At 40.0% G+C, this 71,764-nt stretch overlaps 2 protein-coding genes and 1 long non-coding RNA gene across 4 annotated transcripts; 2 read left to right on the forward strand and 1 right to left on the reverse strand.

Annotated features, from left to right (window-relative positions):
• The first annotated feature begins 1,340 nt into the window (after positions 1-1,340).
• LOC125689748 (uncharacterized) lies at positions 1,341-20,052 on the forward strand. The gene is made up of 3 exons (XR_007375414.1): positions 1,341-1,532; positions 18,307-18,382; positions 19,333-20,052. It is a non-coding gene; the product is annotated as an uncharacterized LOC125689748 (long non-coding RNA).
• Positions 20,053-20,446: 394 nt separating this feature from the next.
• Positions 20,447-44,409, forward strand: HSF2 (heat shock transcription factor 2). 2 transcript variants are annotated; one of them, XM_048935598.1, is made up of 13 exons: positions 20,447-20,736; positions 23,760-23,868; positions 24,087-24,214; positions 24,990-25,114; positions 28,371-28,446; positions 29,549-29,610; positions 29,723-29,807; positions 30,656-30,825; positions 31,993-32,262; positions 32,734-32,839; positions 37,910-37,963; positions 41,199-41,283; positions 41,611-44,409. In XM_048935598.1, the coding sequence occupies exons 1-13, from the start codon at positions 20,515-20,517 to the stop codon at positions 41,898-41,900; spliced, it is 1,782 nt and encodes a 593-aa protein (XP_048791555.1). In that variant the 5' UTR covers positions 20,447-20,514; the 3' UTR covers positions 41,901-44,409. The 2 variants fall into 2 exon arrangements, with proteins under 2 accessions (XP_048791555.1, XP_048791557.1); XM_048935600.1 differs by lacking the exon at positions 37,910-37,963.
• On the reverse strand, positions 43,699-57,701 carry SERINC1 (serine incorporator 1). The gene is made up of 10 exons (XM_048935601.1): positions 57,567-57,701; positions 52,501-52,662; positions 51,361-51,554; positions 48,743-48,822; positions 48,437-48,574; positions 47,606-47,775; positions 47,395-47,485; positions 46,319-46,460; positions 45,972-46,202; positions 43,699-45,268 (listed from the first exon to the last, which is right to left on the reverse strand). The coding sequence occupies exons 1-10, from the start codon at positions 57,603-57,605 to the stop codon at positions 45,130-45,132; spliced, it is 1,386 nt and encodes a 461-aa protein (XP_048791558.1). The 5' UTR covers positions 57,606-57,701; the 3' UTR covers positions 43,699-45,129.
• Positions 57,702-71,764: the final 14,063 nt, after the last annotated feature.

Here is a 71,764-nt window from a genome sequence, read left to right on the forward strand (position 1 = left end):
TTCACCATCAACTCAGTTTGTCCTCCAGACTCTTCAAATTTTTGTAGCCCTCTTTTGGACGTTTCTGATAGTTTTATGTCCTTCTTACATTGTGGCACCCAAATCTTCACCCAATGCTCAAGGTGAGGCCACACACACAGTGCAGATCAGACAACTCCTCCACTTGCCTGGCAGCAATGCTGGGCCTGGTGCACTCCAGGGTATGGCTAACAGGGCACACTGCTGGTTCACATTCTACTTGCTGTCAACCAGAACCCCATATCCTAGGGGATAAAGCTTAAGGATTTTAAATCTTGTTTGCTACAAGCAGGTGACTTGTTCTGCCATATGGAAATGTGTAAAACATGAAAACAGTGGCAACACATACCATTCAGTATGTACAGTTCTCTTGCTGACTAGACTGGGTAGCCCTTTTCCTAGCACAGAAGTTGTGACACCATCGCTAATGAATGTTTAATTCTTAGCACACCCACAATAAGTTACTATTAACTTCACAGTGCAGCAGCAGGCAGAAAAGCATGAGCCAGACAGGCTGCACACAGGGACAGAAAACGGGTAGGAGGCCAAACGTATAGCAAGGCTGTGAGCTCCCAGGCACTGGAGGTGCACAGAAAGAGCGCAGTATCAATTAAAACGAATTGCCAGCAGGAGGAAAATATTAGAGAACTGCAAAGAACTGCAATGCTGCGGGCATGTGAGCAACCGCATACACCTGCGCGCAGGCAGTGAGGCAGCGATGCTCACACACCCTACTAAGGGCGGTCTCCCTACACCATCTTGGTTAAGGGCACGATTTCCCCTCCCCGCGACACTTCCGCCCCGGCTCAGTACGTCTGCTTCCTCTGCCCCTCTCGGGGATGGGAAGTATTGGTTAGCGCTTCGCTGCGAGGCTCTTTTTGGTGTCCATGCGGCGGGAGGCCGCTATGGGGCGCTCTACGCAGGGCTGAGCAGAGTAAAGCGGGCGCCGCGCGGAGCCGGGAGCGGCATCGGCATCGGGCTGTGTCCGGGCGTAGTTGGACGATCCCCGAACCGAAGCGCTGGTCGCACTGAGTGATCGGAGCAGTTTGGGGAAAGGAGACGACCGCATTTCGGGTGACATCTGCCTGAGGACAAGGGGGAAGAGGAGTCAGTCAGCCTCTCTGCCCTGCTCCGAGTGCAGCCGCTATCTCTGCCTGCCGGGGAAGCGATCCGAGCTGTGCGGGTGGCCCTTGCCCCGCGAGGGGCTGAAGCGCGATCACGTTGGGGCAGATGTGAGTGCTGGAGGTGAAACGTGCCGATTGATAGTATATTTGCCTTTCTCATTATGGTTTATTTTTTTTCTTTTTGTCTTTCAGAACTTCCTTAAGGTCAGAGGTACCGCGGTGGCTGCGGCTGGTCAGTTGTGCTGGCATCCACAGATAACAGCTGATCACGGGTAACAGCTGGTCCTGGGCCTTTGTGAAGTCTGCACAATGCGTGTGTTTACTTCGTTGTCCTCTGGAGAGGGATAGGGCCCTTCAAGTCAGGTGCAGCACAGCTTGACTGCGTCTCAAGTGAGTAGGAGTTGAAAGGTAAATTAGTGGTTGGAGGAAGAGTAGGAATTCACAGAGAAGTTGCTTGTAAGAAGACATGTCAAGAACAGTGAGTTCTGGTTGATCTGTTAAATGTGTGGTTTGTGTCACTTGAGAGACAAAGAGGCACAGTATGCTATTGAGACACAGTTTTTGTAACACATAGGACTTCAGAACTGTGATAAATGGGCAGCCTCTGCTGAGGGTCTGGTTGGTTTGAGACTACATTTTTCTCTTTGTTAGTTTTCTAAATCTTGCATACTGACAGGTGTTATCTGGCTGTTGCTGAAAGGAGAGGATCTTGGTTTATGTGGTCAGACTGTATGGTTTTTATTTGGTAACTTTCAGAATTGTCACTAAGTAAGTCAGGCTGGTTAACTGTGGCCCTTGTTCTTTATCATCTCCCTTACATCTTTGTCATTTGAGATTTGTGTGTGCTGGGAGAAAAAAGGAGTTGAAGTCCTTCCTTTCTTCCTTTTTTCCTACTGATGTGGTCTTCTTTGACCAAGAGGCAATGCAGTGCTGCCTTTCAGTTACTCTGATTCCAGAAACTGCACCATGTAATGACAAAAATATAGTGTAGGTTTGAATAATACCTAGTGTTCAATTAAATCAAGTGAAATTAGACATTTCAATTCTAAAAGAGTTGTGAGAAAACCGTTTGTCACTCACTTCTAAGATATTATGGTTCTGAAATTCTGTAAGTTGTTAAAAGATTCTAAGCTTTTCCATGTTATTTTTGTGGATTATTCTGTAACTGAAATGTATTAGGGTTCCTCAATGCACCTCTTAAGTAACACGTCTGTTATAAATTAGTGGTGCTTACAAGTTTTTGTCTGATGTGGTGCTGTGGTAATTTCAATACAGCATGTAAATGTGGAAATAATATGACAAGCATTGAGCGTTATAATTCATAACAGATCCATGGGATAAATGTGAATTCCTCCTTAAAAGAGAGCATGGAAAGTTGCCCAAATGCCTTTATAGTACTGGCATCTATCTGAATCTTTAATGCATATGAATCTTTTGTCTATCACTCTTTTGAGTGTGGATTGTTATTTTTGGCTTACTGGGTATTGTTGATGGTGTTTTGTTCTTTTGCTTTTCTTCACTTTTTTTTTTTCTTTTTCTAAAGAGCAACTCTCATAGATGACCTCAAGAGACTTTAGAGTATGCCCCTAGTTTGAAATGATGGAAAATTTACACCAGGTATAAGGAAGAAATGTTTTACAGTAAGGATGATGAGGCACTGGAAGATGTTGCCCAGCGAGATGGTGGAAACCCTGTCTTTGGAGACATTCAAGGCCAGGCTGGACCAGGCTCTGAGCTATGGTATCCCAGTTCAGTGCAGTGAAGTTGGATTAGATGGCCTTTATGGGTCCATTCCAATTCAAACAATTCTATGATTCTGTGTCTACTTTCTAATTCATTAATGTGATATAGAGCATTTTTGCATCTGAGATGATCTGACTTATCAATTCTCTGAATTTGTTTTTGTTTTAATTATGCTTTTGGCCTGGTGTTCCTCTTCCTAAAGATTATAAGTTTATTTCATCAGCACTCATCAGAGTTTCCTTCCACTTCAGTTTTTCTAGAAAGCTTCTCTGTGCTCGTTAGAATGCAATTTAGAAGCAATTCCATAAATGCATAAGCTTTTTGCTCAAACCAGCAAAACCGTTCTAATTAACTTATTTTCTGATAGATGCATTCAAAGTGGTGCCATAGTGGCATTCTGTTTTCTTTTTTCCCACAAACTGTCTGAGTAAACGATCTATCTTTTCCTAGTGGAAAAAAAATGTTCTCAATACTGTGGCAAGTTTCATGTCAATATTAAGACTCATATTTGTGAGTTTTTTTGCATTTAGCTGCTTCTGTCATTAATTTTTATATTCATCTTAATATATGAATTAACTTTTCCTGTTACATTTTAAAATTCGTTGGCAATCTTTAGAAATGATTATAAAAATTCTATCTGCAAAGATGTTCTATACCTTCTGAAAAAAGAAGATACTGTGTAGGAGTGAGGAAAAAGAGTGTAGGTTTATGTTTACATTGCCTAATATAAGCTTGTCCGATTCTGGTGAAGTACAATTGTCATGTATTCCACTTTCAGTTTCTTTAACATCTTCCTCCTCTTCATTTCTTTTACTACCAAAATTTGCTGTCCTTCTTAGTTCCTCAGTTGCGGGTTTAGTTTTTCTTGACTAGAGGAAGGGAATACAAGAATTTTCAATTGCTGAATTACTTTGACTTATGCTGGAGAACTCACATATTAGAGACTTTGTGTTTCTAGTAGTTTCTGACTGGATATTAAGATGAGTAGCTCAGTTGACTTGCAGTTGATCTAGGCAGTAGTCACTTAGAGAAACAGAAAATATAGTCTTAAGATTTTTTTTTGCTTTTTTTTTTTGCTTTTTTTTTTTTTTGGATGTTGCTGCTTTTGAAGGTGTGGTGAAGGCTTCTTGTTTGTTTGTTTAAATGACTTTAGAGTTTTGTCCAAACTTGAAAACTGCAATTCTCATTTATACTTGAGTATCACCTAGGGCTATCAAATTTCAAAGGGGAGATTTTCTTCTCTATTTCACCTCTTCCCACTTCCTTGATCCATTTGGGATCAACTTCAGTTTGTTTGTGATTTTGTTTGGTTTGGGTCTTTGTATGGCTTTTGTGTTTTGTTTGTTGTTATTTATTTATTTTTTTTTTCTTCCAGAAGGTTGCAAGAGCCTTGGCTGTGTCCAGTTCTAACAGCTGAGTATATTGTTGTCTTTGCTAATGCAGGTCTTGACTCTTCTGTTTGTTCTTCTTATTTACACAAAGAGATGCTACAATTCAAGTTCTGACTTTTCTTTTTAGGTTATTTTCATAATGTTTTCATAACGCATATAATGCAATATGAGGAGCTTAGCAAATCAAGAACAATATGGTTTTGGCAAATGCTAATCCCACTTCTTTGTGAAAGGAGAGTTGCTGTCAGAAAGAAAAGTAACTTAGTCTTACATACTCAGGCAGTATCCTTGCCTTTGTTCATTGTTTTTAAATATTATACTTCCATGTGGTCTTAGGAACGTTTAGATGGATGGATGTGTTCTAGTCTTGCTCTCTGACTAGTCGCAGTCATCTCTGCAGTATGAGAAACACTTACCAGACACTAGTAAATGGAAATTGCCATTTACTACTATTAGTGTTAGGTTATTCTGGTTGCAGTCAAGTTTGCCCATGGCTTCTGTATCCTGAAGTATTTGGAAGGTAGAACAGGAAAACTTTTCAAGATGAGCAACCTAATGTAATATCAGTTATAAAATGCATAATGCTTGTTGAAGAGCTGTCGGATGTGCAGCTGTGTTATGAGAATACACCTTAAGCAGAGGCTTATATCCTTTATTGTGAAATAAAGCTGAGAAACTTGAAATGCCTAACTTGTTCTAGTGTGACTTGATGCTTTCTCAGAAAAATCTTGGCAATGAAAGCCAAGGAACCGTCTGAAAACTGGTATCTCACAGATCTTTTCAGGGCATTTGAATACTTCCTTAAAAAGACAACTACTAAACCCAATTCAGAGAGCTGAGAAGGTAACTAGCTTGGACTTCCTTTCTCCAACTGCCAACTATTCACATTGGGTTGCTACTTAGCTTATGTTGGCTCTTCTCTCTAAGAGAAACACAACTCCTGTAATATAGGAACTTTATAAAAAAATAAACACTGCTGTAAAAACCTTTGTTCTCCTGAGAAATTCTTCCTGGTTCTGCTGCCTTCTTCCTTAGCATTGTTTCAGGCTTAAACAGGTAGGATACCACTCCCTCAATCTAAGTAGTTCCCCAAATGTGCTGTCGTGTTACTCTGCATCTGAGAGCTTTCTGCTTGTTAGGTATAGTCTGTAGGTTGTTTTTCTGTGGTTTTTTTTGGTGGTTTTTTTTTTTTTTTTTTTTTTTGTCTGCTAATGACATTTCAATGAAGGGCTGCAACAGTTTTGAGAGATTATGTGTTGTATTGAAGAGTGGTCACTGTACATGATTCATACTAAACCAGTATCCTGATCTTTGCTATCATCTCTTTCTGGAGACTGCACTTGATATAATAATATATATCGGACAAGGCTTGTGAAGGGAGGTAATCATCTTTTATTAGGCTGGCTTATAATGGGACACAGTTCCAGGCAAGCTTTAGGTCACAGAGTGACCTAGACACACATCAGATCTTTTTTCTATCTACATTAGTCTAATAAAAGGTATTACATCTCCATGGAAACACTGCCTGACTTGCAGTCTTGTTAATACAAGGCTGCAACAACGTGGCAACCATCATCAAAGCTGACCAACATGCTATATACTATGTACACTTTCCAGTCCCCACTGTGCTGTGTGCGCTTATTTTGTCTCTAGGGTTTTTATATTCAAGATGTGATTAATTATGCTTTGATCAACAGTCTTTCTGTTAAGTAAAATTTGAATCCAAATTTAGTTTGTCTGTCTTGAAGATCTTGATTTTGGACTGCCTTTGCTATCTTTCAACATTGCTTTAATATGTGTTTTAATAAATGAGATCCAGTTTAATAACTGTAGAAGCCTTAAAGGTCATTCATGCTTTGTATACAAGCATGTATAATTTATCAGAATATTTGTCACTTTTTGTTTTGTTTTAGCTTAATTGTTTTCACAAGCAGACAAATACTTCATGGGATAACCTTTACTGCTGTCTGTTGTTCACCAAGTGAAGGATACTACAAACTTGTTGATGATGCCTATTTTATGTAAAGTGTATTTCCTACTTGAGATAAGTAACTAAATTGGAAAGCAATTTAACTGGTGTTTTAGGCTGTATCAATAATGATCTCTTAGCTTCCTATATTCTATTTCCTTAGATCTTCTCTGTTTTCATGAAAATACATTTTTTACTTCATGATAAAGGAAGACTCAAATAATTAATTTGAAGAGTTTAGTGTTAATTACAGAACATTTTTTTTTTTTTCCTCCTGCCAAAGCTGAACAGTACTGAGAGCTTCTCAAATGTTTCCTTTGAGCTTTTTGTGGAAAAAAAGTTCCTTTGCAAGGAAGCTCTTGATACCAAGCGTAAGCAAGAGAGGCATCAAGTCTGAGGCAGTGATTAACCATAGCTACTGAGTGATGCCAATATAAAATTTTAGATAGTTCAAAGTCATGTGATTATGTGCACTTCTCAGTGGACCTCAGTGACAGAGGTATGGGAGTGTACTGGTGTCAGCTTGCAAATGTGAACTGTAGGGACTTATAAGTAATATTATGGTTTAGGTGAATAAGAACATCAGTTACTACATGGAATTCTTTGCTTATATCCTTAAGCAGCCATTCTGTAATTCTAGGAAAAGACTTAGATTAGAAGGGTCCTTGAAGATCATCTGGTTCCAACTTCTCCACCCGTGCCACAGGCAGGGCTGCCATCCACCAAATCAGGCTGTCCAAGACCTATCCATCCTGGCCTTGAACACGCCCAAGGATGGGGCACCCACAGTTTCTCTGGGCAGTCAGTGCTCACCACCCTCTGAGTAAAAACAACAACAGCAACAAAACAAACAAACAAAAACAAACAAAACCCTTTGCTAAATGTAATCCAAACCTACCCTTTTTTAATTTAAAATCATTACCACTTGTCCTGTCATGACACCCTCTAGTAAAGAATTCTTCCCCATCTTTCCCAGAAGTCCCTTTTAGATACTGGAAGGCCACAAAGGAGGCCTCCCTGGAACCTCTTCTTCTCCAAGCTGAACAAGCCCAGCTCCCTTAACGTTTCTTTGTAGAAGAGGTGCTCCAGCTCTATCATCATCTCTGTGGATTCCTCTGGACTTGCTCCAACAGCTCCATGTCTTTCTTGTGCTGGGGGACCTGGAGGTAAACATGGTAGTCAAGATGGGGTCTCGCAAGAGTGGAATGGAAGGGGACAATTGTTTCCCTCACTGATGGCCACACATTGTGTTTGTTTGTTTTTTTGTTTGTTTTAAGGTAGCAAAAGATACAATTGGCTTTCTGAGCTACAACCACTAATTTCTAGCTGGCTCATGTCTAGCATTTTTTGTCCACCAGTACACCTAGTATCATTGCTCAATTATAACTATTGACTGGTAAAAGCCCATGAATAGACCTCTTGTTATTTTTTTCCAGATTGTTAGTTTAAGTCCTGTAGCCAAACACTGGGACTACAAAAGAAAAAAAAAAAAAAAAAAAAAGAAAGAAATTAAGCTGCAATCCAACAGAGTCTGCTCAAGAGCTGCTTGCAGAGAACCTCTTAAACTATTATCTCTTATTAATAATTCTTTCCTGAAGCAACTGGTGTTGTAGAGCATATACTTGTTCAGTCTTGGCTGGAGCTACAGTCAAGCTACGCTTGAGTTCATAGTTTATATATAGATGTTAGATGGTATACTAATGAGCACAGTAGTTAGTCACTACTTCTCAGCACATCCCAAGGAAGTTTGTTCTTTATATACTTAAAGATTTTTCATTTTCCCTTGAGCTCTTTAGTAGTTTACGTTAGTAATCACCACCACTTTTCATAGTTTTAAAATAACACTGATACTGATAATGAAACTCTTGTAGTGCATTTTCTTTTTACCAATGTAAGATTTAAATAATCTTACACACAAACAGTAAGGAATGTATGCAGCTGACAAATCAGTAACTTTTGATATCTTACTTTATGGGATCTGCATTAATGCAGTTTTGGGGTAGTCAACATTTGAAAATAAAAAGTAAAAAAAAAAAACCAACATAATTAGGTCATGTGTTTTATGTTCTGTTGTATTTTTGAGATGAACCGATTGAAAAAAATGAGGTTTTTCATTACATTCTCAAATTGTCTTCTTTGACAATAATTGTTAACATCTACATATGGTTACTTTAAATTAATGTTCTTATGAAATCTGTTTATTTCTAATCATTCAAAATACTATCATAACAATAATTTTACGTTTATTGTATGTTGTGGTTTAACTTGACAGGCAGCTTAGCACAGCTGTTTGCTCCTAGTGGGATAGGGGAGAGAATAGAAGGTGAGGGGAAACGAAAGTAGATCTTGTAAGTTGAAATGAAAATTACTTACTTACTAAGACAGAAAAGGAAGAGAAAAATAATAATCATGATAAATATAAATATGTTGGTATATCATTACCATTATATATCTCATTACTTTATGTATACTTAGAAAACAAATTATACACAGTGCAATTGCTCACCACCTGCTGACTGATGCTCAGCCTGTCCCTGAGCAGCAGCTGCTTCTCCCAGCCATCTCCCTCAGCTTTATAGTTCTACATGATGTCATATGGTGTGGAATGTCCAGCCTGGGTCAGCTGTCTTGCTTCTATCCCTTCATAGTTCTTTGCACCCCTAGATCCCCTTGCTGGCAGGGCAGTAGGAGAAGCTGAAGCATCCTTGGATCTGCACTACTCAGCAACAACTAAAACATTGGTGTGTTAGCAGCACTGTTTTCTCCTGAAGCCAAATCATAGCATCATACCAGATACTATGAAGACTAACTCTGCCACAGCTGAAACCAGGATGCTAAAAAAAGATTCTATGAGTGAGTTGACGTCCTCATGGAAGGTTTTGAGGACATAACTGGGCAGAGTGGTGAATAAAACCATCTTGACTTCCATTTCCTACTAAAAGTTGGACTAACTAGATGATCAAAGTCTCTTCTAGCCTGGGCTGTTCTAGGATTCTGTAGTTGTGCATAGTTGAAATGGCATTTCTTGTATCCAGAAACCTTTAAGCACTGGAAAATTATTTTAGTAGTCACACTATATCATTAGCACAATAATGTCAATGAATGGGAATGGTAGCCTTAGGCTACATAGGAAAATATTAATTTTTTGAACTTGAATACTTGTATTTAGTGCTGCTCTTTAATGATTTACCTGAAATACTGAGGAAGACTTCTGCATTTAATCTTTTACGTGTTATATGGGGTAGTAAGCAAGGATAAACCGTACTTAAAGAAAACTTCGTTTTGAAATTCTTGGGATTGTTAATGGGATTATTCAGTTGTATCAGATCTGACTTCTGGATTGATTTGAAAAGCTTTATTCAATGAAAAGACTACATAACTAAGTAGTATTGATTGAAATGAAGTTTGGAGCCTTCAAGGATGAAATGAGTTTTTTGAAAGACTGCAGAAAAAGTGTGCCTTGGTGAAAATGTAGTACGAAAAATAATGTGGTGGTTTCATAACTCTGTTCGTCAGAGGATTACACTCATGTCAGCAATGGATATTAAGCTATTGTTTTCTGCTCAAGCTGTTTGAATAAGAAGGTTGACTATTTGCTCACCAAGGTTCCCTAACAATTGCCAAGATTAACAGTTTAGTAACAATCTAACAGTTAAACAGTTAAATAACAAAAATTGGATTCAGTGCAGTGGTTATGATCCAAATGTCACAAATCCTTTTCTTTTGAATAGGAATTTCCGTAAATCCACTGTATCAAATTTCTGAATCTGGAAATGCTGTATTAGGAGGCCTATTCTTAGTCCTTATTAATGCTGATCTTTTAATATAGACCACTAATTTCTTACCAGAAACTGAAGTACGAAGTCCTCATACATTGCAATATCTACACTGAGATAAAGCAAACTACAGGAGATCTATTCCTTCCGTTGTCCCCTTAGTAACACTGAAGCAAGGGCATCTTAGCATTTTCTGCTGCTTTTAAGTATCCTTATTTCCTTGTTTGTGCCTATAGCAGTAGTCTCTTCACATTATTTGAAGAATCTAAACTTCACTTGAATAATTTCTTGTGTAATAAACTAAATATTATTGAATAAACCACTGAGTTGCTTTGGTTTTATTTTGTTCTCCAGACTTCGGATGATCACTGAATGCTAACAAAATTTATCTTCTGAAATTAAGACAAATGTGGAGTTTTTTTTGCCTTGAATCAGCTGTACTTCTAAATAGTTCAGTATACTTAAAACCCTTCAGGTAGAATCTACAAAACCTAAACCATGGGTCTTTTATTTAAAATCTACCTTTCCTTGACACATGTCACTGATGAAAACATTCTTATGCGTGTTTTTGCTGATGGTCAATCACCTTGCAGGCTTAACTGCAGAATGGTGATTTACTGATGCTTTTTAATGTGGATTAAATCTATTTCCTCTCTCCTTGTTTTCTGGTGGGCTGCAGTTAGAGCTGTTGAGCAAAGCAGTCCTATTTTTATTTTCTGCTTCAATGACTTTGATACAAAGGAGATGACTAAAGTTTATTGGCAGACTTCTGTTTTGACACCAAGAGAAAAGAAGAAAAACTATAGAAAATGTAGTGATTGTCTTCATGTGTATAGTTATACTTGGAGATGGTCACTGTAATAATGAATGAGCACTTCAGCAAGACTGAGATTGAGAACTTTTGCTGTCAGTCCTGAAGTTGCCATCATTTTGTAAACTGGAAGAACAAATTCAGATTTGCCCAAGGATGTGGTGGCACTAAATTAAGAGTTCTTCACCCAATTCCACCTATGCCGTCACTAGATCCTGTCTGTTGTGTGGCAATTTGAAGCGTTTCTATTGCCTAAAAGATTTGCTTCTCCTAAGTCACTTTAGCCTTCTTCCAGAAGATCATTAACTGACACATTCTAAAAAATAATCCATCTGTGCTTGCTATCCTGAAGGCATAGGGGAAAAAAAAAAAAAAGGATTTGAGTGCTCACTATGTACTTGCATACAAGCTATGTTCTTAGACCTATGTTGCCTGTGGTTTCCGAACTATTGAAGTTACTTGAGAATTACCAGAGGTGAAATTACATTGCTTTGTGATAACAAAGGATCTTACAAGCAATTACTTTAGTGAAGAGCTCCTTTTTTTTTTTTTTACTGCTTCTGTTGCACAGCTTGAGATGGAATGTGTGTCTACATTGTAGTGTTAATGCAGACTTTAAATCAGAGCTTTCAGCATAGGCAGATACTGCAGCTGCAGTGCAAAGCCAGTAATTTAAGTCATGGTCTGTGTATAAACTGAAATTTGTTTTGCCAGATGTATTTCAATTTTTCTGACATGTCTAATAACTTTGTTGATAAGGGTAACTCTTTAACTAGGCACATTACCCTAATGTTCATGTAAAATGAAAGAAAATAAATTGTTAGATATAAACAAATGAGTTTTTACAGTGAATCACATGATTGGCAGAGGTAGCTGACAAGTCAACTTTTTTTAGTAGGTCTGAACTTTTACCATCACTGGTGTTATTGGAACATATCTAATACTACTCGCTGTTGCAGCATATGGTGTGTTAATGCTTTCTTTTTATTTTTAGTATGCCAGAACCATGTGTTCCTCCCTGCAGCATGAGCTGGCTTTCCTTATTCACATTCCTTGCAGTCCATCTGTCTATAAATGATTTTAAAAATACATAGAATGATGATGCAAAGATACTAATGTGTTAAGTCACTAACAATAAAAATCAAACCTGGAAAATTTGTTGTGTATTTGGCCCAAACACGCTTTAACACCACCTTCAAAATCAAGTAACTTCCAGCTTTTATCTAAAACTTTTAATAGAAGCTTTTCATCTAAAATAAGTATTTGTCATATGTCAAAAGCATCTTTAGGAGTAAATCTGTTTTTTTTTTTTTTTTTCTTGTGGAATGCCTAGTATTTTGTGGAAGGGAGATGCTAAAAGATTAAGACTGTGTCAAACTGAGGGAAAGCAATGTAAAATGAGTCCTATGTGACTTAAAAAGAAACTGAATGTCTTGCTTTGTTCTGTTTTTGCAAGTCATGGTGAAATGAAGGAAGCTAGAAGATGCATGCCTGTTAGATATAGCTGAGCTAGTAATTTATATATTCTGACAGGTGGTTGGTTTTCACTGGATAATCTTGGTTCCAAATGAAATGTTATTTTTGGAATTGGTAGAATAAGCCTGTACTTGAGAAGTAGTAGTGGTTGCCACCTTTTCCTGCATTATCTCAGTAGTTACTGATCTGACAATATTAACATGCTCAGAAGTGTCTGTAACTCTATGCCCAGCATTGGTGAGGCCACGCCTGGAGTGTATGGCCAGTTCTGGGCCCTTATTCAAGGGAGACACGGACCTACTGGTAGGAGCCCACTGTAGTGCCACAAAGATGGTGAGGGGACTGGAGTGTTTCTTTTATAAGGAGTGGCTGTTCAGCCTGGGTGTCATCCAAAATCGGAAATCAAACTCCCTAATCCTAGTGTGGTGTTAGAAAGCAACATTCCTTTATTCCTCATGATATTTACTGGGTGACTTGACAAATTAAGTATGCTCTCAGTGTTCACGTTTTATATTAACAGTTAAGATACACATATGCAATACATTTGCAAACATATTCATTCTTTTTCAAGAACTTTATTAATGTATGCTAATGTCCTTCTGGGCATGCATGGTAGGGGCCTCCAGAGGTCCTAGGCCACCTACTTCCTCTTCATTTTACCATCATCAGCTTCATCATGGTGATTTTTGGCTGACCTCTAGCTATTTTTCCCCAATTTGGCAAATTTCCATTGCTTCTTATGCCATCATGAACAAATTTCTATCTTGGCGTACTATAACCAAAAACAGCACATGTGAAATTCAAGAAAAAAGTCTTTGCATCCTTGTGGATGCAAAGATAAAAGTGACTTCAGTGCTTCTGTGAAGCCAGATAGTTGACAGAAACAAGGCCATTCACACATCAAGCAAAGCCAAGCTAGAAAGTTTTATTGCTAAACTAAAATAATGTAAACTAATATACTGTTCCCTATTGCTAAACCAGGCTTTATGATGGGGAAGTGGTGCTTAGTGCCAGAACACAAGAAGTTCTCCCTGACCATCAAGGAGCATTTCTATACTGCATAAGTGAACAACCACTGGCACAGGTTGCCTGGAGAGGCTGTAGAGTCGTCATCCTGGGGCATTTTGAAAATCCATCTAGATGATGTCCTGAGCACCCCATTGTAGGTGGCTCTCCTTCAGTGGAGTAGGGGCAATCAGATCACCTCCAGAGGTCCCTTCCAACCTCAACTACTCCGTGACTCACAAGTTGTGCTTTTAGCAGTGGATTCCTTAGGATTATTGAGCATACTTCAGAGTAATGTTTGCTCTGGGAGAGCCTTGCATTTAAGCCTGCAGTTAAGCAAGAACCTAAGATCTTGTGACCTGACAGCAGGGAAAACTGGTGACAAAGCTAGAAGTAGTGTTTTTGTTGTTGTTTTTTTTTTTCCATTTATTTCCACGCCAATGATCTGATAAATTGCCCCAGCAAGCTTTCTCTTTAGAGAAGAGATAAAATAGTAAGTAGAACTGGCCTGGCATTCAATGTCTCGTCATCTCATGATGGCTCTTGTAAATCCTTTTGCCTAATTGCTGATCCTTCATTTCACATATGCAGCTACAATTTCTTTATTTTGTATTTATTTTTTGTTGTCAATATGTGGCATGCTTCATTTAATAAATCTTGTGTAAACAATTGTTCATAGCTATATCTCTGTAGTCTTTGCCAGTTCCAGATCAGTATCTGAATAGTAGATCAGCTTCCACCCACAATCTTGAATGTAGTAATAATTCTGTAACCTGTGTTTTCTAACACTGTGTGATTTTATTTTTCTTCCTCTCAAGGTAGAAGAGTGTGACTTCTGTGCTGTTTGTCAGCTTCAAACAGCTTTAAACTTGTAAACGGGCATATTGTTCTCATCGACAGCTGGTCAGGGGTGAGCAGAAACTACCATACAACTGGCACAAATCCAGATTCCATCAAAAAAGAAGTAGGCAGAACCAATGCTGTTTTTATCTGGAACTGGGTGAAGGTAGACAGTAAGTCAGAACCCTTCAGCACTCAAATGAGCACTGTATCCAGGCTTGGATCTTCTTTGGCAGATCGCTCAGGACAGTAAATCTTATGCGCAATGTGTCATTCCAGCATATCTCTATCTAAATGTGGTTAATCCACCTTTTTTTTTTTTTTCCTAAGAGCATATCTATCTTACTTATTTCTGCACACCCTTCCTCTGTGATGCACCCTTTTCTTCAAATCCTCATGCTAGCCCATAAATACAATGTTGTCTAATTCACATGAATTATCTCAAATGGTCATTCAAAGGATTAGGCTCAGATTAAAACCCTACTGATTATATGATTTAAGTAGACTCAAAATGTCATTGTCAGATGTCTTTCACCTCTCCAGCTGTCCTTAGTGAACATGAGTCAGAAGCTGAGTTCTATCCAGCTGAACTTGGAAGTCTTAACTGTTAAACCGTTAGGATAATTTATTTGGCAGTTTAAAGATGTGGACTGGTGCATTACTGAGGTGACAGTAGCCTTTTTGGAATGCTGCCTCGTTTCATTTATTTATTTACTTATTTATTTATTGAAGAGAGAGTATCTCAGGCCTTTGTTTTCTTCTACACACTGAAAATGGTATTTTCTGGTAGAACTGAGCTTACCATGGGCTGATAATGTTGGTTTTGTTGTTGTTGTTGTTGTTTTGAAATGTCCATGTAAATTCCTCAGACTGGTTGTGTGTGTTTTGTATACTGCCTATGAAGAAACAAGAAATCGACACCTTTCCCCAAATACCACAACTTAGATACAGGATGTATCTCTCTTGTTCAGGGCTGCTCTGTAACATTCCATTTTGGAGAGATGAGTGTTTTTCGTAAGTGTAACAGAGCATGTCAATACCTGGGACCTCTAATTAATCCTTGGAATTGTGTGGGTTTTTTTTTCACTTTTGAACTTCTGGTTAGCTTCTTGTTCTATCCCTTGCTGACATTTCTGTAATAAAGTAGCACTTGGATGTTGTTCATTAAGAGATTTTTTTATTTCTGCTGGAACTGACTGAGATACATCCAGGTATTTATCGCAGTGAAACTGGTCTTTTCCTGAAAATAAAAAGAAATTATCCCTTGATTTGGAGAAATGTTCTTGTCATTTTCCACAAAAAGTTTAGGGTGCAGCACAGCTCCATCCATAGTAATCAAAATCCGTCTCAGATGTGCAGAATGAGGAGGACCTCCTGGGTCAAGTTATGGTCCACTCCACTAAGACACAGGGATCCTTATAATTAGCAGGGATGTATATACATCATATGTCCAGACTGTGCTTCTATGTTCTGTCCTGATATTCTTACTACAGAGGCTGGTTTTGGTACAGCTACTCTGCAGATAAGTACACCACATCTTGTCACAGTGAGGTTAAAAGAGTGCTACAGAACTAGTCACCCTGTACAAACTGTAGTTACAGCCTGTATGTCTGATCTTCGTGGCCTTTCCTGCCTTTGAATGCTTAAAAGAAGAGCTCTGTACTTAGTGGTCACCTAGCGACCGTGTATACAATACAGGAGTGTTTTTTCTCTTTTTCAAGTTACTACATCTTGTGAGCTGCTATTGAGTGTCAGGCTACAGATGAAGTTTTTCCTTTTTCCAGTGCAAATCCACGGGTGTAATGGCAAGCTTTTGTACATTTAAAACAAAAGTATCAATAGATTTGACCTCTTGTAATTTTATTTCTGTAGGTACAGAAAAACAATGTTCTGTATTTGATTGCTGGTTACCCTGGCTGCATTTAAGTACATCTGTGTTTTGTTATGGTTTTAAACACTGCATAACATTAGAACTATTACACAATGATTTCATTTTACTTCCATGCTAATTCCTACAGGCTTCAATAGAAATGCACACAAGAAGCAGGATTTAGTGCTAGATTTACAACATATTTAATTGTCCTCTTTAAACATACAGCTTCTACGATAATAATGAGAAGATTTTCAACTGTTTTTGAAGATTTCTGAAGCCAGTGTTGAGGAATAGCTATGGAAAGAAGCTGGTCTGTGTAATTAAGATAATTAAGCCTAAAACCACCCTTTATATTCAGGGTGTGAATAAAACTGCAATAGAAGTTCACTAACTAATAAAATGTATCTTGACAAACAAAGCTTTTGAGAAGTTGGGGAAATTAGCAAGCTGAAAACGTAGAAAATACTGGAGTGTCAGTGTTCTCAAGAAAGATTATCTATGAGATTGCCTTACCCTTCTGGCTTCAAAACGGATGCAGCTTCACTAGAAATAGTAGGAGAGATGTATGTAAGAAACTGAGAGTAAAGCAACACACAAACGGCATTTTAAGACTGGGTGAGGTTGCACTCCATGGACAGAAGTCTAGATGTATTCCAAAACTTCAGGTGTTTTCTAATACTAGCATGGCAGGGTTAGTGTGTTGGGATTTAATTGTGATGCAGTGCTTGGCTTTAGTGTTGGAAAAAATCTGAATTGGTCTAGAAGTATAGCTCTCATGACTTAAACTATGCATTCTTATCACACAACTAACCTCTATGTTTATGTTTTCTTTCTGGAATGCATCCATTCAATAAAGATTGAGTACTCAAGACATCACAGGAAAAGATGTGAAAATGAACATATAATAGAAGCTGAACTGTGTTCTTTTGCATGCTATTTATTTACATTAAGAGATTTCTTATAACCCAAGGCTGTGTTTTCTAATATTTTATTTTCTGTTGACACATTTCATTTCTGGCACTTGTCTGTTGATTAGCAAAATACCAAATACTTGGGAAAGGGCTTAGCCTAGTTTTCATTCTACAGTTTAAATCAGATGAGAAGCAAGAATCATCTTGCATTTTTTGCATTCTGCCTTTCCTCATGAATCCATTGCTGGGAAGAGAGAAACCTGAAGGTATTTGTTCTAACTCATTCTTCCTTAGCTGCTCACTTTCACTCCTAGACCTTTCTTTCCATTAAAATGATGGAACTGCTTTTGCATGAGAATTATTTGAACTGGATTATAGAATTGATCCAAGTTAAATATGTATTGTTTATAATCCCTTTAATCCGACTTGCCTTGATTTAATATTGCAGTGTGCTGCAGAAGGTGGTACAGTAGAGAGGGAATGGAAGGGACTAAGTAACATGGCATTGTTGAGGGAGTAGGGACAGAAAAATGCTTATCAATCCTACAGTCATTTGGAGATTGCTCAGTGTTCCCTGTGCAATTTTGAAGGAACAGTACCTAGCTGAACAGAACTAGAGGACAGCTCTTTCTGAACAGTAACATGGGGGAAAATCATTTTTTTCCTAGGTGGGAAAAGCAAAAGATTGTTATATTTATGGGACTTCTTCAATAATATAACTAGTAAATGTGCAGGTGGAATGTCCTCATGATTGTGTGTGTGTGTTAGACTGACTTAAAAAAAAAAAAAAAAAAAAAAAAAAACCCTAAAATACAGCTAGCTACATCCTGAGACTTGTTCCTCAGTGCTGAGTGCAGAACCTTAATCATCAATGATGATTAAGGATGATTAAGGGAAAATGAAAGTAATCTTAATCTGTTATTTGCAATGTCCCTGAAGAAGGTGACAGTGGGATCTGATTGCAGCTCCTTCTATACTTTACCTCTCCCTAGCCTCTAGGTACACTTTCATTTGATGGCTTTGTCTTGTTTATTAACATGTACTCTCAATGCAGTAGTTTTTGTGGGGAAGAACGTGTAGTCTAGCAAGGAAGAACATTGATAGCAATTTCAAAAACAGCTTTATTACATTTTGCTAACTAAACAAAGATGATGACAGTTGCAGTTGGAGCATAAATAGTATTTCAGTTTCATTTAAACAGCAGCGTGTGGTTGCTACAATGGTAATTTTAACCAAACGGGAAAGGAAAAAAGAATCCTACAAAAACTACAGTCACTACTTTCTCCAGCATCTCACAATATAGAAAAACTAGCCATTTCCATAACATTTCTGGATATTAAATAAATTTTCTTTTGCCTTAAACTTTTAGGAACTTGAAAAAGCAATAAACAAGAGTGGTTTAGACACAGATACAGAAAAATAAAGTTCTACTTGTTCAGATTCAGGTAAATCAGGCTGAGCTTAGCCACTTTTGTTTGTCTTATTTTCAATCTTGAATCTTTCTTAGTCTAAACCAGCTGAAGAGTGTTCTTAAATAGCCATTAGTGGAGTGGGAATGATACACAACACCCCATAACCACAGAGCAGGTGAGTGTTGTCTGTTCAAATAATCTCTCTAGCCATCAAGAGGCAGACAAATTTAATATAATTTATTACTTATTTTTAAAACTTACTAAGAACACTTATTTTTACTTTTCAAATACATGGTTAAAATTGCATGCTGGCACTTTGTGAAGAGTTTCTCCTCTGTTTTTTTTGTTTTTTTTTTTTGAGAAGAATAAAGCAATGGAAGCCCTGTTCTTCCTTGAAAGCTTCCAAAAGCTTCAGTAAAGATGACTAGCTTTGCAGGAAGCCCTGAAGATCAAATAATCTGTCCTGAATTTGGAATTTCTTCTTACATCAGCAATTGGCTTTGGCTCAGATTTTTTATCTCATTTTTAAACTTTAATGGCTTCAAGCATTTATGAATGGATTTTTTAAAAAGCTGATTGCAGTTAATGCTATCTTAGCTTGTTTAAAACACGCCATTTTTCAGCATGCAACTTTCACTCACAATAAAATCAAAATAATCTTTTAAGGTGTAGTGAGCATTTTCATGGAATTTAGAAGCTCTTGTCCAACTGGGAAAAGTCTGAAACAAGTATTCCTCATGCATAATTAAAGAAGAAATGAATACCACTTCTGTGCTATTTTTATAGGAAAACATGTTAAAGGGTTAGTAATAAATACGACTCTAGGTCTGATTTTTTTTCTTTTTAAAATAACAAAAGCTGCTGGTCATAAATGGAAATTAACTTATTTCTTAGAACAGTTATTTAATTGTACAACTTACTGTGAGTCTTTATTTTAACACAGATATTCTGTGTGCTGAGTCTGCCATCTGCTTTTCCTGCAGGGTGCGTGGAGAAGAAAAACAAATCAACAAATCATTTGGATACCCAAAAAAATAAACAGTACTTGAATCAACTGTGCACGATGACAGCACAAAACCGAAAAGATATTGACGTTGGAAGAGCAACCTCTTAAAAGCTCTCTGAAATTTTGTGACTGCTTTGTCTTTTGCCTTCACTGTGATCAGTATAGGCGAATAATTAAAATAGCTGAATTTGAAACATCATAGAGTGTCTGAGAGTTAAGGCAGCTAACAAAGATGTGTTTTTTATCATAGCAGCAATGCAACAGCCTTTGAGTGTCACGTGCTGCAGCCACAAAAAGAAGAGTATTGCCTTGAAACCTGTCACCTTACCTGAGCTCCCATGTCATTCTCAGTTGTTTTGTATTGTGCTACTCGTCTTTAGGAAAATCTGTAGGTTAGTGCGTGGGAAGTTGACTTAGAGTTTATTCAGGGTCTGGTGTAAGAGGAGTTTATACAGGCTGCTGCTATAGCCCTGTTGGACTGTTCTGTGGGTATCACTGTAGCACGGAAAGATCAGGATTGAGAGAAGGCAGATGAAGGTCATGACAGTAAAGCGTTGCTAAATGAGGGTTATTCTTTGTGACATCTGTTTTTAAGTATATATGAAACTACACTGTAGAGCAAGATTCCATCTCAAAGCTGAGATATCTGTTGCCAAAATTCATTTAAGAGAGGGCAGGGCTGGCTGCAGGGCTTGCCCGTTTCTCTACCGCGAGAGGAAAAAGCTGATGCTTCTGAGATTTTAAGTATATGTGACGTCAGAATAAATAGCAAACTATATAAGTGGATACCCAACTTTATTCCACTGGCTTTCAGCCCAACTCAGAAGTAAGGTTTGGTGACGCCGCTCTCCCTTGCTGCTTCCCCTCTTGCCCGGGCCCCGCCCCTGCGGCTGCTCCAGTCCCGCCCCGGAGCAGCAGGCGATGACCATTGGGCCCCGCCCTCCTTTCATTTGCATAGAGGGGTCGAGTCCGCCTCAGGCCCCGCCCCTCACGGGCGTGCGGCCATGCGCGCGCTGTTGTGGCACGTGAGGGCGGCGCACGTGGGCCCGTTATGTAAAACACGGGGGCCGAAGGGGCGGGGAGGCACCTGAATGCTGCGCAGGCGCGCCGGCTGCCCACTGTCGCGCATGCGGGGCAGCTCAGTGCGCAAGCGCGCGGGATGAGGGGCGGGGCCGAGTGGCGCTGGTTGCCCTCCTCTCGCGCCCCTCCCCCGGTCAGACGGCGGAGGTCTCGAGCGACAATGAAGCAGGAGCCGCAACAGCAGCAGCAGCCGCCGGCCCATCAGCCGCCCCCCGCCGGCGCCGGGGTGCCGGCCTTCCTCAGCAAGCTGTGGGCGCTGGTGGGCGAGGCGCCCAGCAACCAGCTTATCACCTGGAGCCAGGTGCGGCGACGCGAGCCTCGGCCGTTGGTCGCCCCGCCCCGGCCGTGTGCCCCCTGGCTGCGGGAGGCAGCTCCCCTCTGGCAGCGGCGTTGCGGGTCCGGGGGCAGCGGGGGCCGGGAGGGTAGCGGGGCCTTAGGGGGCTTCGGTGGGGCGGCGCGGGGCGGGAAATCCAGGCACGGCCGGGCGGGCCCCTAGCGGGAGGAGCGACCCCGGCGCGGTTATCCGGGGACCGCGTGCGGCTGGAAGTGACGAGCGCGGGTGGCGGCCCGGGGCCCGGGCCCTGCCGCCGGCTGCGGAGCCTGCCGGGGCGCGGCTGGGGCGGGGAGCCGCCGCGGGGCACGGGTTGGGGCTGGGGCTCGGGCGGCGCGGCCGGCGCCGGCACGCGGCGTGCGCTGACAACGAGAGGCATCTTCCGCCGCGGCTCCGCCGGCTCGTCTGTAGCGCCTGGAGTTGTGTAACGGCTGCGAATTGTGTAGCTGAAGAACAGCGGGAAGACGGGAGAAGGGCGTATTTACATCCCTCCCCGCGGCCGCCCCGTTCCCCATCCCATGCGGCCACGTGGGGTAGTAGTTGCCGCGCTCGGGCTGGGCCGGCCGCGGCCACCTGCTCGCGGTGTAACTGCGCGGCTGCCCCGCGCCCCGACCGTAGCGGCCTTTGTTCTGTTGGCCCGGATGTGTTGTGCACCTTCAGTCGACGGAGCCGGGCGGGCATCACCTCTGAGGGAAGTGTCTGAGTGCCTGGCAGGTTTGGGCACGGGACGGGGATTGGGCTGCTGCTTTCAGTTGCCTGATGTCGTGGGACTTGTAGTTAAACCTGTAGTTACCGTTCTGATGCGCGTGTGCTTTACCGGGAACTTATTCTTAAAAAAAAAAAAATAATCCCATTCTCGCACCGTGACGGTGTCTTCAAGTGTTGAGATAACAGTTTTCAGTTGAGTTTAGCTCATGCGGTGGCTCAGTACCCTGCAAAATGTTTTACTGACAGTTGGGCTTACCAGTAGCTTAAGCTTTGTTGAAGAGGGAACAGGTTCCCCAAAGAAGTTGTGGATGCCCAATCCCTGAAGATGTAAAGCTGGGTATGTCCTGTCCAGGGTCAGCCTAATCTAGTGAGTGCCAACACTGCCTGCAGCAGGGGGTTGGAACTAGATGGTTTTTAAGGTTCCCTCTAACCTAACATTGTATCGTGTATGCTGTCTACACTACAGCAGCTTTCCTTCTGTTTTTTTTTTTTCCTCTGAAAGAAAGGTGCTGAGGCCAATGTGTTTTCTAGCTTTAAAAAGGCCTTTTTGCCACCTCATGCTCCATGGATGCTTCCCAAATTCATCATGTTTACCTCAAGTAAATATGCTAGGGACCATTGTTTGGTACCTTTATGTTATTTCCTCAATTGAAAATGAAGGCTGAGTTTGAGATTCTGCAAGGCAGTTTATGGAAGGAAGGTATACTGATTGTAGTTTGCGCAATCAGCCTTTAGCAGTTTCTGTATGGATGAAGATATTGGAAGCCCTTCATATGCAGATGTTGGCATATTTGAAAAATATGCTGCCTCAGTGAAGAAAGAGTCCTGTTATTGTGACATTTCATTGTTTTTTCTGTACAAATCCATATTTTTACACTGTGAGGATGAACACTGAAGCAAAACCAGCCAAATCATGTCTTAGTGCAGGCATGGGCAGCAGGAGTAACAAATGAAGTACATAGATTGTTGTCTGCTGCTGTCAGTAACAACAGGACTTGAGAACAGTGTTCAGGTACACAGTAATGCTTCACTGAGTTAAAGCTAGGCCTTAGCGTCTGTTTACAGCATTGATGTAAGTGACTGTTGGGGCAACGAGGAACAATGGAAGTATCTTTCTAATTTTCTGCAAAAGGTTTGAAGCTTTTCAAGCTGATAATGAAGTTAGGTGCTGCACAAAAGCTGTCTGCTGGCATTGCAGGTCGCTGTAGCACCGCTTAAAGCCTTCAGCTGGCGAGTTAGGTTATCTTAAAATGATCTGTTCTTACCCTTTCTTTTACTTCCTATTTTCTTTACGCTGCCTATTTCTCAGTGGGAGGTAGGCATGCGTTACTGGGAAGTTAAGAGGTTTTTCATTTGTTAGAAATAAGTTCCCATATCAGCAATCTTCACGTGGTCTCGTAGTTGGTTCTTTACACTTCTTTATTGGGGAGCATGCAGCTGCTGGGGATAGGAAACAAGTGGAGCTTCTTGAACTGAAGGGCTCCTGAGAAGATGGAGCGTAAGTACTGACATTTGACAAAGATTATAGGTGAGGTAAGAATATTGTGAATAGATTACAGGTAAAACCTCAGCCAGTTTGAAGTCTCTAATTCTGATTCTGCCAATTACTTGTCCTTTACTTAATGGAGCAAGATTATGGAAGAACAAAGAACGGAGGCTTCTATTTGTCTCGGTCTGTGGATGTAATTTGAGGATCAGTTTATTGGGTAAAAGATTGATCCTCTCAGAGTTGGCACGCAGGAGGAGGGAATTATTGTCTTGAGTGCTTTTTGGTCATTTTGAAATCTTGTGGACAGGCTCAGCCTTTTGACAGCTCTATCTTGTTGGTTAAGACTCTTAGACAAGTTGCACTTTTATGCTGGGTAGCAAAAGGGATTTCAGCTGTGATTTGTTGGTTTTTTTTTGTCTATTTTGTTTTTGACCTTTCACAGTCTGTGCTGTATTTGTATTCCCTCTCAAGATTTTAAAGTTCATACATACAAAATTTATGGCATTGTGCTGTAATGAAACTGGTGCTTGTTGTTAAACTTGTCGTTAATTAATTTCTTGAGGAAGTGTGGAGAGAAGCAATGGGAATGTTCTCCTTTAGATATGGATGGCAACTAATTGCTAGTTCTCTGTTGCAAAGCAACTGCAGTTATACGCTTTTGTTGTGGAAAACTGCAGGCAAGCAGATCAGTTACGTACTGCATGCACAAAGGAAACATTCCTATGCAGTGATTAATTCTGCAAGCCCAGAGTGTGTTCTACAATAGTCTTAAGTAGCTTTATGTCTCTCATTTTAGAATGGCCAGAGTTTCTTGGTGTTGGATGAACAGAGATTTGCAAAAGAGATTCTGCCTAAGTACTTCAAGCACAACAACATGGCAAGCTTTGTCAGACAGCTAAACATGTGTAAGTTCTCCTATTTTGTTTGTGTCTGTCACAGTTAAAGATTCTGGATGCCTTTAGTTGTGTTATTTTCTTTTGAAGAGTTCCTCTGTGTTGTCGCATTTAGAGTACTGTGTCATCCTCAAGACTGATAAAAGGACAGTTGGAACAATATAGTTTGAATTCCTTAGTGTGAGTTTTCAGATAGGAGTTTTTTCTTTTCTTTTTTTTTTTTTTTAAAGATGGCTTCCGTAAAGTTGTCCATGTTGATTCTGGGATTGTCAAACTGGAGCGAGATGGTCTAGTTGAGTTTCAACACCCATATTTCAAGCAGGGTCGAGAGGACTTGTTGGAACACATTAAAAGGAAGGTTAGTGAAAACTCAGTATTAAACCAAGTAATTTTAGTAATTTTAAATGAATAGCAGGGTTCATGGCAAGTTTTAATTGTGGGATTGTAAGTCCAAGTTGATTTTGGTGCTCTCATGCAAGTTCTGATTTATTTAAAGTTATTTTAGGGGCTTTGACTAGGCTGCTTTAGATAATTATTTTTCTCTCATAGTGAGTTTAACAGGCAGCAAAAATGAGTTATGCAAATAGAAGGTTCAACAGATGCATGTTAAGAGGCGGAACATGCTTTAACTTTACCATTCCTAATGTAACAATTTATTTTTATGTAGCTTGTTTCAGAACATAGCTACTGCAAGAAGTAAGCTTCCTACTCAGGAGAGCTGGAAGCAAATACGTAAACATATTTGTTATGCTGCTGTTACATTTCTAAAACTTGCTCTGCTGTTACTGAGAATTAGGTGAATAAGAGTAGCTATCAAGCAGAAATACAATAACTATGGTGAGAGAGAGATGCTTGTTAGCCTTGGGTTAATTTGAAGTAGTTCAGATGTAGAGCACTATCTACTGTGCCTGGAGAATCTGAACATAAACAAATGCTTATAACAAGTATGGGTGATATGGCATCTGTTGTAAGAAGTCTCTTCTTTTCTGTATTTACGTATTTGATGCCGTGGTTTATTACTGATTTTTAATTTGGTTATCAGCACTAGAGAGGTTATACTTGATCTTCAAAAGAAAATAGTAATTAACAGTGAGTAAAGGGAAGCGTTGTTTCTGACTTCTCATCTCTTAAAGGTTTCTTCTTCGAGACCTGAAGAAAACAAGATAAGCCAGGAGGATCTCTCCAAAATAATAAGTAGTGCTCAGAAAGTGGAGATTAAACAAGAGACTATTGAATCTCGATTGTCTGCCCTGAAAAGGTAAATGCTCTGTCAACAGCTGATCCCTAAAATGGAGTAATTCTGGTAATAGATATTGGAAAACAAATATGACATAAATGTAAGACCTAATTTTGATAGTGTTTGACTTGAACTGTTGTTGTAGAAAGATGAATTTCAGTGAAAGATTTGCATTGCAATTGAATATTTAAGTATGACTAAAAGTAATAGACAAAATTGGTGTCTGAAGAACTGTATCTGATAATTCCTTAATGCTGCTGGAATATTCAACTAAGTTCTTAGCATACGCCAAATAAGCTTAGTTGCTGTGTTTAGTCTAAGGTAGTTTGGTTCTTGCAAATTACTTAGACTTTCATACTACAATTACTGTTCTTACTCATTACTTTATTTTCCTCTTGCTGTCTTCATTCCCTCAGTGCTGAAATTACAGGACAGTTAATCCTTATGAAAACTTGTTTGGAATTGTAACTTGGAAATTCATTAGTTACAACCACAGATATGTAGAATCTAAAATCCAAATATAAATTGAGTATTTTTAGAATATTATTTCCTATTTAGTAATTATGTTTTGTTGTTAATAATATGAGCAGTGTGAGTCAGAAATACTTGAGTGTGTAGATAGAGTAGATGAAGACAGGATTTATAGAGACAAGCTCTTGCACTGAAAGTCACAGTACCTCAGTGGTACCTATCTCCAGGACTTCAAATTGAGAAAATAATTGCTTGCCTCTGTGGCAGATATAACTAGTAAGTTCAAGTTTTGAAAAATAAATGGTTTCATTCGCTTGGCATCTTCAGTTCTAAATACTGAAGTTTGAAGGGCAGACTTATTTTGATTAGGAAGGGTCTCTATTAGAGACTGGCCAGTCAGAGTAAAAAGGTTCCTGTTCACGCTATTGGGTCATATAATTTGTGTTGGAAGAAGCCTCAGGAGACCATCAGGTTCAAACCAAGCTCAGAGCAGGGCTGACTGGCTGAAATGACATTTTTTTCTAACATCTGGACAGTTTGCGAAGATGTCTTTGACATCTAAGTTGTTCAGTGAGAATTAAATGATTTAAGTAAAACTGGATCTAAATCAGAAGAGCCAATCTTAGGAAGTGGGAAGATTGAGAAAGCTCAGAATCCCTGACTGCTGTTGTTGAATTTGTGATGGAACTGTCTTTAAACTGTTGGACATTTTAATCCTCAAAACTGCTACTAAGCTGCGTCCTACTGCATATCAACAACTGTTTATGAAAACTGAGCTTAAAATTCCCTAAAAATATGAAACACTGGTGGAGAGATTTTCATTCTTTGGCATACATCTTGAAAATTAAACTATGAAAGAGGGAAGGCTGGTATGTTGTTTTTCCTTATGTGCTGAAGCTTTTGATATTCATTAGCTACTGATGAATGTGCTTTATGCTGTCAGCAACCACAGGGTTCATGGGTATGATAGCAAGGGTCACCTTATATCAGTTTTTATGCTGTCTTAGTTCTGGACTCTTGTGAGTACTGCCAAGGTTTGTAAACAGGCAAGGTTTGTAAGAGACAGTGTTTCAGGAAAACTGCTCTCTCTGCTATGCTCGTCACCTAATGTACCCCTTTAGTGGAATTAAAGGCAACCTATAGCTGTGTGTAAGACTTCAGCTTGTTCTACAAAGATCTGTTCAAGATGGATGTACAGTTTCTGATAGATGGCTTCCCTCCAGCAAGAAATGTGTGAGGGAGGGCAAGTAGCTGTAATATAAATGATGAACTGCAGTATTTGCTACAGAACACTATTTTCAACTTAGTCACCACCATTAGCTATATGTTTTCACCAGTGAAAAACAAGTGCCTGCATGCTGTGCTGATAACAGTCTATACCAGCAGAAGTGACCCACTGTTTCACTGCTGCTGTTTTGCTGTAATTGCTGGTAAGATGTTGCCCACACAGTCCATCTTTCATCAGCTTGAACAGATGGGAGTCACAAGGCACCAGATCCAGACTATACAGTAGGACAATGCAGCCAAAGTTGGCATTGTGCTTCGCAGTCTTCAGGCTGCTGTGGAGCCTGGAGTTACCTTGTTACAGGAGGTTGCCTTCCCTGGCCTGACTCTGGAAGTTTGACCCTTCAAGCTTTATCAATGTCTTGATGCATCAGTCAGCATTGATGGTTCAGGTTCCTGGAAATCCAAAAGGATCACCCTTTTTCTATCCCAGAAGAGAGTGCACATCATTTTACTGGCTGAGAGCTGTGTCTTGAGATTTTTCTTTGATGGTAGACTCGCATGTTGCCACTTCTTGGGCAGCCATTTTGACTTCAGCTCATAATGGTGACACTACTCATCACTAGTAATGATGTGATCCAGAAACTGTCACTTTCAGACTCATTGGTACAGTAGGTCCTGACAAACTTTCATATAGTATTTTCTATTCCTTTGTAAGCATTCATGGGACCCACCTGGCACAAGCTTTGAGATATTCCGGTGTTGCCACCATTGTTTTTGATGCACTGAAGCTCATACTCAGTTCCATACTCAGCTCCTTGGTTGTAGTCTGCTATTGGCATGGGTGAGCTGATGGATGGAGATGCTGTTCGTTACCCAGAGCTGTGCATGGCTATCCAGAACACGGCATGTCTTTGTTACTGTCACCACCACTGAAGTGCACCACCCACCACCTCACTGTGCTCACATCCACTGTTTGGTCTCCATATAAACATTCAGCAAGTGTCAGTGAATGTCAGTGGGTGCAGTTTTTTCCACATGGAAGAATTCAGTGACACGCCATTGCTTCATATGCACTTTCATATCAGATGCCATTTTGTCAGACTGCCCTTCTGGTGCCACCTGTTGCACAGCAACAGAATGAAACAGAATATTGGTGGGACGGTTCAGCATCTACTGCCATACCACCAACATCCTCTGATGTTGTGGATCAGTGTAATAAAATAGGAGGAATTACTTTCTGAGCAGCTCTCCTAGAATGAAAAGAAGGTAACTTTGTTGTTTGAAAGGGCACAAAGCACCTAATTCCAAAATGCTGAATTAGTATTGATATGTGGTGTGTAATGCCTAACTTGGGGAAAATATGTTTTATGGAGTTTGGAAGTTCTCCTCAGGGTGCTTGTTGTGTTTGGTTCTCCATTTTATAATTATTTCCGAGGATTGCTAAATGATTTTTTTTCTTTTTGTACAATCAATAAAGCATTTCAGAAACCTTTATTGAAATTAACTACTCTTTAACAAAAATTAATAATATGAATACTTCAAAATTCAGTTTGATTTTTAAATTATCCTTTTCAAACAGGGAGAATGAATCTCTTTGGAGGGAAGTGGCAGAACTGAGAGCAAAACACCTGAAACAACAGCAAGTTATTCGGAAGGTAAGGCTTCATTTAAACACAATCAGTGGGTGTTTCTGAAGTAGGAATGCTCTGTCTTACTCTCCTGGTGTCAGCTGGAATAGAGCTGATTTTCTTTGTAGTGTCTGTGATGCTATATTTTGGCTTGAGAAGAAAAGCAATGCTGATAACAGACCAGTGCTTTAGTTGGTGCTGAGCAGCGCTGTATAGCGTCAAGGATGTTTCAGCTTCCCCTAGTGCCCTGCCAGCAAGGGGGACTGGGGGTGCACAAGGAGCTGTGGGGAGGACAGAATCAGGAGAGCTGACTCAGACTGGCCAAAGGGATATCCTGTGTCATGTGGTGTCATGCACAGCTATGAAACTGGGGCAGTTGGCTGGGAGGAGCAGCTAAAGATCAGGAGAAACTGGCTGGATGTTGGTTGGTGGGTAGTGAGCAATTTCTTTGAGCATCCCTCATTTTGTAAATATATATGTGTGTATGTAGATGTGTATATGTTTTTGTCATTTTTGCTTTTCTGTCTATTTTGGAAATTCTTTTTACTTGAAACAAACTTTGTATTTCTGATGATATCAGAACAACAGATTATTGAACGGAAACCATTAATAACACATTAGCTTAGCTTGATGCTTAGATCTGTGATCTACCAAAACTGTTGTAAATTCAAAGAGTTTGCAGGTTCTTTTTTTTCTTCACGTATATTTACATAATAGTAATACTATAAGCTGCAAATAATTACTGTGTCTTTTTTCCATGTTGTTCAGGCCAGATGTATGCATTTAATTCTTAATATTAAAACATGCAGGAAGAGAGACTGAGATTTCAAGGGGAAAGGCAACTGATGAATACTGTCAACTGTATGGGTCCTTTTTTCTGAATTTATCAAGAAGACTTTTCACTAGGCCGCAGTATTGATAGATACAGGATACACATATGGTCAACATTCTTATGTTGCTTATAAGAATTTTTCTAATAGTTGAATTTAATGACTTTTTTTTTCCTCTATAGTAAATGAAGTGTACAAATTTATTCTTTAGTGCTTGCTATGTGAAAAAGATATCTTGGTGCCTTGAGAGAAGTAATTATGGAGCAATGTAACTAAGTATAACATTCTTTTCTTCATAGATTGTACAATTTATTGTTACCCTGGTGCAGAACAACCAACTAGTGAGCCTAAAACGCAAGAGGTAAGTGTGGTCTTGAAAAGTTGCTATCCACTCAATATATTGACGTTTTTTTTTCTTAAATGAAACGTAAGAATTAGCTCCTAGATGACTGATTTCCTTTTCTGTGATTTAGGCCTCTACTTCTGAACACTAATGGGCCTACAAAGTCGAATGTATTTCAGCAAATTGTGAAAGAACCAGCAGACAATAATCATCATGTAAGTTTTACTTTATGCATACCATTTGTTATGGTGAAGGAAGTAGTGAAGAGGGACAGACAGCTCGTGTCTTTCTTACTGAGGATAAAAATGTTGAAGAGCTTTCAACTTTTAGAAGTGGTATGCCACATTTTCTTCAGAAGCAAGTGTGTTGATAATTGCCATTCGCTTTTCAGTATAATCACATAGAAGCCACTTAACTACGTATAGCGTCATGTGAAAATGCTGACAGCAGTTGCTTTTAATAGTAGCACTGTTAAGGACATTTATGTTATGTTGTTGTCTTCTTGAGTTAGGAGTCCCAGTACATGAACAGGAATCCACCTGCAAAGCAGCACCTACCCTGCAGAATCATGTTAAGTTCTTGTGCTGCCTGAATGTCCCACCATTGAAAGATATATTCTGCTGTCCAAATAATTCTGGCTGGGGAAATTATTAGAATTATTAGCTTGGGACTAGAATTAATAGCTTTATAATGAAGTAAAAATGGCAGATCATGACTAATAGTAACTTTTTTTAGTATTTTTAGTTCATTTGTAGTCTTGCCTTTGTAGCTTTTTGTTGCTTTTGTTGTCTGACATTGGTAGTACTTTACTTGAATACCTTTATTACTTGCCAAACATTTCTTCTGTAACTGCTCTTTTCCAGCTTGTTCATTTATATATATTATTTATATATGTATATATATTTCTATCAAACATAGATCTGTAGAAACTCATTGTAGTCTCCAAGGCATAGGAAAACCTTCTACCTCTTTAGAATTGTGGTATTGAAAGATACAGTGATAACTGTCAGAATGCTGAAGCTAATTGTCCTTCTGTCCTCTCATTCTTACAAATTATTGTCAGGTACCTCTCAACAGAACTGAGGGCTTAAAACAAAGAGAACAAATTTCAGATGACATCATTATTTATGATGTTACTGAGGATGTGGCTGATGAGGAAAATACCATGGTTGATGAAGAAAATGCTCCCATTACACCAGAGACAAATGAAGATACCACTTCAGATTCTTCTAAGTAAGAAGTCTTTAGAAGTCTACATAGAAAGTGGCTTCCAATACTGAATAGTATGCAGTAATTCAAGTGTCTGGAGTACTCTTGCACGTATAGGAGCATTATCTCTGAATTCACACTAGATTTCCTCTGGATTTTGTTCCATGTAGTTGATTGGCTGTAGGAGGTTTTAATATGTTGATAGAAACTAGTGAAAAGTAACCTGTATTACTTTTCTTTTTACTTTTTACTTTTTTACTTTTTACACTCTTGTTAAATGTGCTATTTGTCCAAAGACATCACTTATGTCTACTTTTTGGTTGTGAAGACAGACAGCTATTCAATTTTAAGAACTTTGGGGGTTTTTTTGTTTGTTTGTTTTGTAGTCCCAAGTGTTTTGTGACTGCATGTTATCTTTTTGCTATAGAAGTAGTTCATCTTTTGCCTATGAGCAGAGGTTAAGATGCAGCTCTGTTCCTTGGTTGTGTGGTACTGATAGGACCTGTGTTATGCCACAACAAATAAAATTTAGAGATTACTATTTTATACTTGAATTAACACTTGTGTTTGTTGAACTGATGTCTGGGAATGCATTCTCTGATAGAAAAGTTTAATTGAGATTAGGTTTCAGTAGGTAACACAACTACTTAAGGGTTAAGAAAACTCTGAAAATACAGAGATAACAAATGAAAACCATTTTGTTTTTTACATTACCTTCCTTGTATACATAAGAAGCTTAATTAAATGTAACAGTATTGACTGAGGTCATTCCTGTTACTGCTAATCCAGAGTTAAATTGTGTTCCACCAGAAAGATGCACACTGTGTGGTCTGTCTTGTTTGGTGGTCTTATGTGCTTTGTCCTACTTTATGCATAGTTCGCATTTATGTGCAAGCTTGTACTTGTTGTAATGCAAAAGCATCAGAATTCCTATATGCTCAGAATAGTGTTGTTGTGACATAGCACAACAGTATTTACTGGCTGAGCTGCATTAACTGTATTGAGTGTTACTGTGCCATACCAGTGGAAAATAGGTATGTTTAGAATATCTGGCTGTATTTCCTGTTAAAATGCTGAAGGAAAATTAATTTCCATATTTTAGCTTGGCTGAAATGGAAAATAACTAAACCTACACATTTACAAATTTAAGAGTGTATGAAAAATTCATAATTTATTTGTCTTGTTTTACAGCTGCAGTCGTTCTCCTGATATCGTAATTGTGGAAGATGATAATGAGGAAGAATACGCCCCTGTAATTCAAGAGGATAAAAGCACAGAATCGGTTGCTGTCTCAGCTAATGATCCCCTCAGCCCTGTCAGTGACAGCACAAGTCCGCTCATGTCAAGTGCTGTACAGCTGAATAACCAGTCAACTTTAACTGCAGAAGACCCAGTCTCCATGATGGATTCCATACTCAGTGAAAATGGAGTAATTTCACAGAATATAAATCTCCTTGGAAAGTAAGTAGCCTGTTTTTTAAGTATCAGAAATTATTGTTTGAAGTCAAAAGAACCGAATAGTAACTCCTAGTTCTCCTAGTTGAGAACTTATTAGCTTTATTCTGGTAATGTAAGTGTTATAGATAAGCCATTTAAACTGACGTTGATGTCAGGATTTATGTGCAAGGGTTCCTGCAGACGGATTGGATTCTATTAGAACAAGTGAGATGCAGTTGTATTTCTGCTCATGATAGTTGTAGTCTAATACTAATGTGATTTCTCTTTTGGAGTACCAGCCTTCCTTACTTGGCTTCTCCTCTACAGAGTAGGGTTTAAGTCTTTCCCAGGAGTTTATTTGTAATGAAAGGCAGTCATTATAGTTCTGGTGGAAAATTTTTAGGTGATATACTGTATCTGTGTAAAACTTAACTGTGATTTTTTTCTTCCTTCTTTTAATAGATGCAATATTACAATATTGTTTTTGTCTTCCAGAGTTGAACTTCTGGATTATCTTGACAGTATCGACTGCAGTTTAGAGGACTTCCAGGCCATGTTATCAGGACGACAATTCAGCATAGATCCAGATCTGCTGTTTGATGTAATTTTCATAGAATCATAAAATGGCTTGGGCTAGAAGGGTTTTTTAAAGATCATCTAGGTCCAACCACGCCAGCTATGGACCCTATCCAACCTGGCCTTCAATGCCTTCAGTTCTAGTGCCTCATTACTCCCCGAGTAAAAACTTTCCTAATACCTAATCAAAATTTCCCATTTTTTAGATTTAAACCTTTTCCCCTTGTCCTGACTATCAGGCCATGTAAAAAAAATTAGTCTCCCTTCTGTTTATTATAGAGCTCTTCTGAAGTATTGCAAAGCTACACTGAGGCCTCCCCAGAGCCTTCTGTTATTCAGATTGAACAAGTCCAACTCTCACCACCTTTGTAGGAGAAGTGCTCCACTCCTCAGATCATCTCTGTGGTCCTCTGGACCTTTTCCACCAGTTCCATATTCTTGTGCTGGGGGCCCCAGATCTTTATGCAGTACTCTTAAGTATTGTAGAGCAGAGTGGTACAATTGCATCCCTTGCCCTGGTAGCAACCCTTTTTGATTCAGCTCAGGATACAGTTGGTCTTCCAGGTTGCAGGTGCGCACTGGCTCCTGTCAAGCTTTTCATCCACCAGAACAGAACTCCGAAGTCTTTCCAGTTTGTATGCATCTGGGATTGCCCTGACCCAAGTGCAACACCTCACACTTGGCCTTGCTGAATCTCTTTAAGTTGTTGTAGGCCCACTTCTCAGGCTTGTCCAAGCCTCTTCAGGTAGTATAATTTCCTTCTGTTTTATCAACTGCACCACACAGTTCTGCTGTAAGTAAACTAGCTGAAGGTGAACTCCAGATAGATGACATCAATTGCTCTGCCTCAGTCTGATGCCATCACAGAGGGCCACCAGATTGCTCAGATCTGCCCTTGGGAAGACATGCTGGCTCTTCTGGATCTCCTCCTTGTCTCATGTACCTTAACAAAGCTTCCAGGACATTCTTGTCCACAATCTTCTTAGGCACAGACGAGACTCAACAGCCTGTAGTTGCCCGGATCTTTTCTCCCTTTCTTAAAAATGTGATATTTTTCTTTTTCTAGACCAGGACCCTGGCATGCATGTCATCCAGCCCCATGCTCTTGAACACGTTCATTCTCATCAGGTGGTCTCTGACTTGCTCTTATAGTTGGAGGAGTTTTGCTCCCTCCATCTCCTGTCCAGAGGTTCAGGGGCATGAGATGTGGGAAAACTGACTGCCAGAGTGAAGTCCAAGGCAGAGGACTTAGTGAGTCTTTTCCATGTCTGTTATAGTCAGTTCTCCCTTCTCACTTACCAGAGGGGCTACGCTCTCCTTTGCCTATATTCTTTCCAGACCCCATGTCCCTGCTTCCACCTGTACATTTCTCATCTGTTAGTTTAACCAACAGGTTTTCAGCCATGCTGGTTTTCTGCCTCCTCTGCTTAATTTTTTACACTTGGGATGGAGAGCACTTCTGCACTCAAAAAGGCATCCTTAAAGAGCTGGCTGCTCTGCTCCTTTGTCTCTAAAGGATAGCTTCCTAGTGGATCTCATCCAGTAATTACTTAAACAGCTGAAATTTTGCTCTTTGGAAGTTAAAGGTTGTGACAATGCTCTTTGCTCGGCCCATGTTCCTCAAGATAATGAGCTCAACCAGGACATAGTCACTACAGCCCAGACTGCCTCCAATCTTAACCTCTTTAATAGGCTCATCTGAATTATTGAACACCGTGTCAAGTGATGCCTCAACTCTGGTCAGTTTGTCTAAATCAGGAATTTGTCCTCTGTGCTCCAGGAGTCTCCTGCATTGCTTGCAGCCTTCTGCGTTGCTTTCCCAGCAGACATCCAAGTAATTAAAATCCCCTATCAGGATGAGGGCCTGTGAGCATGATATTTCTTGTAGGTGGAGCAACAAAGCCTCATCGGCAGGCTCCCCTTGCACAGGCAGTATGTGGTAGACCTTGACAGCCACGTGTCCATTATTGTTCCTGTCCCTCATTTTTTACCACAAGCTCTTGACCTGGTCATAACTGTTTCAGAGGTAGTTCTTCATGATCTATCAACTTCTGAACAGAGAAAACGACTCATCCACTCCTCCTGCCCTGCCTGTCTCTTCAAAAAGCTTATAGCCCTCAGTCATAGCACAGCATTGTGTGATTTGTCCTACCATGTTTCCATGATAGCGATTAGGTCCTCATTTTTTAATTGCATCATTTTTTCTTCTCCTTATTTCCCATGCTAAGTGCTCTGGTGTAGAGACACTTCAACTGGGCTATCAGCTGTGTTACCTTCTTACAGAAGCCTTCTTGATTGCCTTTGGGATAGATATTGAGGTTATCTTGTGCTGCATCCTAAAGTGACAGTGTTCCCTGCCTTTTCTCTGTCACTCAAAAGCACATCTCCTCCCCCAGTCAAATTTAGCTTAAAGCTCTGCTAATCAGCCTAGGCAGTTTACTGCCCAGAATGTTCTTGCTGCACCTGCTCAGTTGCATCTGATAATAGCTTTATTCCTGATCTTTTCAACGTCCTCCCAGAGGGCGTAAATCTCTTCTACTGTTTCAAAATATCCTTGTTGCAGCCTCATATGACCCAGCTTGAGTGATCAGGAGTGGATAGTAGTTCTCTGGCTTTATCAGACTTGGTAGCCTCTTGATGTCATGAATGTGTGCCCCCAACAGCATCAAACCTGTTTGATGATCCACGTGACAAATGGGTGCCTCTCAGTAAGGAGTCCTGAATTACAAGCATGCCTTTTTTTTTTTTCTTTTTTTTTTCTTTTTTTTTTTTTTTGTGACACTGGTTCTGACTTGGGTCTTTGGTGGATGGCTGCATTAAGTTGGTCCTTTCCTGGGTCTGAACCCTTCTCATGCCCTCTCTTCTTTCTAGCCGCAGAGCCTTGTATCTGTTGCTTAGGGGCACTTTGGTGGCAAGGTTAAAAACTCCTTCTGTAAGTGAAGTTGAGAGTCCAGTTTCCCTTATTTTGTATGTTTCTGTGGTCTGTTTCCTCCAGTTTGGAAACTGGCTTAGCTTCTTCTCCTTGCAGGGGCTTAAGACAGGGCAGTTGACTGCTTGTGTCCCTCAGTAATACTATATGCCTCACTTTCTTTCCAGTTCCTACCTGGTGACTGCCTCATGCAGCCTGGCGGCTTGCACTCATAACACCCTCTCTTCCCCTCAGGCCCTTGGGGAAATTTCAGAGTGTGGAACTGAAGGTCTGGACAGCTCTGTTGCTCCTTGGGAGATCTGTCTGGGGGCATGTGTTAGCCCCAGATGGTTGTGACTCTCAAGTCTGGGTTTCTGCCTCAACCTGTCTGTTGCAGCAGGTGGTCATGTTTATTTCAATAGAGTGGTGCTGGGTGCTGTGAGCAGCCTGTTGCCCTCCCTTTGCCAACTGCTGTGCGGTATCCTAATTGATGTGCCAGGTCTTGGTTGCTCATGTTCCCAGGGGACTCACTCTCGTTAGGGATGTTATGCTGCTGTTTCTGGCTCTGCCCATGCCTCCTCAGCCACTCTCAAATGAGAACTGGCAGGCCCAGGTGGCTCTCACCTTGTCCTGGGTTCTCCTCTGCTTCGGGACTCCCCTTGCACACCATGATCCCCTAATCTACTGTAGAACATATCTGCACTGGAGCTGATTGCTGTGGAAAATGACCCAAATTTTCTGTTTATTTCAATATTTTTGTACTGTTCTGGTAATATATTGTGTGGATTGTTACAGTTTAAAATGACAAGATTTTTTTTGCCTTCCATTTAAAAAAGGAAATTATAAGTATTTGTGTATATGTTTATCTGGGGCATTGGTAAAACTGTAATACACAACTGCCCTCAGTGCATGGTGTAGTGATGACATTGATTTAAACTTTTGAGTAATGGCTTTTTTAGTGAAATAATGCTTGTATTTGTTGCTGCATGAACTCAAGATACTAATTAGATTAATAATTTTTCTTTGAAATAACCTAGCACGTTATCTGTCATCTTCTCTGTAAGCTTGTGCTAAAAAGGCTCTTTTATTACAAGTTTCTTTGACATTTCAAGTTATTTCTTAGGAGCGTTTTATATGTTCTTAATTTCTGTTCAGGTTTATGTCAAGTAGAGTAATTTGGTTGGGAGGGATCTGTACAGGTCATCTAGTCCAACCCTCTTGTTCAAAGGCCAGCATGAAAGATCATGTTGCTCTGGGTCTTGTCAACATGAAGTCTGAACTCTCCAAAGGGAGTCTGCTTGGGTGCCTGCTCTACTGCTTTGCTCTTTGTGTAGCATTTTCTTATGTCAGTGACAATGTTTCCTGCTGCAGCATGAAACTCACATCTTGTCCTGTATCCAGCTCTCTGGAGTTTGTCATCTCAGTAACACTTCTTTAGTAATAGTAGAAAAGTGCACTTAACCACCCTTGTCTGCCCTCTATAGACAAAATAAGCCATGCTTCATCAGCCTATTGTATGTTTCATGCCCCCTAACCATTCTTCCAGACTTTGTAGTGTGAACATTCTCCTACTGGGAAACCTAAAACTGGTCATTCCCTGCAGCATGGTCATGCTGCTGGCTCTTGTGGGATGTTGTCTATCAGGACTCCAATCTCTGAGGAGCCATTCCCTGTCCATTTGGTCACTAACCTGGGTTGGTGCATGGGGTTATGGTGTCCTTGATACGTTTGTCTGTTGAACTTGACAGAGTAACTGTTAGCTCACTTTTTCAGCTTGCTGAGATCCCACTTAACACCAGCTCTGCTTTCCCTTGTGTTGTTGACTCTTTCCAGTTTGGTGTTTCTTGAAAATTTGTTTGGGGTTTGTTCCTCACTATTGTACACAGATTTCTCAATGCAGCAAATCAAGAATTAATCTGTATTCCTAAGACTGCAGCAAACAATGTTACTCCAAGTTAGATGTGCTTATAGTTATTTTCTTTGTGACTGAAGTTTTTGTGATTCCAAACAATGTAAACTCTTAACATTTTCTTTGCAAAAGTGGTAACTGCCTGTAAATAAACTTTAGTTGTGATTGGGGCTGAAAACATAGTTCAGGGATTTTTCTCACGCACACAGATGTGACATTCTTGTATTTTTAATAGGACATTGAGATACCTAAAGCTTGATATGTTTTGTCTTATTCAGCTTTTTACAAGCTCCGTACAGATGAATCCCACAGATCATATCCCTAATACCAAAGTAAGTCTTATATCCATTGCTCAATGTACTCAGTAGTTGAGAGATGCAAACTTTTTTCATCCTTTACTTTTTTCTTTACGGGTATAATTGCACTTTTTTTTTCCATTCTTTTGATTTCAAGACTTTTGTAAGGATAGGAGAGCTGCAGGTGAATTCATCCTGCCTGTTAGGCTTTAAATAGGAAGGAGTAGTTAGGAGCAAATAATGTCATTTGGAACTGTTAGGCCAACACCTGTGCATATTACTAGTCTTTTCTAATCTTTTTTGTATTCTCTTAAATTTTAGAATTTGCAAAAAACTGTACTTACTCAGTAGGTTTTCATCTGTGCTGTCTGGTGGGAAACATTAGAATATGCAGCAGAGCAACATACTAGCTCCTAGAGTTTGTCCTATTCATTTGTGAGCATTAGTTCTTGTTTGAGGAAGTCCGTTTCCATTTCACATTTTTCTCTTCCAGGTGCTGTTAGTTCAAGTTACTGATATCAGTGCCTCTTCCACAGAATAGTAGGGGTTGGAAGGGACTGCTGGAGACCCTCTCTGTAAAAGCAGGTTCTCTAGAGTAGGTTGCACAAGAAAGTATCCAGGTAGGCTTTGAATATCTCCAGAGAAGGAGATTCCACAGTCTCTCTAGGTAGCCTGTTGTAGTGCTCTGTCACCCTCAAAGTAAAGAAGTTCTTTCTCACGTTCAGATGGACCTTACTCTGTTCCAGTTTCTGCGTGTTGTCCTTTGTTCTGTCACTGGGTACCACTGAAAAGAGCCTGGCTCCATCCTCTTGACACTTAACCTTTAGATATTTATATATGTGTGTATCCCCTCTCCTCCAAGCTAAACAGTCCCAGGTCTCTCAGCTTTTCCTCATAAGAGAGATGCTCCAGGCTTTTGATCATCTTTGTATCCTGCTGCTGGACTTTTTAGTTCTTTGTTCTTTAGTTCTTTCTTGAACTGAGCTCTGTACTCCAGATGTGACCTCATCAGGGCAGAGTAAAGGGGGAGGAGAACTTACCTTGAGGCTACACTTTTTATATTAGCATAAGGATACTCTTAGACTTAGTGTCGATGTGAGCATGCTGCTGGCTTGTAGGCAACCTGTTGTCTGCCAGGACCCCCAGGTCATTTTCCACAGAGCTTCTCTCCAGCTTGTCAGCTGCTAGCCTGTGCTGATGTATGCAGTTATACCTCTGTAGGTGCAGGATGCTACACTTGCCCTAGTTGAACCTCGAAAGGTTCCTCTCCACTCAAGTGTACTCTGCAGCCTTTCCTGGTCTTGCTGAATGGCAGCACAGCCTTCTGGTGTGTCAGCCACTCCTTCCAGATTCGTATCATCAGCAAACTTACTGAGGGTGCATTCTATCCCTTCATTTAAGTCATTGATGAAGATGTTAAACAAGACCAAACCCAGTACTGATTTCTGGGGAACAGTGGTAGCAATGGTTCCCCAACTATACTGCTGCTGATCACAACCAATTACCAGTCCATCTCACTGTCTGTTCATCTTTGCCATGCATTCCAGGCTTATCCCTGAGGATGTTACGGGAGACAGTATCAAAAGCCTTACTAAAGTCAAGGTACACAACATCCACTGTTAGCTATTCAGTCATGTCATTAAAAAAGACTACCACACTGGCCAAGGATGATTTGAGCCCATGTTAACTACTCCTGACAGCATTCTTTTCTTCCTGTGGAGATGACATCCAGAATAAGATCCTTCTCAACAAAGGGGAATTCTTCCTTTTTCCAGACTCTCTCTTCCAGTGTCTGGGGTGGCTGAGGACCAGGCATAGCAGTAAAGGCTGAAGCAAAGAAGGTGCTCAGTAACTGTGTTTTCAGTGTCCTCCATTTACCAGGGCATCTGCCTCATTTGGCAGCAGGCCCACATTTTCCCTTGTCTTCCTTTTGCTATTGATATACTTAAAGAAGCTCTTCTTGTTGTCCTTAATCTTCCTTATTAGATTAGAATCTTCCTTTAATTCCAGCTGGGCCTTAGTCTTTCACACTGCATCCCTGCATGCCCTGACTGTGTTCCTCTATACCTTCCAAGTGGTCAGACCCTTTTTCCATGTTCTGTAGACTTTCACCTTCTGTTTGTTTTCCCATGAGCTCCTTGCTCATGCATGCAAGTCTCCTGCTGCTTTTCCCCAGCTTCTTAATCTCAGGGTTGCAGTGATCTTGAGCTTGGAAGAAGTGGTGCTGTAATGTCATCAGGTTCTCTCCTAATGCTGTAACCTACAGAATGCCTCCAAGTAGATCCTTTCAGAGGTCTCCTGGAGGCCAGGATTGCAATCCTAATTATGACACTGCTGTTTCCACACGAGATCTGAATTCCACTACCTTACGGTCATTGCAGTCAAGGCTACTGCCAGTCTTCACATTCCCAACTAGTCCTTTGTAAGAACAAGGTCCAGCACTGCCCTTCTTACCTCTTCCACCACTTGTGTTAGAATCATCAGTGCTCTGCAGGAATCTGGACTGCGTGTGCCTGGCAGTGCTGCTTTTCCAGCAAATACCAGGGTGATTGAAGTCCCACCACGAGAACAGGTGCCTGTGACTGAGGGGCTCTTTTCAGCTTCTGTAGAAAGCCTCATCAACTTCCTCTAACTGATCGGGCAGCCTGCAGTAAACAGCTACTGTGGTGTCACCTATATTGGCATGCCTTTCTTACCTATAATAAGCGCTCAGCTCATTCATCATTTATCCCTAGGCAGAGCTTTTAATACATTACAGTTCTCATAACGAGAGCAACTCCACCATGTCCCCTTGCTGGCCTGTCTTTTCTGCAAAGTACACAGGCATCCATGAGCTGTCCTGCACATACTTTGAGATCACAGGCCTGTGACCCCACGCAGGTATCTTGTTCTTCCTCTGTATTCCCCATGCTGTGTGGCCTGGTATGTGGGTGCTTCAGAGAAGAAAAGGAGAGCTGAGAATGCTGGTTTCTCTAGAGGGATGCGAGAGAATCCCCCATAACTCTACACAACCTTGATGTGTCTGGCCTTCTGCCTCTTGTCATGGGAGACAGCTCAGGAATGTTTGTTATTGTTCTGGTTGGCCTGGCTTACTCTCCAGTCAGTTGCAGTGTTGTGAGCCCTTTTGGACCTGTTCCCCAAGTCCTTCAGTTCAAAGCCTGCCTTCACAAATACTTTTTCAAAATAGTTGATGAGCTAAGTTCTAGTGTCATTGCAGTTGCATTAAAGAGGCTTTGAGAGCATGTTTTTTAGATTTAACTTTATTTTCTAGATGGAGACGAAGGGAATAGAAACTACCAAGAATAATGCTGGCCCAGCTGCTTCACAGGAAACACAAGTTTCCAAACCTAAATCAGGTTAGTTGTAATAAGTGGTTTTTGGGTTTTTTTTTTTGTTGTTTTTTTTAATGGTTTAAGTGTTGAGCAGGTGTTGTTCTCAGTGTTGTTTATCAGCATGACGCAGGTGTAGACAAGCATTTAATATATCTGCTTTTAAGGTTGCTTAATGGCACTGTACGAAACTGATGATTTGTGGGAGAATCAGAATAACTTTATATAGTAGTTCTTCAATGTTTTTAATAATCTTTTAATAAATTGTAAGGTGTTACTTTTTTTTTTTCATTCTACATTTAGAATGGCACGTCAACTGATAATGCATTGGGAATTTTTTTTTTTTTCCCTTAGATAAACAACTCATACAGTATACTGCATTTCCACTGCTTGCATTCCTTGATGGGAACCCAGGCTCCACTGTTGAGAGCGGGAGTTCCGCAACTGAAACTCCTTCTTCTGTGGACAAACCCCTGGAGGTGGATGAGCTCCTGGAGAGCAGCCTGGATCCTGAACCCACTCAGAGCAAGCTGGTGCGCTTGGAACCGCTAACAGAGGCAGAAGCAAGTGAGGCCACGCTGTTCTATTTATGTGAACTGGCTCCAGCACCCATGGACACAGACATGCCATTCTTGGATAACTAATGTAATGGGGACTATGTACATTGTCATGAAGAGGAACTATTTATTTAGAATATTGTTTGGTATGAGTTTTTTGTAAATCACTGTTTTATGTAACCAGATAGTGGGGAATCTGAAATACCTTTGCTATCCTACAAGCAATTATTTAGCTACAGTTAGACAAGCTGTTAGACACAGTTGGCAATACCAAGTTGGATTGTTACAGTACTGCTGTCAAATGCTTGGTATACTTATGCATATCTCTAAATACCTGAGGTAACCAAACACTTGTTAAGAGTAAGCTTCAGTTTATGGTTTCTTCCACTTCTGGTTTTACATATAATGATGATGACAACTAGTAGTGTATGGTTAGGGAGCACTGACTTTCTGTATCTTTTTTTTTTCTATTTTCTACAATATTTTGTTTAATAAACATAAGGCTTTTTTGGGGTGGGGGGGACCAGGACCTGATGTTAGGCTTTTTTTTTCCCTGCTTGAACTGGGAACAAAGTGCCTGTACCTTGCTAAATCTTGGTTCTGCCTTACTTTCACTTCAGTGAAAGTGCTTATACATAGCACAAACTGGGGAAGAAGTTCTTTACAGCTGCCAGGCCCCCTGACTGCATGAGTACTTTAACTTGGACCATCTACTCTGATAAAATAAATGTTATGTAAGTAAGTGTGGTAGCTTAAGAGTTGTCTCTTATTCCCTGTGCCAAGCAGATGTGAATTTAACAGCTGTGTTTTTACTGTGCCAAACTTTTTTCTATGCACATTTATTAGAAATGAGGCTCATCTGCAAATCTTGAGTTTTATATATAAGATCCCAAAAGCAGTCTAACTATTAGCCACTGTAGCAAACTAATTTATTTCAGTAGTATACAACGTATTACTTTCCTCCTTTGGTTGCTTACAGACGACTGCTGCAGAGCCCACTTGTTCCTTTCTACAGAAGCACTTCACCTCTATTCAAAATGTGTATTTACTGTAAGGCTTCCATCCTTATTCAAGTTGTTATTCCATCTTCATTATATAGTTGAAGAGAAAGTATATATGACCACTGTCAGTGTCATATAGGACAAGTTGACGTTACAGTAATCAAATGATTTCACTGAGCATCTGATTTAGTGTAAGAAGTTCAACTGCAACTGAAGAATCCCTTTTTGCCCTCAGAGCTGTAGCTACAGAGGTTTGAGAGAAGCTTCAGAGTAAGATGTCCCAGTAAAGTGATAAACTACAGTAAGCTTGCTTATTGAGACACTGAGTGAGAGAAATGCCTTTATGATACTAGAAGCGTATTAAATTCAACAGCTTTATTTTCTTAAAGGCATAGTCTGGCCTCTTCTAAGAGTAGCTGAATTTATGCTGACACAACTGACTCCTCACCTTCCTTTTTCCATGAAGGACCAGTTAGTTACAGGTTACAGGCACTACAGTGAAATACCAGTTAATTTTAGTATTAGGAACTACTGTATTAAAACAAGCATTAAGGTATTTCACCTAAGCATTAAAAAAAAAAAAAATACAATGCAGCTCAAATTATGCTCTGGTCCTGTTAAGTAGGAATGCAGTTACAAGTATAAAGCATTTTGGTGTTTTGAATAACATGGGTGAAAAGGGTGCAGAGACAGTTTGAAAAACTTCACCTAGGCTTACATGTGATACCAAGAGTCTGAGCTGACACAGTGTAGATGTTGCAGCATTGTCAGTTTTCACTTTTCAACTCCCAAGTAACTTGAAAGTGTCCAGAGAATGTAAGATTCGAACACTGTAAGAACCATATTCTAGCCCCATGTTCAGAAGCAGTAAGAGACATCAAAAGTAATTACACAGTTTCATCCAAATTTATTTAAGGTAACAACATATTTCAAATTACTGCAAGCCTTTACTAATCCTTTCATTACCATTTCATGATTGAGTGACATGTCATACTTCCGTGCTAAATGTCAGTATGTTACAATAAAAGCTTAGAAAAGAATTAGCAACAAGAAGTAACAGTATAAACATCACAGTAACACATAATCATGACATCATCTAAGTGCTCTAGGGTACCTCCCGAGCAGACAGCTCAAGTCTCAGGTCATAGCAAGTAAAGGAAAAATATAAATAATGCAGCTTACATACTTCAATTACAAAGCAGCAAGCACAAAAGCATTTAATTTTTCATAACTGCACAAAACTATACAGTATTTTAATCAAACAGATCTAATGCTTTACCTTTTGTCTAAAACTACTTTCTAGGCTGAACTTTATCTCTGGTAATGGACAGTAAAGTACCCAAATCAAAATGTAGAGCCTCGAGTATCTTAAAGATTTTTGTTAATGCAAGCCTCCCCTAATTACTGTGTTCAGTGCTGCTGCTGCTTCTATTTGAATCATTATGCCACAAAAATTCCTCTGACATGTTAACAGTGTTCAACCACTCGGCTCCTTACTTGTGCTTGTAATTTAGCCAAGAAAGTGGCACAAAACCAGCAATAAATTAAAACAGAGCTATTCCACTTAAACTACCTTTAAAAAAAAAAAACAAAAACAGATGCATATTGTAAACAGGTGTCTTAAAAACATGCTTCTGAGCATCTGCTACCAGAATATTTTTTTCCCCCAGTTCTGTCTGCAATGGGACGACATCAGACACACAGGAAGATGTCAGCCTCTCCACAATTTCAGGTGCAAGTTTCCCCATTTAACATTTGTGCTAAAGGTACTGTGCTGCCCTTAGTAAAAGGCCAGGCTTTTAGTGCCAAAATGATGCAACACGTCCTGTAAGTACCAACACACAATTCTGCATCTAACAATGCTAACTCAAGATTACTTTGGAATCAAGGCAACATGGATTATCAAAGGCAGCCCCTCCTTCCCTTGCAAAGCCTGATATAATACTACTTTGTTACATTAATTAACATTTGCATTTCATTTCCCCCAGAGAACTATTTAGTACAATTGAGAGTGGGAAGAAAGACATACTTCCAAAAGGCCTTGATCTTCTAATGCTCCCAAAGCACTAGATCTAGGAATAATCCTATGAAAACGACCATCGTAGCAATTCTCACTGAGCTCAGCCAGAAAGAGCCATTTAGTGAAGTGACAAAAAGACATGATTCAAGGTGATCATGCAGAGTAAAGCAGGGTATATGCTACACAGATAGCACACGCACACATATTTACAACTACACTATAATCCTGAATACTGTTTGTTTCAAAAAACATGGTGAACCTAACACCATCTTCCCTGGAGAGCAGTACAGCTCCCTTAGTCAAAGTCACGATTTGTAAGAACCAGCGGAGCAACCAGAGTCCACACATACAACACAATGCCAATCCAGCTGGAAGATATCTTCACCCACACAGACGGCCATTTGCTGGTCATTGTCTCGTAAGTGGCATCCGGACTGTTGAAAGAATTAAAAAGATGATTTGCAATTTTTGTTGTAATATGGCAACCATGTATAAGCTACTATTCAACATTTGCACAGTCAATTATTTTAATGTCAGCTTAACACCTCAAAGGATGCCTCCTCTTTACTTCCTCCAATTAGCCCACACCAATCTGTATGAAAATACCATTTGCAAATTGTGGAAAACAACAGTAGCCCAAAAAGTACTGAGTAAGAGAATCTGTCAAGAGCAGAAATAACTACTAAAAACATCTGCTTGACTTGGATAGCATTTATGCTACTGGTAATTCATTTTACCTTGTGAAAAGACACACCCTAGGAGAATTAATAATCTTGATATCACATTCATTTAAGCAGAGCCATGAATCAAACCAAGAACAAGACAATCCATTGGAAGTTATTTTAGAAGAAAACACCTTTCTAGTTTTGTTATTTTCATACAAGCAGTTCATCAACAAATTATTAGAGATCTTTAATTTGTTTTAAATTCTGACTAGTATCTGCTTAAGCTGCTAACATTACATTTGTAAATGTTATACAACTACAATTCATTCACATGGGTCAAACACTACACGTCTCAAGGGAAGCCCCATTCAGAGCCACATTCCTTCTAGTACATTAGCTGTGCCTGTCTGACCAGCTAAATGCACATCTTGCATGCAGACTGTTGGCGTACTGTACTATGAAATGCAGATACCTGTACCAGTTGGTAAGTGTCATCATGATATACAGCGATGCCAGGAAAAGCATAAAATGGAAGAAGGAATAGCTGTAAGTAACTCCATCCCTTTCGTTATCTATGGCACGGTGAACATCATCTCCATCATCAAGGGAGCCGTCGTTCCTGGGCATTCCATCCTCTATCAGAGTTGATTCATCACTGGTCAGCATCAGCTTGTTAACTTGGCTGTTATTGGATGTTCGGATGCTGTATTTGACAGGGAAGGATGCAGTATCGTTACCCAAATGAATATAATTTATCAGCTGACAATCAGAAGTAATACAAGTCAATGGGATATATATATTTTTTCAAAGCAATCTTACCTTGAGTAGAGAACACACAGCAAAAACAAAATCAGTCCTACAATTCCTTGCGCATCCCACCACTGCACTACTTGACCTTGGGTTGGAATGGTGGTGGTATTATAACCAATGATGCTCAGCAAACTTGGGTTACAGCGCCTATCTGTGAGGGAAATTACATTAAAACTGACATAAAAACTGAACAAGTACTTAAAAGTGCATTTCCATGCAGAACATTGAGTAAGAGCAAAAAACATCGTGACCATTAAAGTTTTGAAGCATCAAAATTTGAATTTTAGCCTACAGAATCTCTATAACAGGCCAATGACAGTACAAAATCTTATATAACTTATAAAGGATTTGAAATCCTTTACTTGCCCTGAGATACCTATCAAGTGCTTTACTTTTGCCATCTCATACAACCAGAAGCAACCAAGTAAAAGTTTCCTGCATATTAAATCAAATAAATTCTACTGCTAGAAACCAAGTATGCCAACTGTATTGTATACAGATAGGTATCAGTCATTTCAGTTAAAAAGAATGCTATAAAATTAGTTTCTTATACCAACAGTTCCCAACTTCAGCATCCACACACAACACACAGATGTAACAGCAGAAAGCAGACTACTTTTCCATAATCACTTTAGTAGTTACATTTACTCAGATCTCTGCCTTTACACAGGAGCACAGAAGATTGCCTACAATTAAGATTAAAGGCTACTTCCATGCCAAAGACAATTTAAAGTACTGAAATCAACATTTGGCAGTTTATTTCATTGATGAACTTCTTTTTTTAAGACATCTGGTTGTTTTCAGGCAAGAAGTGTTACAACGTTACTACATTGAAATAATTCCTCCATTAGGAAAAATATCATCAATAACATTTAAACACCAACCAAGAAACTTCAAACCTGGCATGGAAATATCTTTCAAAGAACAATTTCTTTAGTGTTATTGCAGGAAATCAGAGCAGTGGGAGAAACTTGTGGCTGCACACATTACAGTACCTCATTCCAGTGCTGCTTTGCAAATAGGTGAAGATAGAATTTATAGCTGAACCTTTCACCTAAAAAGCCACACACTGCTGCTACAGTTACCTGGTTCATTGGTCATAGCTGACCAAGTCAAATACATCGTGTAGATGGTAATCACAGAAGACTGCAGCAAACCAGATCTTGGCTGAGATTCCTGTATGAAATAGCCATGAAACAGCAGTTAGGCAACTCAAAAGTCTCAAGCGTGATTATATCATGGGTTTCTGATAATGAAAAAATAATATAGAAAACTAAGAAAATAACAAAACTATACCTGAATCCTTGGCAGAATAGACATTACAGAGGCACCGATACACAGCAGCATATTAACACTGATGAATGTCTTGTTTTCAGAACAACCTTCTGGATGAGTGTAATAAACGTAAAACAAGACAATAGCTACTAGAGACAGAAGGTAATTGACAGCTGTAGCTGACAGCAGAGCTGTGAAGAAAGAGAAACAGAGTTTAAGTGCTTAGTAATACAGCATATTAAAACTGAAATAATCTTGTAAATTATCCAAAACTTGATTATTATAAACAAAATCTCAAAACTACTTTGAGACCTTTTCTGTCATGCTTTGTCCCCCCGGCTTCTTTTGAGGAGAGGGAGTGAGAGGGCAGCATGGTAGAATTTCAGGATGAAACGGTCCCTATACCCTAAAAGAATGACCACTAGGTAGGCATAAGGAAAAGCTCACTGAACTTGTACTCAGTATGAAATCAGTTTATTTTTAATCAGTGCTAAGGTGTAACAAAACCTGTGCTTGTGGATGGAAAAACAAACAAACAAACAAAAAAAAACCTAAGAGCCTAACCTACAACTGCCTCTTCTCTGATACGGTATACTGACTTCCTGTGCCTAGGGAGTAGATATCATCACTTAGCAGCAGTTCCCTCTTCTCCTGCTCGGAGTCCCCATACTCCATTTTTAACTCAGTATCAGAAGAACACTGTGACAATCGAGTAGAATCACACTACAACAAAATGATACATAACACACAAAGTAGCTCTTGTGCTTTCTGGTTGAAATACATTACTCAGGTGAATAATGTATCCAACATAATATACAATGAAATGTAAAAGTTCTTGTTGCAATACAATACCTGCATACCAGCATCTTGAGTTTCCTTCCTCCATTTTTTCAACCCAAGACTCATTCCAGGAGTGAGCAAAGTCAATTAGCAAGACCAGCTGAATTAGAATAAAGCAGAATGCTCCAGACATACCTACATAAAACCACACTATAAAGAAAAATAAAAGCAGTTCAGGGCCACTGACAATTTACCACCTTGTCTTAAAACATAAAGGTTATGCATCCACAAAAACTCTAAGCTCTCAGTACACATTTAAATTAGTTTTAAAACCACTACCACTGCACCATAATCCAATAGAAGACAACGTTCTCTTACCAGTAGTAAAAGGTCCCTCTGGAATGAAGAAAGCTCCAACGCTAATTGCAAGTGCTGTTGCAAATTTAAAGAACCAGAATCTAAAGAATTAAAGGGGAAAAAAAAAGAGTAAGAAAAAGTCTGGCAACTACTGCAGTCCTATCTGCTTCAGAAGAGCTCAAAGTAATACAAAACACACATTCTCAGAGGGTTTGGTGGCTGTTTTGTTGTGTTGGTTTAAAATATATATATATATATATATATATATATATATATTCATATATATTCATTCATTCTTATTTCTTTAGAAGATAAAATTCTTATTCTATCTACCCAAGATTGTCATTTCCTCCAGTAAATGATGCTAAACCATGCTAGATTCATAGAGTTCAACACTAGTTTTCCCATAGATATCTCCCTGATGTATGAAGCCAGGATGGAATGTAACTGTGAGATACATGCTCAAGGATGAGCAAAACAGATCAGATGTCACAGAAAGGAGACAAGGAAATATTTTCCATCACACCTTTAACATCCTATAGTGAACTTAAAAAAAATAAAAAAAATAAAAAAAATAAATATAAAAAAAAAAAAATCACACCAAACATAAGATGCAGACTTTTTTTCCTTATCAGAATGGCATGGAGCTCCAAATATAGGCATGATAGCATCTACATGTACTTCAGAACTGAATATAGCACAAAGACATGTACCACACTCCCACATTTTAAACAGCTGCATGGTCTTCACATTTTCCATCCCTTCCTATCTTTTCTTAAACTTCAGTCACCACTACTTGATCATAACAAGCAAAAGGTGAGATTAAATTTCTTCAGATGAGCACTCAGAGAAGTTCAGCTGGGCAGAGAGAAGCTAAGAAAGACGGAAGAAGTGTAGAATATGGGAAAACATGAATTCACTGGGATATTTAAAAAAGTATGTATGAAAGCTGAACTAACTCTGAAAATTTATTGTAAAATGCATAACCCACTTAAAGTAGTTTTTAAATTCACATGGACATTTAAATGTCATTACAAAAACAGTTTCAATTTTGCATGAAGTTCCTTTCTAATTCCATGCATTTTTAAGGGCTCTTGACACTTCATCCACACACAGTTTGTATGACAGCTAAAAATAATACTTCTCTTAAAAAACACCTACAGTTGCTATTCTGTGCAAGTGAGTAACAATCCTCTGAATACATTATAACCGTGTTTGTTGCTTTCCTGGCAAGAAAATGGCAAGCCATTTTGACTGCTGTTAGAAAAGCAAAGAAAATGAATGCTGGCACTAGATCCTCTCTACTAGGTTTGACTTGTAAGCAAGCGTGAAAAAGTGAGTACATAGATGTGGGAAAAGGTAATATTCTGAAATATTGCAAACCACTAACAGAAAGATTACACTGCAAAGTATTACTGAAGATGTATACAACTTAAAAAAAAAAATATCAAAACCCAAAGTTACATAAAGCTATCTGTAAGGTGTATTATTGAAGCAGCTACCTGTTATAGAAGTGTTGGCAGTGGCATCATCACATATTTTACCAGTAACAGTTAAAGAACATAATTTTGTCTTTTATTCTAGTGATGACACTACATTGGCACAGAACAATAAGCTTCTGTGGGTTGCATAAGTAGTACCAAAAACTTCTATCAGATACTGCAATCCCAGACAGGCATATCAGGAAGACACCAAACAGCTAAGAAGAATCTTCCTACTGAAGACCACTACGCCATATATATACTGTCTTTCATTAAAACAAAACAAAATCCCTCAAAGCATTCACAGTGTAGCTGATCTACTTTCATTTGCTTTTTAAAAATATGTTTTAACAGTTTTCTGTGAATACTGGAAGATGTAGAGGACACTTGTAAGCAAACCAAGGGGGAGAAAGACTGAACTGAGTCATTGCTTCTAATGCATTCTTAACTACACTATATGCAGACTTTTCTTTACACCTGAATAAAGTAAAGAACTAAAGCCATATTCTTCTCAGTATCATTTTCTTTTCATCTACAAATTTAAAAAGTTACATTAAAAGTTATACCTAACATGGAAAAAAAAAAAAAAAAAGAACTGCTTGAGACCATTTGCAAGCTAAAATTCCAGTACTATCCTCAGCCTGATCAGAAGAAAAGATAGCAGGGAGGCAAACGTTGTTACACATCTATAACAACTATATTTAAAGTCAACAACAGACATCAAAGTTTCCACTTAATTCCTAGAGAACAGATGAGGCTTTAAAATCTTTCTATATATGAAAAACATCCCAGTACTAGAATGGTACCATTATTCATTCTTGAATTTCATCTTCTGTGGACAAAAAAAGAATCTCTACTCTTGGGAAATGTATAAACAGATTATCCAGTGTCATAGCTAGAGCTCTAAAAACTGACAGCTACGTGCATCTTTTTCTTTCACAAAAATGAATCTGCTCTGAGAACTCTACTAACTTTGGATGCCCTCTTCTGCAATAACACTCCTTTAACTACTAAGAAATGCTTTTGCTGGTGGATCAGTACATTCAACCAGCATGCTTGGCTGCAGGCTACATTTCCACAGTAGCTGCATCTCACAAAAAACTTCCCATGAAGTCCACAGTCAAGTTGCCCATCTCAGTTCTCATTTCTGTATCTTACCCATTGTGCACCGCTGCTCTTGGATCATTGCTGCTCTTCACTTTGATCATCAACAAGGAGAAGAGAAGAAAGAACATTGCCATACCAAAGCACACACGGTACACTGCTTTGTAACCAACTAACACGTCGCAATTCACATGGCCATGAACACCAGGAATAGTTGTTCCCATCCCTCCGTCGCAAAATCCAGGAATCTGTGACAGATACAAGATAGTTCAGTGACCTTTAAAAGCCCCCTGTGAGTAAATAGGTGGTAGCAAGTTGCATAATCTAACAATATTAATGAATAGTGTATTAAGAACTACAAACTTAGCTAAGAAAATAAGATACTGCAGGGCTGTACAGCTGTATGGTTAAAGCTGAAACCAGGATATTAAATGCATTCAAGGGGAATGAAATAACATGAATGAAATGAAATATTTTGAAATAAACATCTACAGACAACATCTGGGGACAAGGGGTAGAAAATGAAAAGCATGTCCAGCAGAAGTTACTATTTACCACAAAAAATGAAAAGAATAAAACAATAAAATGAAGACTAACAGAACCGCAGCATGCAATCGAAGTTCAGTAAAAGCTATCAACTCCCCAGTAATTCAAAATTGAAATTATCCTTCCATTAAGTTCATGCACTATCTTCATAGAAGTAAGACTGTAAAAACCCCTAAGAACTTCTTACTACCCTTTGTAAAAAATATTCCTGCTGTACATTTGCAGTTAAAATAAAATTTTAGCTAGAGCAACACAAACTAGAAATCTTTGACTGTGTTCATTTCTCATTGATATCCTTGTTAGCAGCAATCAAAATCAATTAAGAACTACAAATACCTTGGTAATATGCAAAAAAACAAACAAACAAAAAAATCACTACAAATATAAGTTATAATTTCCTGTTTAAGACTTTTCTTATCCAAGCAATTAAAGTGCAACTTCCCTTCTAAATAGTGCTATTTATGTACTCAATGGTTCTTTCACAAGTCCTTTGTTTACTTGACCTGTAATCAAATTAGTAGTGAGTGTTAAGTACACATGGCAAAAAAAGTGATACATTTCTGAGCAAAATCGACGCTCTGAGGATATCATATACAATTACTTCTGACATTTGTTCTACCAAACATGTCAGTAAAGAAGTAACCTGACCTTCTTCAGCTGCTCTTCCATTCCTGGAATTAACATCACACAGGCCACGCTCACGCCGAGAAGCAAGAAGAAGGCATAGATCAGCCTAGTGATGGTGGAGTTGTTTCCACTGGGGCAGCACCTGCAGAGCAGGCAGGGGGCACTTCCACACAAACATGGTATCTGATGGAGATAAGAAAGGTAAAACAAACTCTTTAAAGAGCTTTGCACTCCTAGCTTTCAGTCAGGCTGTGCAGATTATCAGAAGTTATGATGGAAAATCACTCGATATTAATGTAGGCTAAGTAGATGCAACATGTTACAGAGCCTCCAAACAAGTCCTGGTGGTGCTTCCTAATGCACAATTGTACAGTGAAATTACTTTATGCCAAAAATAATCATTTATCCATTAAGCCTGGATTCATGCTTAATTGTCCTCTTGAAATGTATTACATTTTTTTTCATCTAATTAAGATTTGGGGATGGTTTTAGCCTAGCAAAAACATCCTCCCATGCACAGCTGCAGAGAGAAAAAACATACAGCCCATAGAAAAAAAATGTAAACGTAAGTGCCATCCAGGTATGCCTTCAGCATTTACAGTTGGGCTGCAATCTTTACTGAGGCCATAAACATCATTTCAGCTCCCCTCCCCCCTCCAAAAGAAACCCAACAAAATAGGTAAAATAGCCTAAAGCTTAGGCTGTTATTTATTGCATTTCTAGCAGCTATTCCTTATCTGGGTATCATGTAATTCTGTTAGTTGCAATGTAACAAAAGTTAGTAACAGCACAAATAGTACAAGGACACAATATGCATTATCAGCTCTACCAAATATCAACAACAGAAACAGGAAGAAATGTGCAATAGTTGTAAATACTATCAAAGAATCAAAGACAAATTACTTGCATTCAGCAAGTTTTGTTCTTAAGCAAAGCACTACGGGAAGAAGGGCACAGATTCACAAAAACAAACAAAAAAAAACTACCCTGTACTCCTTAGCAATGCTCAGCCACTTGTTGAGAGGCAGTTTGGGAAGTAAAAGAAGGGTGAGGGTCCACAAGTAAATGCAAGTCAGAAAAGGGAAGATTAAAATATTTTGCAGTTCATTCCCCCATTTACAAACGAATCATTTTATGTAAAAAAAAATAATAATAATAATAACAATAAAAAAAAAGCATGGGAAACCCCAGTAGTAGTTACAGCTAAGTTTTGGAGGCCACATATTATTCAGTTCAATAAAATTTACCAATGTAAGATTCTAGTGTGTCCCCTGCTACAGCTGCCTTCATTACACAAGACCTGCTCTGACTGTACTACAGCAGAGCACAGAACCTCTTACAAAAGCACTGAACTATGGCAAAACACATCTCTGCTTGTGCTAAAAAAAAAAAAAAAAAAAAAGGCATTAATTATCACTCAAGGGACACCCAGACACAGGCACATGACCAGTACACATCAGTCAGCCAGGATGATGAGCATATGTCAGAGTTCTTAATGCTTAGTCATATGGCAAACAAAACACCAGTGGTCCGCCCTCCTGGAAGGTGCCAGCACACCAGCAGGCAGCCAGACAATTCCTGGCAGTCCCTTGGGAAAAAGATGCTGATTTTCTGTCCTGGCAGTTTTAACCAGACCCACATCTTGGGTCTTCTAAATAATTCCCTTATATTCATTTTCCACATGTTCTTGTTCAACGATGGAAGAGCCAAAAATATTCACTCTACTATGCTACAGAATTGTTTCTAAATTGACAAACATCATTAATTTTGCCTTGTTATAAAAAGCAAAAGTAGGCCATTCTCATAACTAATCCAGTATGTAAAAGACTGCATATCACTCTGACTTCCTCCTCTTCAACACAGTATCACTGCAACACAATGTAAATGAAGATGCTGATTGCAAGCAACTACATTAGGAGTATCTATGCTAAGTCGCCAGGAAACAAACGTCAAGTATTTGCTTAGGGCTCATCAGGACTTTATAGAGTACTACAGCATATATGGTATTTCCTCACCACAAATAACCTCTCTAGTGAAAAATATTCCTATTCTCTACACAAAACATTACTTTCTTCAGCTAATTGTGTATTTTCATTAACTAGTTCTGTCTGTATTAATATTTTTTAAATATATTCTTGACTAAAAGCTTGAATTTGCCAGAGCAGGACACAAGTCTAGGTTCAGTTGCTGCAGAAAACTTGGTGCAAGGACTGTCAGGCATAAACTTCTCTAAATTATCACTGTTAAATTGTTTATTAAATGCTAAGTATATGAAGCAGCTTCCTCCCAAGTGTTAGAAAGGGAACACACAAGAGTGCATGTAACTTAATGTTCCTATGGACTTACAGGAGCTGAAAGAAACATCACTACATCCACCTCACTTAGTAAAAACGTGCTTCAACTGAGACAATATTGCCCACTTGACTTTAACTGTCTGAGTAACAACATCAGCTTTTTAAACACCTTGCCTCTGAACAACTCATTCTCACAAGCAGTAATGATCAAGCACATCTCTGAACAAGAGAAATCTCCTGATACTATTAATGCACATCACCTACTTCTACAGAAAGCCAGATTACAGTCCAAGACTCTCTTTCTTCTGAGGAGATTATACGTATTACTTTATTGGAATTGTATGTGCTGTTATTAAAAACATTCCTAACAAGTAGTAGATTCCAAACAGAACAGGGAACAAGAAGCTATCTGCCCACAGAATTCAGTTTACCAGCTGAAAAGACAGTTTCTACTGATTTCTTTCCTCCTATATTCAGAGCTCTCCTCCTAAAAAATACCACAGCACAAACAGCAAGATACTACTGCACAGAACAAAGCTTAAAAGCATATTCTCAAGTGAAGTGCAGCTTACTCACAGGTGCAACTTCAGAAAGTGCTGCAATACAAACAAGACACAACAGAGAAAAAGCATCAGGACTGACTGATGGTTCTAGGCCAGTGGGATCAGAAGCCTTTTGGTGAGATGACAGTGGTATTTAAGGCTTCTCTTACTCCCAGTTCATCCTTGCTTTTGAAGACTGACTATGCAGCACAGCACCACAGTACCACACAACGCAGTCAGAACAAGTAACCATGCAAAATAATCCCAAAGAAATAAGATGCCAAAAGTTACTCAAAAGAGCTTGCACAGCACAACACCTGGCCCTGCAAAGCAGCATGAGCAGCACTGTCTCCCCAGCCAGAAGAGGAGCAGCCATCCTGGCTGGCACATTCTGCACCAGCAAACTCCATGACATCTGTCTCTTCTGAAACCCCCTTCCATATCCCTCTCCTCTTTCAAAGCCACGAACTCTTTATACATTAGCATTCTTAGTGACTGGGGACACATACAGACTCCAGCTGTACAAAGTGCTGCACAGAATTAAGCATTGATTAACTGTGTTTTTAACTGTGTAACGAAAATCAATACTATAAAGCCACCAGGAAAAAAAAAAAAAAAAAAAGGATTTGTTTCAGGCACTTTAAAGGATGGGATCTGCCCACAGTAGATCTAACTTAGTCAAGATTCCATTACTATGCAAGTCATTGCACGTAAAAGACCATTAGATGATCTTGAAAACATTTCTCTCAGCAGAAATTAACATTCAGAACCAATAACAAATACACAGGATTCTTCACACACTACACACACCAATTACCAGGACAGGCTGTTTATTCACTTGAAAATGCAACACGTATTAACTCAAATATTTTCATCAAACCAGTTATGGCATCGCTTAGTATTTGACACCAATTAAAAACGTTAAAGTAACTATATTCAGCTAATAATTAGAACCTACCTGGCTTAATTCATTAAGTGGTGTTTAAAATGTTACTTAAAGCAAAATGAACACTAGCAACATCTCTTCAGCAAAATATTATCAGTGTTCCAGCAGCTTATTTACATGTATATCAGCATAGTAGCTTATTTCATACCCATTAATTTACTGTCTCTGTGATCATTTAACTGAATTTAGACAGGAGATTAAGGAATTAAGTTATCACCACTCGACACATCACTCCAGCAGAAAACAAAACAAAACAAAACAAAAAAGAACTTCATATGTTTTGATAAACTATAGCACAAACATAGGAACTTGAATCTACATGAGGCTTTGTTAGACCATTAAGTTAGCTGTATGAGTTTCTGTTTAAATGTGCACAACTTTATTTTTCTGAGGAAAGTAGAGTCTCCTTGGTATGAAAAATTCAGATTTTCGCAATCCCAATGACATTTTTATCCCAAATGTACAGATTCATAACACGAGTGTGAACATTTGCACAAAGGCTGGATTTAGAAAGATGGATCACTTAAAGACAAGACAGCAATACCTCAAGTTGGAAGAAAATGGTCGTGAAGGATCTTTACAGACTTTTGTGTTTCCCTACACTGCTAACAGTTTTAAGCCCACCCTCAACTATTGTTTCCAAGCAGTTAGAAGAAGCACTGAGCCACACTCAGCACGGCAGTGACATCATCACAGCCTGCTGAACAACAAGACAAAGATGCCTTGACAAGACAAAGATGCTATAAAGGGCGGAGCTGCCCAAGACAAAGCCGTAAGAAAGACAAGCTAAATACAATCACCAGGAGTAGAGAAACGCTCAAGTTCTGTTTTCTCCCAAAGCAGAGCAAACTTCATCAACACTGAATGAGATTTTGACTGCTTTAGAGGGCTAGGAGGGCGGGGGTGAGGGGTGTGGGCAGGAGGATTGTTAGCAGACCCATAACGCCTTCTGCACGACAACACGGGCTGAGAAACCAGCAGAGAGCATGCGGCCTGCCTGGGTATCAAGCTCCCCTACGCCCCGTGCATCTCGGCGGGGGAGCCCGGAGAAGCCCGAGAAGGGGCCCAGGGTCGGGGGCGAAAAGCTGCCCAGGACAGGGGGGGCGAGTGGCGGCGGCCGCCCACAGAAGGTCGGTGGGCAGTAGAGAGGTCACAACCTCCCAAGACCGGTGACGCGGAGAGGCACTGCCCCGCCTGGGAGACAAAGGCCCCGGGAGGCGGGGGCCGCTGCGGGCCCGCAACAGGAGAGAAAGACGGATAAGAGGACAGGAAGAGAGAGCCACCCCGACGCTCGGCCCGCCTTACCCAGCTCGCCATGGAGCAGAGGCCCAGGACGCCGCCCATGGCTGGCAGCGGACTCGCACTCCGGCTCCGCCAAGATGGACGCGCACTTCCAGCTGCGCTGTTTACTCTACGCCGCAGCACTTCCGGCAGCTCGGGCGGCCGTGCAGCGTCACTTCCGGCGGGCGGCAGGAGGCGGGGCGGTGGCGGAAGTTGAGCGGGACACGTGCAGCTGTTTTTCACCCTTGCTGTCGGCTGTCCAGCCGTGCTGCGGGTTGAGCCGTGCCGTTGTGCGGAGCGGACGTTGGGGTTGGTGAGATAGCCTGAGTGCGGTGGGGCCGGGTGTGCCCTGCCGAAGCCCAGCTGTGGCTCCGCAGTGCCCTGTGCTGCCACCTCACCCAGGGTTAGCGAGTGCTTGGTGTTGGGAATGAAATAGCTGCAGGGATGCAGGGTGACATCTCAAATGCATCCACTGAGCAGGGTGGAGATAGCGGGTAGGCTGCAACTCGTTGTAACGTTTCTGCTCTGTAGTGCAATTCCACGGTTGCAAACCTAATTTAAGCCACTCTCTCACAACAAGCTTCAGATATCTGTACAAAGATCAGTGAAAGTCACTGTTATGTGCTAAACCGTGGTGCATGCCATGGGTGAGTGCTAGTCGTGTCCCCACAGGCCAACCTCTGACTTTATCCACAGGCAAGGACAGTTAGCTTTACCATGTGACCATCACATTTTATGTTACTTCCCCAAATGCATTCAACTTTTGCTTCTTTCTTCCTTCCTTCCTTCCCTATACATACCTAAACCTGGGTATACTTGAAAGCAGAGATGTAGTCCAGAGTTGGTAAGTTAAGCCCCCTACATAGCAGTTGCTAGTGCTTGGTTTGTTGTTTTCAAGCATATTTATTAATTATTTAAATGAGTTAGAGCTGGGCATACATAGTCAGTGTCTCACATACCTGAATTATATTTCCAGGTAGGCTATGTTGCATGACTCCGTAAGATTTTCATCATACTAAATTTATTAGTGACTGTATTACATAATTTCACTAGTACTAATAAGAACTTCAGAAACAAAAATGATTTATAAAATAGTGGGACTATCAGGAAATAGAAAATGTAAATTTTAACAGTGTAGGAAATATTAGTTACTTCATCCGCAAAAATATGACCATCTAATTTGTCCAATGTGTTTTAATATCCAGACATCTCTCTTCTACTTCCTCTACCTAAGCAGCATAGGGGAATTGGGAACAGGGGCTGTTGTCAGTCCCTAACACTTCATCTCTGCCCTGCTCTAGCAGGGGGTCCCTTCCCACAGGATTCTGTCCTTCCTGAACTAATCCCGCATGAGTTCTCATGGGCTGTGGCTCTCCAAGTACAACTCCGACATGGCTCTGTACCATAAGGACCATCCTTCAACATCTGCTCTAGCACAGGGCCATATCAGCAGCAGCTCCCCCAGACCTCCTGCTCGTTGCCTCTTGTCCTGTTGTCAGGCACCACAGAAAACAGCCTGGCTCTATCCTGTTGATACCCTCCATTACCATATTTGTACACATTAATAAGATCATCTCTCAGTTTTCTCCAGCTCTATCATACTTTCCTCATAGGAGGGATGCTTCAGCCTTTTATTAATCTCTGCCAGAAACACAACCAGCATTGCTCATGGCTCCGCTATGGCCAGTGGTGCTTCCCTTTTGAAGCTGGCTGGACGTGGCTCAGATCTGACATGGGGCAGCCACCAGGCTCTACTCATAGAAGCCACTCCTGCAGTCCCCTGCTACCAAAACCTTGCCATGTATGTCTAATAAAGCATCATTATTATTATTTTCCTTCCTCCCTTCCTCCCTTCCTCCCTTCCTTCCTAACGTATTCCTGCAGTCCATATTCTTTCTCATTGTAAAAACCCCTGACAGCCCAGTTTCTACACAGACCAACCTTATGTCTTTTATTTCAAAATATTAAATCACATAATTGTTCTCGGATTACTTCATTATTTCTGTTATCTTATTTGTAGTATCTACTGTGAAAAAACATTGAAGCGTTATGTGCATAGTGAACCAAGTCCTCCTTCATCACAGACTTTTTCCAAGAAATGGTGTGAAAACAATCTGCTATAGGGATTTGTCTTCTGGAATTTATCTTCAAGTGAAATGCAGCTTGTCTGGCAGCTATTAATCATACTGTGAAATCTTGGTTGTGTAGAAACTAGTAATTTATCAAAATTGTTCTTCAGGAATTTGAACAGCTCTATTTTGGCTGTTCTTATGGCTGCTATGGAAATACCTAGAATTCTTTTTACCTTCAGCAATGATGATAAGTACTTCCTTTTGTGCTGGAGTTTAAGTATTTGCTATCATTCCATATGCCAAAGCTCTCTTGCAGTATTTCTGTGTTTTAGTCATTTCTTTATTGTAGTATTTGCACTTCATTTGATTTGAAGTGGGATAGAATCCATCATTCTCAGAAATTGCTTTCCAGTGTGATCTGTTTCCCTATGAACTTCTCGAGCTTGTATAGATACAAGAACCATAGCACCCCATTATTTGAGTAGCTCTCTGAAAATGTTTAGAAAATAACAGGACTCAAATGGTTTGTCACTTCCCCCCCCCCCCCCCCCCCCCCCCCCCTTTTCTCTCTCTCTCTTTTTTTTTTTTTTTTTTTTTTTTTTTTTTTTTTTTTACAGCTTTCTATCAGGTGCATTTTGGAAAATGAGTTTGAAATTTTCCAAACCAGAAACCACCAATCTATCCCATGGTCTCCATCAACTCCTTCAGTAAACACCAGCTATGTGGAGTCTAAAGCTGCATTGTAGGGAGTGTATATGTCCACAAACACTTCATCCTGCAGCAGAAAAGCCTTTTAATAAACCTTTTTGTAGATACAAATAAGCCTTTTTTATAAAAGGTTTTTTTTTTATTAAAAAAAAATCCTTGCAGAGGAATGCAAGCTATACAGAAGAAGGTACAAGAGATGGGCTTATATTTTAGGTAAGGCTTTTCCAAATCCATAATTTTACCTTAAAAGTATTGAAGATGTAGGGACTCCAAATGCACAGTAACACAAGTGCTGTTTAGGATGGGAGAAAGAAAATTTTATGGATGCTGACTATAGTGAGAGCCTGTCCAGATAGCATCTCCCTTCTGCCCCCTTTCTCTGCCCACGGATTGCAGAGACCAGATCTATGAAAAAGAAGAAGGGAAGGGAAGGGAAGGGAAGGGAAGGGGAGGGAAGGGAAGGGAAGGGAAGGGAAGGGAAGGGAAGGGAAGGGAAGGGAAGGGAAGGGAAGGGAAGGGAAGGGAAGGGAAGGGAAGGGAAGGGAAGGGAAGGGAAGGGAAGGGAAGGGAAGGGAAGGGAAGGGAAGGGAAGGGAAGGGAAGGGAAGGGAAGGGAAGGGAAGGGAAGGGAAGGGAAGGGAAGGGAAGGGAAGGGAAGGGAAGGGAAGACAAAAGGGGAGAGGAAAAGCAGTGATATCAATGTTAACAAGGCCAGGAGCCCAGCCTGGCATGGACAGACTCCCTCCACAGCAGTTAACGGCACAGTGCTAGGAAGGAACTGACCGCTGAAAATGAATCACAGAATCACAGAATGGCCAGGGTTGGAAGGGACCTCAAGGATCATGAATCTCCAACCTCCCTGCCACATGCAGGGCCACCAACCTCCACGTTTAATGCTAAACCAGGTATCCAAGCAGAAAAAGCGAATGTATAGGAGAAGAAAAGATAAATAAATAAAAAGTGAAGGTAACAGCAGCGGAGCCGCCCTCATCTTTGAGCTGTCATCTCGTCACGTGAAACATCAGCCCAGTATTGTGAGAAGGAACAGCCTCAGGGGAGGGCGCTGGGGGGATCGCAGCCGTCCCTGAGGCGTGCGGCCCCTAGGGGGCACTGCAACACCGGAGTGGAGGCGGCGCCCGGCCGCGACGCGCGGCGTGTGAACGGCGACTGGAGCGGGCCAGGGCGGGCTCAGCGCGACGGGGTGAAAGAGGGCCCGTAGGGGTGAGACAGTCGTTGTGAGCTCTAGTTAAGTGAATGCTACAAAAAATCGGCGTTTTACCTCCTCAGTCCTTTAAATCAAATAGCATTAAATTTTGTGATGACAGATGAAGATATCCAGGCTTTCGTCTGTTGTGAGAGAGAAGTGGAGCACAAAATAAATTGCATTAAGCACAAGCATAACATCCTTGTTTCCGGTAGACTGTGCCAAGGCCCGTACAGGAGAGCTCTGAAGTGACTGGAGCTCAGAGGCCGTGATTTTTAGGGACTTGAACAGACACAAATGGGATTATGAGTTAAAAAAAAAAAATAAGGCTGTGGAATAAACATTTATCTTTATTCTCCTCTTACAAGTGGTTTTCCTATTCTATTAAACATTAATGCAGATCAAAATCTAGTGTTGCAACGGATTTAAATGGGAAGCATATCACTGAGTAGAAATTGATAAGCAACAGCCTTTTTTTTTTTTTTAATAAGAATTTTTTTAAATAAGAAAAAAAAGAATTAATCCTTCTTTTGGAAAGACTGAATAACATAGGGTGGTTCTGTACAGCTGCTTTCACAAAGCAAAGAACAAAACACATCAGACTACAGATTGCAGATTGCTGTCACTCCGCTCATGGCAGCAATAGATAAAATGATGGCTGGGCACAGACATTACAAGTAGGGGAAGAAAACTAATTTCTACCTCTGTTATTTTCTGCTGGGGAAAAAAAACACCAAACATACATACACACACAAAAACGCTCTCGAAGTGTAAATTAACAAGACAGCTCCACATCACGACGTAGTGCTTTATCTTCTTAACAGGAAAAGACAGGAACATTTGTAATAGAACACCTTCAATTTGAGCAGCATAGTAACATTCAGTGTTTTAAAATAATGAGCATCTTGTGCACTGCTGCTAGCACTGTGCCTTTTACCACTGTGTGACAGATGCACTTAGCCCAAAATTTACAATTTGCAGTCTATTCCCATCTTTCCCAATGATCCAATGATGGAAACCTTTGCATTCATGTTATTTATACTGAGGATAAATCTAAAGAGTTCTATGGAATTCATCAAGGAATTCATTTTTCCTGTTATTTTTTATTAGTCAGTTAAATTTTAGAATACTTGGATCCGTTTGTGTTCTCCAGAATCATCCTATCCTGTGTACTGGAGAACTCCAGTGGGCATCTGAGATGATCTAAGGACACAGAACTGGCAGCACATTGGGTTGGCTCTGTTTGCAAGCCTCGGTGATTGGAGATGTGGTCTCACTGGGTTTCATCACAAGTTGGAGGGATCTAGGCTTGCCTGGATGCACACTGTCAGGCAGCAGTTTCTCTGGTGCCCTGTCTTCTGCCTATGCACAACCACTAATCAACATCCTAACAAGAACAGAGAGTTCAAATGCTTTGAAAGCTGTGCATCTTTCATGTATCACAGGAGATTATGCTTTTGGGATATGGAGTCAGTCAGCTGTAAGCTTTATTTGAAATGTATCTCACAGTTTAGCAACATCAACTGCTTCTACTCTGATGGAGGATCAGGCTGTTTTGGCAGAAGGCTGTGAACTCTTCTGTGACACCAACCTTGTCCATGTTCCCACATTCCTGTGGGGAGGAAGAGGACCCAGCTCCAGGTCCTGCTCCTGCCCCCAGGCTTTGCAAAGTGAGTATGACATCTCAGATAGAAATATTTCTTTTGATTCTGTTCTGAATCAAGTAACCCTTAGAGTCTATGGGTTTTGGTGAAGGTGAGCAACCACCAGCTGTGTTGACAACGCTAAGGAGCTGGTACATCTTCTTATGTACAGGCTTGTGCAAAGCCTCCGAACTGTCAGTTCTCCTACACCTTCCAGCTGGCTAGAGAGCAGCAGAAGAAGTGGGTGGCAATGTGCTTCTCTTCACTGGATATATATATATATATTTCCTCTTTCAGGTTTCCTCATCTTTCATTCTGAGAGGATTGAGTAAAAATTAGTTCAGGACTCGAAACTGCTCGAAAGGCAAATGGGATCCTGGGCTCCATCAGGAGAGGGGTGGCCAGCAGGGACAGGGAGGTGATTGTCCCTCTCTACACAGCTCTTGTGAGGCCCCATCTGGAGTACTGTGTCCAGGTGTGGAGCCCTCAGTACAAGAAAGACATAGAGATTTTGGAAAGGGTCCAGAGGAGGGCGACTAAGATGATCAGGGGGCTGGAGCACCTCCCCTATGAGGACAGGCTGAGGGAGTTGGGCTTGTTCAGCCTGGAGAAGAGAAGGCTGCGGGGTGACCTCATTGCAGCCTATCAATACCTGAAGGGAACCTACACCCAGGAGGGGAGTGAACTCTTCAAAAGGGCTGACAACAGCAGGGCTAGGGGAAATGGTTTTAAGTTGAAGGAGGGAAGATTTAGGTTGGATGTTAGGGGGAAGTTCTTTACTAGGAGAGTGGTTAGGCCCTGGAACGGGCTGCCCAGGGAGGTTGTGGATGCCCCGTCCTTGGACGTGTTTAAGGCCAGGTTGGACGGGGTCCTGGGCAACCTGATCTGAATATGTATGTTTGGTGGCCCTGCTAGGCAGGGGGGTTGGAACTACATGATCCTTGGGGTCCCTTCCAACCCGGGTGATTCTGTGATTCTGTGATTCTGTGATTCTGTGACTGTAAGCCATGCTGTCATCATCTATGGTTATGTGTGTAAATTATCCTATGAGGTGCAGCCATAAACATTTTTTTGTTGTTTGTCATTTTGCATGTAGATGTGTATATATAAATATGTGCACGTGCATTTACATATTTGCATGTTGCACACAAGTATATGATGTATATACATATATGCAAACACACAGACAGAGAAATATATGTATGTGTCTCCGTGTTAATATGTTACTTGAAATGATCTGCACTGGATCTTTATGTAATAGCTGCACTTCAAATGAATGTGTTGGCACCTTGCTTTTCATTTCATTTTTCATTTCAACACAGTAGATACACAGCTATTCGTTTTTTACTTATTTCTATAAGTAATGGCTAATTTGGAGGCAAATTCTTTTCCTGAATTTTTTATAAATCCCTCTTAAATTGTGAGTGAAATCTGCCTCTGGGCCAAAAACCTTACCTGGCACAGGGTCACCTGTCTTCGCTGAATTTAATGGAGATATGTGTACTGCTATTAATTAAAAAGATGGCGATTTTTCTATATATAGTAGGCAGCATGTATAATTATGCATGCTGTAACATTTTTGTAATTGCTTCTCTTTTGACTAATACAAGTAACTCCCGCCTCATCTAAAAGTAGGTCTAGAAAAGTAGTTATTTTTAGCTTGGGATTAATAGGCAAGTTTTAAATGAGACAATTTAATTCTAAATGACCTCAGAATTTTGTACTTCATTCTTAGGGCCTTAGAGGAAGATAGTGGTCTAGCCAGCATCTTCCTGATCTGTTTTCATGATAGAGCATCTGGGGCCAGTTGAATACTGGAGCAAACTTTTTTTCAGTAACTTTTAAAATGCAAATCAATATAAACCCAAATTGTTACAGAGTGCTGATTTTAATTTTTCAGATACAATAATTTATTTTAATTTTGATGATTATTTTGTACCTGTGGGAATGTTATTGCAGCTGCACTAATATACACCCGTTGTTAATAATCTGTTATTAATGAACTTTCTTTCAGTTTTGAAGTCAATGAGGACATATTACCCTCAGTTATGTACTCCTATTAAGCACAAATTTTGCCAGAGAGGAGTAGCAATACTCTAATCTTAAAATATGAGTAAGTAGAACTGTAAGATTTTAATATTTGCTCCATAAAAACTCTTACCTGTTGCAGTAACGAGAAAACAACAGCTGAGGACCCTTCTGCAGACTAATATTTCAGGCACTGTGGCTAATATTGAAGAAATTAATGACATTGGTGGGTTCAGATGCTGCTCACTGGTTATTTTAAACAAACTGCAGATTTGCTGAACCACTGACTGTTATTTAGGTGGTTCTCCCAGAAGACAGAGGACAAGAGATCTGATATGATTTTTTTCCAGAGTTTCCAGGAGCACCTTTAGAGCTCAGTCTGTGGAGAATACATGCTTCACAGCTCTAATAGCATTCTTTTGAAAGGTTAGTGAGCATGTGAATAAGGGTGATTTGGCTTATGCAGCGTACCTGGATTTTTAAAAGCCTTATGCAGGGTCCTCAGGAAGAGTGTTCAAAGAAACTAATCAGTTATGAAATGACAAAAGAGGCTTCATTTTTTATTAATAGCTACTAGTGAGATCTATCAAGGGCTATTAAACATAATTGTCCAGTCGCAACCTCTATTCAGGCAATCCTTAAAATGGTAATTGCTGGAACTGGGCTGGCAAAGATATCACCACCTGCTCATCCTTCACTTGTGCTCTTTCCTGAAGCATTTGCTATTGGCCTTTGTCAAGAACATAATACTGAGCAAGGAAAATTTTACTCTGACCTAAAGCAGTCTTTCTGGTATTCTTAGCTAAGTATAGAAATCACAGAATCACAGAACTGCAGGGGCTGGAAGGGACCTCCAGAGATCATCGAGTCCAACCCCCCTGCCAAAGCAGGTTCCCTACAGCAGGTCGCACAGGTAGGCATCCAGGCAGGTCTTGAACATCTCCAGAGAAGGAGGCTCCACCACCTCCCTGGGCAGCCTGTTCCAGTGCTCCGTCACCCTCACTGTAAAGAAGTTCTTGCGCATGTTTGTGCAGAACCTCCTATGCTGCAGTTTCCGGCCGTTTCCCCTTGTCCTGTCTCCACACACCACTGAAAAGAGTCCAGCCTCGCCATTCTGCCCCCCACACCTTAGATACTTATAGACCTGGATCAGGTCCCCTCTCAGTCTCCTTTTCTCAAGGCTGAACAGACCCAGTTCACTCAGCCTTTCCTCATAGGAGAGATGCTCCAGGCCCTTCACCATCTTCGTGGCCCTCCGCTGGAAAATTTACACCAAGGAATAAAAAGTATCTATATTTTGCTCTTTTTAATGATAAAAGGTCTCTTCTTTATGTAATATAATGAATTTATTTAGAAATAGACCAACAATTTTCACATCAGTAACTTATTTTCTGAAGGGTATCAAACTCACAACCTTTGAGACCTTATTGTCCTTTTTATTATTTTACTTGTTGCAGTACAATGTCGTGGGCAGTGCAGAAATACATAATTCATATAGGTTTTAGAACATTTCAGGGAAAAGAACATTGCTAAGACAGTCCAGTGAGTTGAGTGAGTTGTCTGCAGAGCTCTGGGTGGCTGGCAGGAACAGGAGATGGCCAGAATGACTTGTGTGCCTGACATAACTGGCCTTGGGTAACTCGCACAGCTAAAAGCACTGAAGTAGTGAACACAAGGAGGGGTTGGAATGCAATGTATATGCATTGGTAACAATTTGTGACAGTGTAAGAGTTTAAGAGACAGCAAATATGTTCAAGTCAACTTCCGTAAAAATGAGCATTCTACCCTTTCTTATATATTATTTCCCATTGAGACTGCATACATACAGTGATGAGCTCTAATGTATACAGAAGCATTCTTCTCCCATAAGAAATACTTGTAGGAGGAGAGATTTATGCCTGCATTCTAAACAGTAAAACTGACCTCTCGGTCTGTCAAGCTGTCAGGAAGATCTCTTGGCAAGTTATAATTGTTCACTCTTACTTTTTGGCCAATCTATTTGGCTTCAGAGGTACAACATATTATTTTAACAACAAAGATGCCATTTTTTTGGGGCACTAACACTTCCCTTTCACCTTTTTTAAACCCTTTTTTGATTTAAGACTATTTTGTCTGTTGGTAAGGATTGGCACTATGTTTTTCAACAGCCTCATATCATATGTAGAATGCCCCCAGCCCCTTGTTTTGAGTAATTTGGCAAAAGGTGACCAAGTTGCAAATAGCATTTACTTGTGTCCATGAAGTGAACCTGTTTTAGGTGAGAGGTCTAATAAAAGGCAAAGAGATTTCCTGATGGCAGCTAGCAGTGAATCAGAGCTTGGTGACAAAGATGCTGTACATGCCTTTGCCTTCCCACCTGGTAACTAGATAAGAAGAGCCAGATTCAGGCTACTCAACAACAGAGGCAGATTTCAGCTCTGGTGCTCCATAAAAAGAATAAAATGTAAATCGACTTTTTTTTTTTTTAAAGTCTGGAAGTTGAGAGACCAGGTGTGAAAGATATCAGGGTGGTTCCAGGGGTGATGTGGATGTTAACTGAGAGAGATCCACATAGTGCTGGACTGAATGGTGCTGGAGGTGTATTGAAGTTCGCTGTCCAGTGCTCATTAACCTGGCAAAATCAGAGGCCAAGAAAAGCTCTCATTTATCTCATGCAAAGGGAAGGCTACTCAAAAGCTTTCTTAATGCTTTCTTAAATTACATGCTTCAGATTAACATCTAGTTCCCTAAGCTTCTCTGAGAAGTCAGTGAGAAGATGATAGTTAATCCATAGCTGTTTTTCTCACTGGCTTAAAGAGGAATTGGAGGGGAGAGGGGGCTTTAAACTCTGATAAACTCTGACAGGACTCAGAGCTTCAGGATAGTGGTGGGATGTGTTTCAGGAGGGATGAGCTCTTTCTTGTGTGTATTTCATAAACCAGATAATGGAGAATGAAAGTGGAGAGCAGCCAGAAGAGTTAGATCAGGTAGAATGAACCAAGACCTGTTCATTCAAGCAGACAGTGTTCTTTCATTTGCAGTCAGTGCAGTCTGTATTCATATATAAAATGTGGACATTAGCTCAAAAGGAATACATTAAATCCATTTTTTTTAAATACCATTTTTATCAATTGAATTTGCAATGATGGATTCTTAACATTAAATGCTTAGCTAGTGAAAGATGCTATGGTACATTCCGAGTAACTTTCCTACCATTCAATTTAGTAACAAGCATTTTCACATAAGTGGTACAAATGCTGATTCTTGCTGAAAGACAGGAAAGAAAACCTAGATGAAATATGAATGTGTAATCAATACAGAGGTTGAACCACCTGCAATAAGAATATGCATCTGAACAACCCTGCCTAATCTAGCTTCATTTAGTTTGGTATGTTTGGTATGTGTTATTTTCAACTTCTGATACTTGTAGCATTTCCTTAATATCTAGTAAACATCTAAAAGCAAAATAATTAGAAGTTTTATGCACACTCTTGCCACATTTTTTATTTCTGAATAAGATATTTTCATACTTCTCTTTTTCAGATATACTTTTTACTTTACTTTTTCAGATATGAGGCTATACTCCACTAAGTACTAAAAGGTTTGGAAAATATTTTTTCCTATGTTCCAATTAAAAGGTTTTTTCATCTCACGTTGGTGGAAACCTATTTGTATGTGCAGCCCTATTAAATTTAGAAGCAAATTCAAATGAGTAAATATTGCATGAATAACAGCAAAGGAATTTTCCAATGACTCCATCAGATTTTTATTGATTTGTAAGGCCAGCCATCTACATATTGCAAACTAATCTTTTTTCTAATGGAAGTTTAGAGGGAACATATACGTCAAGGATTATGAGTATGGAAAAAAGCCTCTCAGTCTGTGTATCTTTTACATACCAATGATTTTAAGTTTATGTGAGCTCTACAGTGCTGCTGTCATGGCAGGAACTTCATGTTAAGTTTGAATTATGGAAAGATTACATATATCATTTCTGCAGACATCAAACTCTTGTGTGACTTGTTAAATCTGCTCTTACAATAGTGGAAAGACTGCAACCAAAGACACTGCTGTGGTATTCCAGTGACGTATGATTAAGTTGGAGATACTCCCATCCATTGGTTCTGTACGAAGATATCATTTCTAATTGGTACCATCTGACTTAATTCAACTTTTCTTTGAGTGTTTTTATTGAAATTCTTTTGGCAGTTTTGGTTTGACTTTCCCCGTTTTAATTACCAGCAGGGAAAAAATATTTCAGTTCTATTTCCTACAAGCTCATCTCTTTTCCCAATCCTCCACTGACAGTCTCTCTGTCAGCTAGAGTCTTGTCTCTACTTGTCTCAGAAGTGAAAAAATCTCAGTTATGTTCATTCTTGATCTCTTCTCCTATGGCATAATTACCTGATGTAATGTTTTGGACCTCCAATCCATGGAGATCAATCTCTTAATGATTTTCTCAATTATTAATATTTCCATTTTACAGAAGCCCAGAGAGCCTTGCACATGATTACGTAAGAGGGTCAGCCTGTATCTTCTAATCCATCACCTATACCCTAATTATGTTCCCCTGCAAAAGTTTTCTAAAGAACCAAATATTTGCTTTCTTGCCATTTTCAGGTAATTATGATTGTGGCCGAGACTGATAAACATGAAGTTAAGAGCTTTGCTCTTCAAGGATGCTTACATTTGAGATTAATTGTATGACTTTTTTTTTTTTTTTTCAGGAAAAAAAAATTCTTAACGCTAAGATCATTTAATGAAGGAGCAAGAATGAGATGATAGGTGATCAGTCACGTTGCTTGACAGCTGAATTATGAAGATTAATACTCCAAGGCATTACTGAGAAATTTTCCAAAAGAAATTAATTCACTGATTCACTGCGGGTTTCTGAACAGTGAATGCATAGAAACAGTCTGTTTTGTAAAGCTAACTTGGTGCACTCCAAACAGCTGATTCATTCTTTCATAAAACATCTCTGCCTTATTTTAAGACAAAATGTACTTTCACCCCTCTTTGGACTTTCACTCCTCTTTGACTGTTGCTGCTTTTCAGCATCCAAATTTCCTTTCCCTGGAGAGGGAACCAGCCACAAAATACATAACCCCCAAGAAGGCACAATGCCTTTTTACATCACCTCTGACCTCTACATCTGAGATGTGAACTTAAATTCAAGTCCATTCTGTTCTCTGAAATTTTGACTCCAAATGAGTTAAGTAAATGTCATCTTTTTTTGAAATTTTTTAGTCCACGTTGCTCAGATTCCTAATTTACCTTGTGATGCCATGCAGATAACTCTTCATGGTGATTCTATTTCTTCTGTCTTTTTTCTCTCTGCTGATTTGCGTGTTATTCGTTATTACATCTCAGCTTTTTTTGCTCCTCTAGCTGTTGGAGTCACTGAGAAGCTGTTTTATAAGTTTCTGTATCTCCAGCTCCTTTATGCAACACCTGCTGCTGAGTACTCCTTAGTTAACAAAATCAGAGGATGAGCCTAGAAAAGTTAAGCTGGACAACTTAATGTGGCTGGTTATTTAGATGGGACTAGCACTCTGATAAGAGCCATGTTCCAAAGCTCTGGACAGTTATAGTTGAAGGAGGATGTATTACTTGCTTTGCTTCAAAACACACACAAAAAAAGAATAGAGAGCAATGTTGTGAAATGGTTACAGAAGTATCAAATACATTATAAATGGCAAGAGAAATAGGACCTGACAGAGACATCACTGTAGCCTATTTGCATCATTTGATCAGTGAATGAATGAATGTGTTATCTCAGAATTAGAGGAGGGAATCAGGCATGCAGCAATTCTGGTCTTATTTGTTGCAATTCACTGAGCTACAATGTTATGCAAGTAGTCCTTACTGCTGAAGTTATGCTGATGTCAGGAGCACTGGCTGGCTGTGCTTGCTGTCAGACTGCATGTGTTGCACCTTGTGTTCATGTTTGTGTAGGCAGAAGGGATGTCCCCTGTTATTTGCATTTCCTGCAGTCTGAGTAACCTGTGCTTGTGACAGTCCTGTTACATGGCCTGGTTTGAGAGATGGGTTAAACATCCTTGGAAGAGGTAAACATGGAAGGGGACTATGGGGATGTTGTGAAAACCTGTTCCTTTTGAAGTGAGAAAATTGCAGACTATCATTTGTATTTTGGCTATTTTGGGTCCTCTTTCCCTCCCCTCGTCTCCACTCCCCTCCCCTCAGTTCTTTGCTTTTCTAGCACCTTTCCTCAGTAATTATTACAGCCTGCCATTGACATCTGAGAAGGTTGCTCCTGTTAGGACAATTTTTCAGATTTTCATCTAGGACATGTTGATAGTCTTATAAGTCTTTCATCTGAGCCAACTTTCTAAATAATGTCTATCAACAAAGGTCCTACGATCACTGAGTAGAGCAGATGAAATTATGAAAACTGAAAAGTATTAAGAAACCATTTGACAATATAAAAGCAATTTGAAAAAAAAAAAAAAAAAAAAAAAAAAAGGCAATTTTTTAGTGTCTACATTTTACTTTTATTGCACCTCATGCTGCAAAACTCAGGTAGGAAACACACAGCGGCCTTGCAATTTTTCTGGAATTTAGAGTTGTA

The sequence above is a fragment of the Lagopus muta genome, chromosome 2 (genome assembly GCF_023343835.1).
Source record: "Lagopus muta isolate bLagMut1 chromosome 2, bLagMut1 primary, whole genome shotgun sequence".
Classification (NCBI taxonomy): Eukaryota; Metazoa; Chordata; class Aves; order Galliformes; family Phasianidae; genus Lagopus; species Lagopus muta.

Bases quoted from the DNA above. Each gene is read 5' to 3' on its own strand.
- HSF2 (XM_048935598.1), top strand. From the start codon at position 20,515: ATGAGGGGCGGGGCCGAGTGGCGCTGGTTGCCCTCCTCTCGCGCCCCT. The intron at 24,215-24,989 runs GTTAGTGAAAAC...CATCTCTTAAAG, and splicing joins TGGAACACATTAAAAGGAAG to GTTTCTTCTTCGAGACCTGA. The intron at 32,840-37,909 runs GTAATTTTCATA...TGTCTTATTCAG, and splicing joins ATCCAGATCTGCTGTTTGAT to CTTTTTACAAGCTCCGTACA.
- SERINC1 (XM_048935601.1), bottom strand. From the start codon at position 57,605: ATGGGCGGCGTCCTGGGCCTCTGCTCCATGGCGAGCTGG. The intron at 48,575-48,742 runs GTAAGAGAACGT...TTTTCTTTATAG, and splicing joins AGAGGGACCTTTTACTACTG to TGTGGTTTTATGTAGGTATG. The intron at 45,269-45,971 runs GTATCTGCATTT...TTCTTTCAACAG, and splicing joins ACACTTACCAACTGGTACAG to TCCGGATGCCACTTACGAGA.